We start from the raw sequence: 60948 nt of genomic DNA, 5'->3' as shown, positions 1-60948 counted from the left end.
AGATCCAAAATAAATTTACCTTATTAATAATATTCTCTTCATTCATGTCTTCTTTTTTTCTTTTTCTTTTTTTAATTTTATAAAATAAGGGAAGCAAAAAATTTTCCAAAATATTCCATAACCACAGTTGAATTTCTAAAACGTTTATAATATACTTTTTTCATCGGCCAAACTTACAAATGTAAAGCTTGACATGAAAACTAAAACTCAGTATATTAATATCAACGTAGATAAAGAATAAAAATTATTGTGGGAATATCTGGATAAATTCATTAGGAAGTGTAATTAATTGATAGTGTATGTGTAATTTTAGTGATAACAATAACATTGTTATTATGTATCGAAATATGAATAACAAGAAAGTGTATAATATATTTTTTCTTTTTACTTTTGGTGTTTATGGTATAAATTTAACGAGGGAACCAGTAGCATTACTCTTTGAGTGTGTTTTAGTTAAACTTCCGACCGAATTTACTGTAAACTAGGTTCAACAAGACAAGTCACACTGAATGAACCATATGTGGTAGTAAAAACCTAGAAGCAGCCGAATTTAAATCATTCTCATCGCCACAACTTCATCCTTTACCATTAGGTCTTCTCTTAGAGGACAACGAGTGAAAAGTTTTGTAAGGGCAATTTTGTGATTGAATCTTGATAAGTAATTTTGAATTTGAAGGAATTTGAAGGGTAAATTGATCTCTTGTTGCTCATATTTAAAAATATATATATATACATATATAGTTCTAGTTGAGAGTCAATTTACTGATAACTATTCGCCAGGGAATTACTGGTTACAATACTCAACTAAATCAAAGATTATCAAACATTAAAATCAGAAATCACAAAAATACTTAGGAACTAAGAAATAATGTAAATAAAAACATCACAATTCCATACCAAGTTGTTTCTTTCACTTCTAAACTAGAAAAGTAATCTACTCGCTAGTTATGAAAAAAAGAACAAAGATAACAAAAATAAACATCGTATGAGATTGATCGGATTGACAGGAAAATCTCCTTGGAAAAATCTTTCTCCTTCTTGCCATTGCACGATTTCTCCACTGTTCTGCACTGTTCTCTTTGGCATGAAAAGTGGCACCTCCTCCCTTCAATTTCCTTTTATTGTTGCCCTATTTAGATAACAATTAAGCTTTTTTAGGTCTTTTAATTAATTCTTTAGGTCATTGGTAATTTTTGTTATCTTCTCCCTCAAATTATACCAAATTTATTATTTTTCTTGCAAATCATAAATTAACAAATATATATACAAATCATGTAGAAGCGGATCAAAATCAACCATATATCCCAAATAATATAAACATTTAACGCATACAATTTTTAGCTATCACTTACTTCCATTTTTTAAAAAATATATATATATAAAAAAAAGTAGAAATATTATGCATATTTACAAAATTTCATATCCAACAACATACGTTTCACTTCAAAAATATTGAAACCATAAATATAAAAAATATATATACACAATACGCAAAGTAAGCAAACTCTTTATTAGTTGAAAATACGAGTACATGCATACATGAAGATGAGAAAGATATATTACATATATAAGTTCGAATCGGACAATCGAGCATTTGGAATGGCAACGAGGGGAACACTTTTTTCTCAACATCATCCCGAATGTCTCCGACATATCAAGTTTTTTATCATTCGGTAATTTTCAATTAAAAGAATGCACAAGTGAAGCTAGAAAATGCATTATCATTCTCTCTGCCAAGGAAAACTATTACCTCGCATATGTTGCCTACATTTATGAAAACCATAGTTTGTGTTCTTTTGTGGGTTTTATAACAGGTTTTTACTATACAGTTTCTTATTTTCCTCGAAAAATGTCAAATCAAACGATTATTTTTCTTTTATTATATTATACTACAAGTTTATTTTACATTCAAAATATCACATCAACTTCTATTTATATCACATCAAACAACTATTCAAATTCAACTTTTTACTATTCGAAAATCCAAACCCACAAACAAACACACCCTATGGTGACCGAACTTTGCCCGACTATGGAAGATTGGGATGGAGATCTTGGGACCAAAAGGGGTATTAAAAATCCTTGGTAAACTGTTTTTTTAGTCTCGTAATTGACCCATTTATCATTTTAGTCCCGTAAGTGGAGTCTGTCGCAAATTAGTCCCATAAGTGAAAAATTTTCGCTGTTTTAGTCCTCCGGCGTCGGAGACGCCCGCATGGCTCGCCGGAGGTAACATGTCCGCCAGGTGTCCCGCCAGGTCAGCGACACCTGGCGAACACGTGAATTTTTTTTTAATTTTTTTTAATTAGACAAAATAAAAAAAATACAAAAAAAAAATTTAAAAAAATTAAAAATAAGTTTTAAAAACTTTTTAAAAAAATTAAAAAAAATTAAAAAATCCACGCACCTGGCGGATACGTTACCTCCGGCGAGCCACGCCGGCATCTCCGGCGCCGGAGGACTAAAACAACGAAAATCTTTCACTTATGGGACTAGTTTGCGACATGACATACTCCACTTACAGAACTAAAGTGATAAGGAGGTCCAGTTACGGGATTAAAAATACAGTTTACCCAAAATCCCTTGCATCCATATCCAACCTCTTTTTCATATGAATTGACCACTCAATGAACCATTTTTTTCATTCCCAAACATAATGAAATGAAACAAAAATGAGTTTTAACACTACAAAAAAAAAAAAACAAAAAAAAAATAAAAAATTAGTTATTAAAATTTCATAGCAAAAGATAATGATTTCTTAATGCCATTAATCTCCCGTACATTTTTAATGCTCACAAAAAATAATGATAAATTTATTTTTTTAAAAAATAAAAGATAAAATACAATCCTTCGATTCAAACTGAAAATTGTTCACTATTTAAAAAATATATATGTGCAATCAAAATTAAATATTAAAAGAAAAAAAAAATCGATTTTAGATACTATTTAATTATTTTCAATTCCAACAAAAAATATTAGATTAAGGTTATCTTAACAAGTCTAATCGAAACATTCAATGTGAAAACTTATATAGTGTGAAAACATTCAATGTGAAAACTCATAAAAATAAAATATACCATAAGATATACGTATAAATATGTGATATAAATATGTATTGATGTAATGTTTTAAATGTAAAATTAATTTTTAAAATAATATAAAAAAAATTAGATTTTTTATTTGATATTTTTGGAGAAAAAAAAATTGATGAATATTAAAAATCTTGGAGAATCCTCGAAACAAACATACCCTTAGTGTAGAATGACCAGATTTTTTAAAAATAGTACTCATAAAAATAAAATATACTATAAGATATACATATAACAATAAAAATTAATAAAAACACACTAAAAGACAGCAGTAATATTCAATATATCTTTTTTATAATCAGTCTGTTTAATGGAATAATTCTCCACAAATATTATTAAAAATATAAATGCACACACACATTAATATAATATATTATATCTGTCTCACTAAGGTCTCGTTCATTTTTTGCGTGTTGATCTTTAATATTAATTATTATATCAAAATATAGTATAAATTAAAAAAATACAAAAATACTTCAATTAGTGTCTTATAATACTAATAGAAGAATATTTATAAAAAAAATTATACAAATATAATAATATTTTTAATATTAAATACATAAATTTGACCCTACAGACAAGGGCGGATCTATCAGCCTACCTTGCCCCACCCCACCCTCTTTTAATTTATTTACTTATTTTTATATATTTTTAAATATATATATATATATAAAAGCCTAGAAAAAATTATTGGAATAAATAATAATATTAATAATAATTTTAATTATAGATTTTTTTTTTCTAATAAATATGTATTACTATATTTTATTTCATACAAATTCAAAAATGAATTTTTACAATGTATAGTAAATAATACTATTGTAATTGTTATTTTGTAATTTTTTAAAAGGTAACAATTAGAAAGATAAAATTAGTTGGACAATAAATAGACATATAAAATATATTTCTTCCATCTTAAAATAATAAGTTATTTTTTTATTTTTTCGATCTCAAAATAATAATTTTATTTTCATAAATAATTATATATTATATATTTTTTATTATTTTTATATAAATGTCATTACTTTTATACGCAAATACACTATTAATGATATTTTAGTTTTTTTACTATCTATTTTATCTTCATTTTAAAGATAATATTATTATTTTTTAAATTTCGAGTCGAACTCAAATGTCTTTATTGTTTCGAGATCGGAAAAGTATTTTGTTAATTAAAAAAAAAATAGTCTCCCCTCTAACTTGATCCTAGTTACGCCACTGCTACAGACGGACGGAGAGAGTATATCATTTACTATATAAAAAATTAATCATTCAACACAAAATATTATTTTTTATATTACCAATACAGTTCTCCATATCTCACATACAAAAAATTAATTTATCTAAAAATATTGAGCGAACAAACCCGAGTATCTTCTTAATTCGTCGTACCTTAAAACAAAGCATCTAAAATTTTAAATAATAAACAAACACAATCTTAATTCGTTGTTATAAAATTTTATGTACGATGTGATGTGACTTCTCCCTCGACCTATCTCTTACACACATGTACACATCATCATTCCTTGTCATGTTGTCGTCTTCTTTAGTTCTTGAATCTCACCAAAAAAATGAAATAATATTGACGTGCCCTTTCAATTTTTATTATTACTATTTTTATTTTTATTTTTTTGTATAATTTTCTATTTATTTATTTTTTCAATTAATATATATATATTTTTATTTTTATAAAATTAATTTAGGATAATTATATTTAAATATTAATTTTATATTTAATTATATTATAAAATTTTATTCTCCAATAATATATATTGAATATATTTTTATTATAATAAAAATTTTAAAATACATGACAATGTTTCGGCCTAACCCGCAACCCAAATCGAACCTTTAACCCAAATCCGACCCGCAACCTCTATTCTTTGCGGCGGATAACAGCAACAATGCATTGTAAATAATTTTAAATTGTATTTCTTGTTTGTTGCAGCATTCCACAACAAATAGAAAAATTAATTATTGTAATAAAGATTGTTGCGAAAGTCCGCATCAATTACTTTATTTATAAATTTTATTAAATTTTCAGTAAAATTTGTTACAATAGATCATTACGCGATAAATTTTTCGCAACAATATCATAATTTTCTAGTAGCGACACAGCTAAGTATGGTGCGGCGAAAACCAAATCAAGAAAAAAGAGCTAACCGGCAGAAAACCTATAGCACCCGCAACAACTTCTCTTCTTTTGTTTTTTTTGTCATTTTTTCCCGAAACTAAACATCATCCAAAAATCTAGAAAAAGGCAAACAACAGTAATGTTTCTAGCATCATAGATGGTGATGGAAAATTCGTCCATAAATTAAACAAAGCAAATGAAACTATCGACTCGAAACTCTTCATGACATTAACACATAAAACCAAGCAATGCAAACATCGGCAGGTCATGTTCCTCGAACACAACTTCTTCAAAGTTCATTAAAGTGACAACCACAAAGTTATCAACCTATCAGGCGTGTTCTATCCCTAGACAAAGAACTAAACAAATTATAAGACCAGGGACTTTAAAATTTTACAAGTATAAAATAGTGCTCCTTGCGCTGCTATTGATTTTAGGGATAAATGTTTTTATAGTCTCGTACATGGCACTCTTTATCATTTTGATCTTGTAATTGAAGTCTCTGTGAAAATAGTCTTATATCTAATCGGCAGTGGTCGGGTCTATGTGGTAAACATGTACAACAAGTACAGGTAAGTTTTTGCAATTCTTTCATCATTCAAGACAATTATTCAAATAATTATTTCACTAATTAGATTAACATGTAACCTAAATCATATCGATTCACGCGCGCACGCATTCACTGATGCTAAAAAGGTCATAGACACAACAACTAATAGTGTACAATGTAAATTAACTTACGAAAATTTAACTATCCAAAATTTTGCTCATAGTCTTTAAAAAGGATTTTTTTTTTTTTTTTTTTTTTTTTTTTTTTTTTTTTTTTTATGATTCTTTGGCTATCAACTTGATTCGAGAGAGGAAAGAAAGAAATTGGATACCTCTAGAAGTTGGTTAGAAGTGATCTCCAATAAGAGAAATCTTTTCTGTCTCGAAGATGTCTAGTGCCGAACCCTCATTGCCCCATTTTCCATGCAGACCTGAACTATGTGCCACATTTATGTCATCGAAGTTCCTGCATGCAATATAGTCTAATTTATTACTTAAATCTTTGGGAGATATCACAAATTTGCAGGGTGTAGTTAAAAACTGTATCAACACCAGATCCTCCGCCTATTTAGCTAGATGAACAAACCATATATAGATACTAACACTCTATGTAATTAATCAAGAATCGGAACAAACAGTATTCGTCTTATTGCAAGAAGCCATCCAAAATTATACAATACTATAAATACAACGTTATTTTTGTAGTTAAACAAAATGTTCTAAAAGACCTCATATCCTATAGCCAATTAGAATTATAAGCTAACAAAAAAAAAACATAGAAACCATAAATAACTCACAATATATTAATATGTAGTAGCTTACTTCGTCTCATTGTTTACAACAATGCACATATGTATGCACACGAAAGAGAAATATATATATATATATATCAATGGAGAGATCAGAACCAAATACCACCAAGCATACACAAAAAAAAAAAATGTCACCGATTCAAAATGCCACAACATAGTTTTATCAAAATACCAAGTTAGAAGAAGGACAATGAAATACCTGTCAGAACATGGACATCTTTGAGGCCTTCTTCCCCAGGATCGCCTCCCAAACCAATGGCAAGAAAGGCCCTTTCTTATCCAAGTATTCCCGGATAGGTTTCTCTTCAAAAGCAAAACCTCTCTCCCTCATCGAACTGATGACATTCTTTGCCTCTTCCAGGCCCTTCTCCCTGCAATACGCATCAACTAATCCCGTGAAAGTTTCCAAATTTGGGGAATGCCCAGCTTCCAATGCTTCAAGCATGAACCTGTGGGCGTCATCCAACCTCTTCCTACTGTACAACCCTCGAATCAAAACCTGGTAGCTGAACACATTAGGGACCACTTCATTGCTCTGCATTTTCTTAAAAATTCTTACTGCATCGTCAAACTTGCAAGCCTTGCAAAAGCCTTCCACTACTGCGGTGTACACGATGACCTCGGGAATTGTACCCTTCTCCCGCATTATTCCAAACAGCTTCATTGCCTCCTGCACCAGCCCATCTTTACACAGCCCGTCAAGCATGGCCACCGCATTTGGGATCAACCCTGTCTCCTTCATCTTCTTAAATATCTCATCTGCTTCCTCTGGAGCAGATGCTGTTTCAGCAGTTTCCGATTTCTCGTCCAGATCAGTTCTATTCACCATCTCAGATTTGGGGATAGAGTGCTCCTGTTTACTCTCAAAACTGAGCTTGAACCTTTCCAAAAAATCAGAATCAGTCTCGCCTTTAATTGAACTTCGGTTTTCATTTTCGCGGATAGGGTTAAACTTTGGGGAACGAGAGTTTGAGGGTGGATGAGATTGCCTTCTCAAAGGTCTGTTAGGAATGGGTTCCGGGGGGTTACTAGAACGCCCTCCACTATCATCAATAAAGGAAAAGGTGCGTATGTTTCGAAAGAGATGAGCTGTAGAAAGTAACCGAGGCTTAGTTCTGAGCGCAGTGGACATCTGAAGGAAGGAAGATGATAAGATTCTGCTGCAATTTTGAAAGAACTTTCATTAAACCGAAAGAAAGAATCAAAATTCATCTAAAGAATGCCAAAACTGTCAACGAGAAAAAGAGAGATATTATATCACCATGAAATATTTCAACTAAACAACAAAGCTATCAAAGCATTCTCCTGAAAGATAAAATCAAATCCCTTAAAGACTATACAAATCAATAAATGAGTGCAACCACAAGTTTCAAAACATATATATAAACTCATATAGCCAAACAAAACCTAAATCAAACTATCCCAACTTCGATAGCACAATAGCAAAGCTTCCGAATTAGATGCAAATTCCAACAAATTAGGACGCCATAAGGTTTTGGCTTATTGTAATCCGGAGAAAATCAGCAACGTCGCATGCATATGGAGCCGAAATAAGGTATATGGTTCAGTAAATTAATTCCCCCAGTTTCTTCAAGTTTCGGGTTTAGGATTTAGTCAGAACCAACAAAAATGATAAACTCTTACTATAGGCAGATGATAAACTCTACTCTTAGAATAAATCTAAAATCAACACAATCAATTACAACTAAAACCAAACAATTAATACCCTAAATATCCATAGCCACCGGCAATAAAATGAATCACGACAAATAATTCAAAATTAGAGCGAGAATTGAACTTACAAAGCTTCTTACGAAGCCGCAAAGGACGAATACTTAAAACGACTAGCTGCCGACGCCGACGGAGGCCGGAAAGAAAAATGAGAGCCGAGGATAGGAAACAAATAAATAGACTTGCCCATTCGGTTTGGAACCGCCGGTTTTCCGGTTTTCGAATCGGCAGTTACGGTTCGAACCGGAAGGGTTACAAAGCGAACGTCATTTCGACGATACGATTTTGTCGAACCGGCGGTTCGACAGTTGAATTTGTTTTTTTTTTTTTTTTTTTTTTTTTAATCTTACAGCACCAGGCAAGGAGAGTGAGTGAAGAAGAAGAGGAAAAAACTAAGGGTAAATTGTTAGGTTGGTTTTAGCAAAAGTGCACAAAATACTCGTGTTTTAAGTAAAATTGCTTTGTGTTAATATAAAGTTTGAACAAAATATTTTTTTTGTCCAAAATTAATGTTTAGTTCTAAATAAAAATTTAAATTATGTAAGTTTTATAAAAATATAAAATATAAAATATCTTAAATAATATTTCTAATAAAATAAATAAATAAATAATTTATCAATCATTTATTTTTATAATTTCGATAAAAATCACGTAACAAATTGTTATAACCAAACATCAGTTTTAAAAAAAAGATGTGTTTCTTACAAATTTTAAATTAATATTTTTTATTTTGTACATTTTTTAAGATGGTGTTATATAATTTATTATGATAATGATAATAAATTTATAATTAAATTTTTTTATACTATCGAATTTTTATAAAACTAAAAATAAAATAATATTAATAAAATAAATAATTATCAATGATATATAAAAAATAATACTAATATAATATTATTTTTTATATTGATATTTTAAATCTTATAGTATTTTTTGTTACATAACTGTTTTAAATTTAAATTATTTATTACATTAATATTTTTATAATTTATTTTTATTTATTTAATTCAAAATTTAATTTAATTATTTATTAAATTTATTATTTTTATAGTAGCAATCTAATTAATATTATTTATATAATTTTTACACAATAAATAAATATTTAAATATAATTTAAATTAAAAAAAATAATTGTAAAATAAAATTTAAATTTAAAAAATTTAATAAATATAAAAAATTATATTAAAAATAAATATATATTTATAAAACAAACACAATTTTAAACAACCAAATTGTTTGAAACCAATTAGTAAATTATTATTCAATTGGAGGTTTTCGGTCACCATCTAAAATGGGCAAATTAGTTGAGGCAACGAGTAATTATTAGTAATTTTAGAAAAATAAATTAAAATAATAATTAGAGGTAATGAAGTAGCTCTCAACTTTAGCATAATTTCTAGCATAATTTCTTTAAATATAAAATATGAAATGATTTGAAAAAATATTTTTTATATGAAATATTCTATTTGTCTCATATTTATATATCTATTTGTTTTTTATACGGAGTTTTAGAAATATTAGAATAAAGTAAAAATAAAGATAAAAAGACTAAATTAACCCTATTAGTATGGTAAATTGGAAGGTATCTGTAATGTTAGGTAGATAGTACAATTACTAAAAAAAATAAAATGAATAATTTGTTATGGGACGGACAAAATGAAAAAATGAATAGATTGTTAAGGAACAATGGAGTATATAAAATTGTGTAGATAATATACGATAATAAATATACTCCCTCCGTCCCAGATACCGTGTCTGCTACACTGTAGACACGATATTTTTGGAGGGGTGTAATTAGTAGATAATTAAAAATGTATTAGTGAAAATAATTATCCTATAATATAAATAATTATAAATTAAGATTAAGATAACTAATTAATTTAATTAAAATTTAAAAAAAATTAAAAAATTTAAAATGAGATTAAAGTGTGTAATCATTTTTAAAAAAAGAAAAGTGACATGGTATGTGAGACGGACAGAAACAACAACATGTACATGATATCTGAGACGAAGAGAGTATTTAATATATTAATTTTTTTAAAAGAATGTATTGATTTATTTTCATAAAACAAATAAACAAAGATGTTCATAGTTTTGGATCATATACTAATTTGTAATTTAATTTAGTATTTGTTTAACTAAATCTTAATTTCTAATCTTTTATTGATTTAAATTAAATATTTATATAGAAATATTATTTAATCTTTCCAAATAAAAGAAGTTGGTAAGTGGTTGTAGATTTCATATAATAGCTTTTTATTTACAAAATTTATCTTATTTTCTATATAAAAATAAATGTTTGGTTAAAAGGCCAGCAAATGAGAGAGTTACCAAAATCACACGTAAGTACACATTCAATTAAATAAAGGTAAAAAAGCTGTAAAAAAGGAAACCCGAGGACCAAAACGAAATTTCCTAGAAGCATTCATATTCAGGTGGTCCCGGACCACAAGACCACTACCACGGGCGATAGCTTATCACAGAACAGATACATCATTCAACCCCTCGTCTTATAACGGACGTTAAGTCTTAACGGAATCCGTCACGGTTTCTTTCTGCTTTAACCTCAATTCAATCGCTCTGCCCATTTTCTACTGTAGAGATTTTATTTATTATTTTGTAATTTTTTTTTAATTATTATTTTCTCTGCGGATTTATTGCGGAAGGTACTCTCTGATTTCCTGTTCTTATCGATTATGGAAAATTTCTGATTTGGGAAGGTATATCTGTTGTTTAGGCGTTGTTTTACGTGTTTGGTGGTCGTAGATTTGATATTGTTTAGTGTTGTGTGATTTATCTGCTTCATTGATCGATTATGGGGTCGAAGATTGAGCATCTGTACGTGAAAATGAGTTATTCGGTGTTTTTGTAGGGTTATTTGTTCTAGGCTTTCGTTGATTTTGGTTGGTGTTGATAGTTAGGTTTTAGCAAAATTGGTAAAATTATTTGTGAGAGGATAAATAAGGTTTAGGAAATGGGGGAAGATCTGATGACAGGGTTGAATATCGAGAATTATCATCCATCGACATTCCTGTCCATGGATTCTTCAATTGCTGCCTGTGACATGAATAGGCAAGTTATTCTTTCCGGTCCACCGGATATTAATCTTCCATTGTTGGTGGAGCCGAGCCCTCCTCCTCCTCCTCTGGTGGCTCAGTCATGGAGCCATGAGATGTTTGATATGCTTGAGGTTGGGCTTGGGCATCCGGCAGGTGATTCGGATAAGCTAATTGAGTTACCTAAGCTTGGTCGAAAGTTCGCCAAGAGATTGGACAATGTGTGGGGTGCTTGGTTCTTTTTCAGCTTCTATTTCAAGCCTGTTGTTAAGGAAAACTCGAAGTGGGATGACAATGGCATTTCTGGATTCGATAAGAATGATCTAAAGCTCGATGTCTTCTTGGTGCAGCATGATATGGAGAATATATATATGTGGGTTTTCAAGGAGAAGCCGGAGAATGCATTGGGTAAGATGCAGCTGAGAAGCTTCATGAATGGCCATTCTCGCGAGGGGCAGCGCCCATTTCCATTTAGTGTTGATAAAGGTTTTGTTCGGTCTCATAAAATGCAGAGGAAACACTACAGAGGACTCTCTAATCCGCAGTGTTTACATGGGATAGAATTGGTCCCATCGCCCAATTTGATGCGCCTCGACGAGGAAGAGCAGAAGAGATGGGTGGAACTCACTGGTAGAGATCTCAACTTTTGCATTCCCCCCGATGCGAAGGATTTTATCACGTGGAGGAACCTCCCAAACGTAGATTTTGAGCTTGAAAGACCACTTCCTTTGGCGAAGAAGAAACTTCTCAATGGATCGGGTTTGAATTTATCGACTCAACCATCTAACAATGTGAATGCGAATGGGAATGGTTTGAAAAGGAAAGATCTATTGTCGAATGGAAATGACGAAGATTGCACTTTTCCTAATAATGCCAATGGGAATCGACATCAAGATGCAGAATTCCATCAAATCGATCCTCCTTGGATGAATGAGTTCACTGGCGTAATGAGAAACGTAAATGGTCCTGTTACAGCTGCAAAAACTATATACGAAGATGAAGAAGGATACTTGATACTTGTTACGTTACCTCTTACTGATCCTGGCAGCGTGAAAGTTCATTGGTCGAACAATCTCCACCATGGAGTGGTGAAGATTTCTTCGATTAGCACAGCGTGCATGCCGTTTCTTCAGAGAAGGGACCGTATGTTTAAGCTCACTGATCCAGCTCCGGAGCACTGCCCCCATGGGGAATTTAAACGTGAAATCATGCTGCCCACAAGGATCCCTGATGATGCACAGCTCGAAGCTTATTTCCACAAGAATGAAACAATTCTCGAGATAAAAGTGCCTAAACATCGAATGGGACCAGAAGAGCACGAGGTTACTGTTTGCCTTCGCCCTCCGAATGAATTTGGATTGTCTTGAATGAGGTATATCCTAACCGAACAATGGGTAAGCCCCGGCACACTGATTAGGTATATTCAATAGTATTGAAATTTTTATACACATCATATTGAATTTTCGACTTAGCTCAAGCTGTTGCTCTTGTTCTTGTTATTTTCCCGATCTTTTTGAATCTTTATGGCTGTAGTTTGGGCGTTTTCTTAGCTTTAGATGCCGAGTGATTTTTGTGAAGTCTAAAATCCTTACTGATTCGTTTGGCATTAATTTAAGCCCCCTTGGTGTCTGATTATTACCTTGATCGATGGGAAAGTCGAAAAAAGACTCCATTGATGAGTAACCAAGATAGGTACGTACCTTCGAGCGCGGCAATTTTGCCAATTATTGTGATGTTTGATATATAGCTTCTTGGCTTTCATTATGAAACTTTTAAGGATCGAAATCGAAAGAAATCTGCACTTTGCAGAGAATAGATCAAAGCAAGTGCTTGAAAAGATTGAAAGAAATCCATGAATGGATTTTATGGATGTTGATAGATTTTGTTATGGTATTTTTTTTATTTTTTTTGGAAATTCTTGTGTACACATGATCATGAGTTGTTGCTATATAATACTAAGTGTTGTTTGTTTGTCTGTCATTTTGTTCATATCTGTTTAGTGTTTGTGTAATTTACAAGAGGAGGAGCTTTGAGTGTAGATGAAATGTGAAATATTTTAACCACAACACATTTGTGGCAAGAATTGGCAGAAGAAATATTTGAATTCAACCGCTAGATTTGTTTTCTGTTCTTTTTTCCTTTCCTTTTTTTTTTTTTTTTTTTTTTTCCGAGATGGTGTAGGATGAATTTGTGATCGGCTAGGATAGCATTTGCTGGTTTTTTTCACATCATAAAAATAATAATAATAATAAAAAGGGTATGTTTGTTTTGTAAGATTGGTGGAAAGAAAATTTTTTATGCTAGGTACAGGGAATTATGTAAATAATATAAAAATAATGAATATGTGTTGTGTATTAATTTTTTTGGAAAAACTTATTGAAAAAAATAATTGGAAGAAAATAAAATCCTTGTAAGTGAATAATCAATGGCTCGGCCCTAATTTATATATTACATATTTGAGTTCAGTGGGCTTCAAGTAACTATATCTTATTAATTATTTTTTTAATTTTCTTTTTTTAAAATATTTATATTAATTGCTATAGTTAATAGATTATCATTAATATTATATAGTTATTATTGATCTAATTAATAAATATATTTAATAAAATTTAAAATTTACAATAGTTATGAATATTACTCTTTTTGTCCTATTAAATTAGTTTACTTTTTTAGTCTATCATACGAAATTAGTCTACTTTTGTGATATACAAATAATTAGTAAATAATAATTAAAATTATATTTAATTATATTTAATTAAATTACTAATATCCCTAACTCTGTTTATTTGATTGTAAATTTAAAAATTGGGTTAGAATTTGAATAAAAATTGGGTTAGAATTTGAATAATAAAAATTAAAATAAATATTTAATATCATATAAATAGATCTTTTTGTAACGCTTGTTGTTAAAAAAAAAAAAAAAAAAATCATGAAGGTGTAAAATTATAAAATTATGTTTCATTTTAGTATTTTGGCATAAAATATTATATTTGAGTATCATATATGCAATTCGGTTAGAAATTGTTCGATACGGTATGTACACCAGAAATATCGAATTATATTAAAACATATCAATTTTTTTAGTTTATTATCGATACCGGATAAAAAATTCGGTATACATGTCAAATTGTATATTGTTATAATATCGAAAGAAAAAGTTCGGTATGGTATCATATCATACCGAAAATTAGCTATTTCGGTAATTCGGTATTTTTTTCATGCGTAAATTTGGTATACCAGAAATATCGGATTATATTCTATAACATACCAAATTTTTTGGTCTATTTATCAATACCAGACAAAAAATATTGTATACATGTCAAATTATATGTTGTTACAATATCGAAAAAGTTTGGTATGGTATCATATCGTATCGAAAATTAACTATTTCGGTAATTCGGTATTTTTTTCATCCATAAATTTGGTATACCAAATTACAGATATGGTAAAACACCAAATCAAAAATTTTGATTCGGTATACAATATGCGATACAAATGTTAATATATCATAACGAATCATTCCTACTAATAACCAAATTCAAGAAACTTGATATATTGTTTATTTTTTTTAAAAAAAAATTATAATTACAATTTTTTTATTGTGTTAATTATATTTAAATTATTAAAGTTAATTTATTTTTTTATTATCTAATTGCACATGTTGATTTACAATCAATACAATAACTTTTTCTAAAAAAATAAATAAATATCAGTACATAAAATATTCAATATTAAAAAAATATTTTAACATTTATTTTATTATTTCATTAAACAAAAAAATATTTAAAATAATACTTTATTACAAACATTACATCATCTAATCAAATTAATTGATTGCATAACACAACATTTCTCAATATATATGTAAAAATAAAAAATAAATAAAAACTAATTTCATGAGATCAAAGGAGTATGCTTCAAATAATAAAAATTATCATTTACCATACTAAAATTATATTTTTCTTTCATTATACATAAAAATTGAATCGACAAATGGTGAATTTGTTATAAACTTAAGTGTTTTTATGTACGTAGCAATTACATATCCTCTACGCAGTGGCTACGGAAGTGTAGATGCATTTAAATTTCACGCTACACCGCCTCCTGATTTGATCCATTATTCTTATAACTAGAATTTCGATTATTCGAAAAAAGAACGTTTTGAATTCACTCAAAAAAGAATGATCGTTGTCAATCTTAAAAATCTGATTTTCAATATCAAAATGAATCGAGTAATTATCTCAAGTACTATCCCTAACTAAAAGAAGTATCATCAGAGACAAAATTCCGAATGTCTCTGGCAAAAAATAAAAGAATATATATATATATAAACACACACCTGTACACACACATACATATATGCTTATATATACCACCTAATATATTATTTACTATTTATTATATAACAAGTGTTACATTTTTGTAGTATTTGTGTAGGTTTGAGAGATAAATTTTAATTTTGAATAATAAAATTTTTAAATTGAAATAATTATTTTATATAATATAATATAATAAAGATATATTAATCTAATATTTTTAATATAGAATTATTTTTAATATAAGAAAAATAAAATAATAAATATTTAATTTGTTATATTTGATGAAAAAGAAAAATTAGTGAATCCTAAAACATGAATTGAAAAGGATGGACAAGGCTTTCCAAAAAAATACTTCTGTCTTTCCATTAACAATATATTTATTTTTCTATTTCGGTTCGTCTCATAACAAAATATTCATTTTTTAGTAACGGTATTTTCTACTAATATTAAAAATACACTTACATTTGTAATATATTACACAAATGTCATTACATTTATATTATACAATATTAATAAAAATATTTTAGTATTTTCTACTTTTTTTCATACCACACCCCTCAATATAATATTAATATTTTTAAAAATCCGTGTAAAGAACAAACTGATAAATAAATAAGAGACTGAAGAAGTATAAAATGGTTTAGGATCCCATGAATTTCAATATCTGAAAATGGATTTTGATCTGCATTTTTGTTTTAGCTTAAGAGTTATTTGAATAAAATATTTTATAAGAATAAATAGTACTACATCTGTCAGGTTTTAAGGGTCTCGCATGTTGATCTTTGAATATTAATAATTATATTAAAAATAGTATAAATTAAAAAAAAAAAATTACAAAAGTACTTTTATCAGTGTCTTATAAATAATCATATTATTTTAAAATTATATTTTATTGTTAAATACAATGACACAAAATATAAAAGTGACATCAGAGACGATGGAAGAGGAGTACTTCTTAATTCCAAAAAGATTGAACAATCTTGTTATCATAAATAATCATATTATTCTAAAATTATTCTCATTCTTTTATTATTATTATTATTATTATTATTATTATATAGATATATTTACTTTTTATACTTAAAATCAAAATAAAAAATAAAAAATAAAATCTTCAGAAATGGAGAAAATATTTATATAAAATCATAAAAATTACACAATATTGTATAATAAGAATAATAAAATAAAACTTCAAATAAACAAAATTCAAACTTAAAAAAACATTACACATAATTGAAATAATAGTTTACATATACTTTTGGAGAAATAGTATACTTATAAATATTTTAGCATTATTTCATCTTATTCTTTCTTTCAAAATCACATCAATATCTATTTCTTTTAACAAAATACAACGAATCAAACTTTTTACCATTTTTAGAACTTTCCAAAACGCCAAAAAAAACTCACCCTAATCTTTAAACATTTTGCATTTTTTCACTTTATAATAATGCAAAGAATAAAAAACCCAAATCTTAAACCAACCCCACCCCCCACGAAAAAAATATAATAATAATAATAATAATAATAATAAAATAACAAAGTAAATATAGTGTAAGAAAACTTTTACATGAATATGTTTATATGTATATGTTCTTGTTTTGGTTTAGAATAACCCTAACAAATAGTACAGAATACAACAACAAATTCAATGACTCACCCAAACAACATAGACAAATTTCAATAGTTTCCTAACTGAAAAAGCCAAGCCAACAAAGCACAGAGCTTAAAAAGTAAAGTTATGGTTGTTTCGATCTTGTGAGATTTTCCCAACCAGAAAATATTACCCGCAGCACCGAATATAAGACAGCTTGTATGCACGCAACTACGAAATTCCAACAAGAAGACGGCCAGTACCATGGATACAGCAACCGGAAAAAGAGACTTATTACATGCCGCGGGTATGTCCCAACCTGAAACCACCACCCACAACATCATAGTATAGAGGATTCGACCCGTAAAGCCTAATCTTATAATTCACAAATTCTAACCTAAACATGCACTATGATGACATTTTATTATTTGTAAGTAATAATACAAACTGGTAAGGTTTTATCACCAAAACAAATAACCTAGAACAGAACAAGAACTCCATCTTAGTTTACAAATCTCCGATAAGACAGGAATGCTAACTTTTATCCTAGTTCTAGAAATTGTCAAGTAATAGTAGTGAAAAGGAAAGGAAAACATTAAAGGATGCAAACATACCTGTTTGTTTGGTTTTGAGGATTTGCTAAGGAGGAGATCAGTAAAATAAAATAAGTTTTTAATTTTTATATTATGTAACAAACAGATAGATGTTACACTAGACTATCAATAGAACTATCCTTTTTTCTATTATTTACCTCACAAATAAAACATCTATAATATTTTTTTAGCATGGTCATTTCTAGACCTCTCCAATATCCATAACCAAATGGTGCTATCCCCTCATAGTACATCCAAACTCAATAAGCAAAAGCAATATATCCTACATTCATACCCTAAAGATTAATTGCGGAGTACTTTTTTCCACATTATCAATTTCGAGGAAATACACAAATAAATAAATAAACAAACAAAAAATTAATACAAAACGCTACACGCTATATTTCACCCACAAAACAAATGAAAATAAAACCTGACAACTTAACGAATGAGATTCAGCCCGAATGATTAAAGTATGTGTATGTTTATGAAGGGATGAAATTAATTTAGGTGAGTGGAGTATTAAAGAAAATTCTATAAAATGAGAAAAGTGGCAAGGAACAGTAATTTCCGCTCTTGAGCTACATTTCCATTATATTTGCTTTTACTAGGAATTCCCCCTAAACCAAACACTTATTTTTCTATTTTAAAAATATCTTTCCATTTCCTCTAAGAAATCTTTAAACCAAAAATGCTTTTAAGGAATTAAAATTCAAATAGACTTGAAATCACATGAATTAGACGTATCAAAAGATGTGTAGGCTATTTATTATCATTGGAATGGATGCATAACTTATTAAGGGTGTGTTTACTGTCAGGTTTTACATCTGATTTTACTATTCCAACTTTTTTCTCCCTCCAAAAACATCAAATCAAACACCTAATTTTTATTTATTTTATTACACTAAAATATAATTTTGCATTCAAAACATCACATCAACACATATTTATATCACATCAAACAACTATTTCAATTCAAAATTTTACTATTCAAAATCAAAACCCAAAACTAAAACCTCACAAGTAAACACACCCTAACTTTCATTTGATTATTTGAAGGTAAAAGACAAGGATGCATCTCAGATAAGTATGCTTTGGGGCTTTATTTAGACACTCCCTTCCTCGCAAAATCAAAGATTCTTTCTCGCTATCCTCCCTTTTAATTCCTAGCAAGAAATCACGAGTTTGTGTATGTGCATGGAAAAGGCCATCATGACTTCAAAATACTGAATGTGGTACAAGGATTGGGTGAAATATATAATTCATGATGAGGCAGTAGTAACCTCTTTAATCCACTGTCCAACAAAACTCACCCCAAACAATCCTATAATTGAAGATCTTAACTAATCCAAAAGAGGATATTTAGACAAACCTCATCCTATCAAAGTGAATCTGTTCAGCACAGTAAACTTATTTATAATCTTAGCAGCCATTCAATGTAACCCTTTCCATTATGTAAAGACTAGTAACACCAATTTCCGGAGGAAATCAGCATTTTCAAATTCATTTTACCATCAAACTGGAAGAAGCAATGGAATTATGATGCACCAAAGATTTAACGAGCAATAATCAGTCTGTATGCATTGCTAACTAGCAAGATTTCCAATCACTTACAGGGAAAAGATAATCCAAGGCATCCCATGCTGCATGACGAACTGCTCTTGTTGGATACATTGGACCACCTGGAGAAGTGAAGCTATACAAACAGGTTTTCAGCCTTGTACTAGTTGTCATTCTAAGCTCCAGACCTGCAAATATTATTGATGAATTCAAGTATCAAAACTCATGCCTCATGATTTTAACATATCTTACATATTTGATTAAAATTTTTTATACTGGGAAAGCATATGAGGAGTGCGTGCCTTGAAGAACCTTTATCTGAGAAAGGTAATGTAGAAGTACAGGCTCCACCTTCAATTTTTGAAGCTGGAAAAAGCAGGAGTTAGCAAGAAATAATTTACGAGTTAGTGAGCATGATCAAGATAAATGTCACGCATCAACTAAGGAGGGTTCTGCTTAATCTCACATCCTTCTTGATGAAGGGGCTAGGATCACAATTTTTACCTGATCAGCTAGTTCAGTTACAAGTATGTCTGAGGCACCCCCAATCAAGAACGCATTTGGGAAATCAGGAAACTGCTTCAAAAAACTTTCAAGCTTGTCAACTGTCCGAAAGGAATGAAATCTTATTAAGATGATGACAAAGTTAAAGTGTGAGCAGGGAAGGGAAGTATTTATATATATATATGCAGAGTTTGAGAGAAAGAGAGAGAGAAAGCTCAACCTAAGTTGTAGAAAAAAATGAATCTTGATAGAAGAAGGAACAGGTCGCGCTGAGCCTAAAACAAAAATCAGAAAACAGTAAGTTACGGTGAAATACAACAATTAGGACAAGCTTATTGTCAGAGGAGAGGAATGCAATGATTATGGACAACACATATGCTATACCTGTAAAGGGATCTTCTTCAATCTCTCAGGATATAAAGCAACCTCTTCCAGGAGATACTACACCCACAAAAATGGGTAACGCAATAACTGTGTATTTACAGAAGTGTCTGAAAGTTTAATAGCAGAAAATAAGCTGTAGAAGAAGGTATCTACCTGAAATAGACTTTGGAATCGCCTTGCATTTGATTGGATGTCAATCCTGGGCAAGTTCACATGAATAATAATGATAAACACCTTGTATTCGTTCTTTCTTTTCCCATAAGAATTACGCTATGCTATGCAAGACTTCAGCCAAAATAGTCTTAGATTGATTGCCTAAGTCTTTTCTTAATTTTCCTTTTCTTGCCATGAGCTGAGGACTGCATGGACACCCTATTTTTAACTGGATGTTACAGATCAAACTTATCATACCTCTACATATCTTTTGAGAAACATCATTTAATGTTTCAACATCAGCCATCATTAAAAGATGAACCATGAAAAGAAAATAGAAGGACCAATCATGTTTGCTATCATCCCCAGCCCGAACCCTAAAGAGTGGGCAGACTGACAATCACAAATCCTTTTTCTATGTTTATGCAACAACAATGTAATTTTGTGGTAGTTGCGAGATGATGTTAAAGTATTTTCATTGGTCTACTACTATTATTTTTTAACCATCTTTTTCGTTAGTAAAGTTTACTATGTCTCGTGTATGCTGTTTTTTTTTCTCTTATATCCATCCTGCTTGATATTGATACAATTGGAACCAAATAAAAAACCAAGAGGAAAATAAATTAAAGAAATTCAAAAGTGTAAGTGATGTTTGGCTTTAAAATTTTAATGTAAAAGAAAATTTAGTGAAAAACTGGAATCGGCAAAAACAAAATTTCAAATCTTTTTATTGTTTTTAAGGAACAAGTGAAGAGATGATGACACTAATAGACTAGGACAATGTTTTAGAAAAGAAGATAGCGGTTTTTATTCTTCATTTTCTTCAGAGTGTTTTAGGATATGCAATTTCCCTTGTAGAAAAGGTTAAGGTTGTATGTGTGTGGAAAATTTTAGAAGATTTCTACTGTTCCACCAAAAACTTTTCCCAAAAAACATCAGATCGAATATTTATATTTTGTTTTATATATTATACTAAAAATTTAATTTTACATACAAAACATCACATCAAACACCTGCAAGTCTTTACAAGGGCTAAAGCACCTTACCAGAAAACATTTGTAGCACCTTGGACAAGAGCAGATGAGTAACGAAGTAAGACCTCAGGATTATCAAGTTGAACCTCAAACAGCTGCAAAATTGAAGGTGTCATAATATCAGCAAGATTCATTGAAAACATCACATTGGAACAAGAGGTGATTATAAAATGAAGTTGGAATCTGAAGATGGTATTTCACAAAAAGTAAAGTGAAAGCAATTTCTTATATAAAAGTTCAGTAATAGTAGGATCACAATTCTACACAGATAAATCAACATAATTAAAAAAGACCTCCATAAGTTTGTACCCATTTGTGGAACAAGAGAGCAAATATATTAGATGCAAATGACTGGCTCCAAAGTTGTACAATCAGATTAAGTATTGATTGGCCATCTTGGGGTACGCTGACAAAATGGTTAGCAAGCACATCGTAAAAGCATATGGGGCCCCCATAGCCATCATCTTCCACCGAAATTGCACCTTCTTCGCCAAGAATAATTTCTGTTTTGAATAAATTGCAGCTCAGTGTGTTGCATAACAGAACCGCTAAACACAATCTTTATTGAACTAAAAGTTATATAATAAAAATGTTAACAAGAAAAAGAAAACACCACCATGAACAGATTAAAAGTGTTCCACTACATATGTTTCTACAGGAGTGCATTAGATATTACTACCTACACATATTTCCATCTCATCTGGCAGTTTTTCACATCAGATTCCAAGTTTCAGTCTTTCTTTTTCATAAAAACTATGGTAAGGACAATGAAAATAACAATTTGTCGATTCCTTCTCTTTGAGAATGAAGTAAAACCTAAGACATACTTCGTTCCTGTTATTGCTAGCTGAGAAAAAAGAAAAAAAAAATTGTATTTATATATTAGCAGACAAGCAGTAAAGTGTAAAGAACCATATATCAAAAAGGTCACAAATACTGATCCCATCCTATTGGTCTAAGGAGGAAGTCAATTACAACAAATAACAAGACTATGAAACCTGAGAAAAAATAGTAATTTTAAATCTCAATACCTTTCAGAAAACTAATGTTCTAAATTTGTGGCAACCACAAATTTTTATATATTACTGATTGTGCATTATTGATATGGAAGGGATTTCACTACCTTTTAAAGTTATGGACAAGAAAGTACAAATTAAAAATTTGTAAGAAAATATCCACGCTTTGAAATAATATAAACACAATGTCATAGTCAAGTCGTATATCAGTTCTACACTAAAATTATCTGAAAATAGATATAGGAGAATTTCAGCTAAAGCCAAAATTACGATTACAATTATATTAAGCTCAATTTTACAGTTTAAGAATGTCATTCCTTTCATTATCCCTTCGAAGACAAGGCAACGATTTGCAGTCTATGCCTCTCTGCCTTATGATCATATCATTGTTTCTGTCAAAATTGTTGCATCATGATGGAAAAGTTTGTATAAACCTTCTCTTACTAGCAGATGTATTAAAGCAATGAATGTGATTCAAAGATCTCTAATTTCAAAATGCTCTTTTGATTGTCACTATGTGCCAGATGAAGCTGACTTCAGCGCTGTTGCCTCAGACGCTACCCAACAGCACATAATTTGGATCCAACTCTCTGTACTACTTTTAATTGGCTTCTACTGAAACTTGAGAATCATATAGGGCAATTGTATAATTCGGCAAGCTCACGCATGTGAAACTAACTTAGCTAAACCCTTGTTTAGGTTAAGTACTTAGGGAATGAAGACCTGGTAGCAAAACTGTGACCCTACCACTCTTGTTATGGAAACCATCAACTTCAGTATCTCTAGCAATTCCAATATTCCCTTAAACACTTAAACATCTAAGAGGATTACTCCACGTCTGCGTCTAATCCAGTTTCAGTATTTAAATGGATTCCCCAATAGCCCATAAATCAGATAATCAGGGTCCTGACTAAGGAAGAATCTTGAAGACAATTATCACGTGAATGATTTAATTAGTTTTGTTCCAGATCAAAATGTTTAAAATGCCCCCACGTAACGTCTGATCCCAATTCAGTAAGAAAACTGATACTATGGGGCACCCAGCACAACGAAATATAACCGAGGGAGCAGCAAGGTATCTTGCCCAATTACGCATATTAAGAAATAAAAATACCTTTTCACACACCAGATACAGAAAAAAAACTGCAGGGGGAATAAACCAAAATTCAATTTTCTAGTCATGAGCAACCATCCAATCCAATTTCTGAGCAATAAACCATCATCGATTGATCTAGAATTCTTAGATTAGATTTCCAATTTTTCAACAAGCATTAAAAACACAAAACTATTGACATCAGATGCAGTTTAGAACGCAAAAGAACCAATATAATTTCCAAAATTATCAATTTGCAACTATAAAATTATCAACTACAACCCTAAATAAATTTATTTCCATTCCCATCTCCATCCCAAACCGCCGAATCGGCATGCAATCTCTATGCATTTACCCAAACCGCTCCCGAAAACGCACAAAATCTGAAACACAAATAATTAAAGGCATCTCTCACCTCTCGCGCGATCATCTATTTCCAAGGCCACATCGGCAAACAACTCCTGCAACAAATTCCTCCGCTGCGACGCCGAAGCCAACGCCTGCAATCAAACACCGACAATTAAAACCAAAACACGCATAATACATCCAGACGAACATATACATATATATATATATATCGCATACACGCTGAAGCTTCTTCTCAATCTCGACAGCGAGTGCGCTTAGGTAAGCGGAACCGCGAGCCGTTGACACCAGTGGCATTCTTCCCATCGGAATCGCAGGAAAATCATCAGAAACGGGGAATTCGCCGCACCGTCTTCCTCCTCCTTCCTTCCTGGCTAATAATGCGGTTTACAGTGCCGACACAGAGCTCCCACCCACCAACACAAAATTTGACAGCATGAGAATGAAAATGATTGTATTTATCCGACTCTCGTCTTCATCCTCGTTAATAAATGGTACCATTACGGATTACCTCCTCCCTTCCCTTCCCTTTATTCTTTCTTGTAAAAACTTCCAAGTAATAATTAACTACCACCATTATTATTTGGTTCGTTGTTTGATATAGTATTACTATTACATTATTGTTTTTTATTAAAAATATTTTATTTATAATTTTGGATAAATATTTTGTCATAAAATTTTGAATAAAAAATATTATATTCATAGATTTTAATAATAATATACTCCCTTCCAAGTGTACCTTTTATTATGGATACGAAAATTTAGGAGAAATATAATAATAGTAAATAATTAAGAATGTACCAATGAAAATGATTATTATTTAATAAAAATAATTTTAAATTAAAATTAAGATAACTAATATAATTAAAATAAAAAAATTTAAATTAACTATTTTAAAATAAAATTAAAATATATAATAATTTTTCAAAAAATAAAAGTCACAGAGTAAGTGAAACATACCGAAATAGAAAGGTAGATTCAGCAAATGGAGACGAAGGGAGTAGTTTTTTTATAGAATATTATAATTAAAAAAAAAAAAAAATTCATCAGCTAAATGTATCTTTTTTTTTTAGTATATTGAAAATTTTAGCATTTAAATATTACTCCCTCCGTTCCTCCCAAACACCCTGCAACATTTCTTTTTTTACGTCCTAAATAACCTGCAATATTTTCAAAATAGGAAATAATTAATTACACTTAATTTCTACCCCACACTTTATCCCTTTACATCATCCAAATAAAAAAAATAAAATATATATTTCTCTCTCCATCACATCACCTAATTTCTAAATTATCCTACTTAATAATACCCACCTAAAAACTCATACTAAAACCAAATATTTTACCATATTTGGGACGGAGGGAGTACTATTTATTAAATAATTATTTGCAATAAGTATTTATTATTATTATTAATTAAAATTTTAAAAATATCATTAACAAAATATTCATTTAAAAATATATATATATATATATATATTATGCCATACCCAAAGAGTCTAAATATGACCATTCTAAAGGAAGACTCGCCCTATCGAGCATATATAAAAATATATAAACATATATAATTTTTTATTTAATATAGGATCACATATTTTAAATTAAAAATGTGTAATTACTTTTGTATGAATCATTTCATCAGCTGGAATTAATTATAAATTGTCCTGACAGTCATGTATTTGTATTATATTAATATAATTTATGTGTTATTTTATCTTTATGTTATGTATTACTCCGTCTGTTTCAATACAATAGTCTTGTTTACCATTTTTGTCCGTCCCAAGAACAATAGTCTTATTTTCATAAATAATCATATCACTATAAAACTATCCCTACTTTTTCATAATCAATATTAATATATTATAATTGGGTTCGACTTGAGAGCCTCAACCCTAACCCGACCGTTTATTATCGTGTCGGGTTCGTGTCAACCCGTATACATAATCGAGTTGAAATCTTTGACCCAAACCCAATTATTTCGTGTCGGGTCAGTTTTTGTCAGCTCTACTGACAACACATCGCAGACTACACACAGTGTTACTACAGTCAGCGCACACTGTATGCACTCATATAATACAAATACAACACATGTTATAGTCTTATACAACCACACCACGTACTATTATACAACATAATTATAATTATAAATCAATAACACATGTCTTTACTATACAACATGTATTGTATATAATAAAATTATGTGTTGTTTATATATATTATGATCCTGAATTTTCTAAATCAGCACCATACCGCTCCATTATCTGTGATGTTAGTCTATATATCATACTCCCTCCGTCTCAATACAATAGTTCTGTTTACCATTTTTGTTCGTCCCAAAACAATAGTTTCATTTCCATAAATAATCATATCCCTATAAAACTATCCTTACTTTTTCATTATTATTACACAATTGCCACTACTTTTTACACTAATACACTTACAAGGACAAAAAAGTCTTTTACTAGTATTTTTTTACCCAGTATCAATATAATATCAATATTCCTTAAATCTCGTGTCAAACCCAACCCAGACTATAGTTCTGGGACGGACGGAGGGAATATGTTATTTATGATATGTTTGGGTAGGATTTTATCACAATTTTAATATTTGTGTAACAACATGGCCATGTAACAATATAGCCGTATACTTTCCAAGTCAACTGCTACGTCACCTCCATCATGTCCATGTCGGCAATTTTCGTTAGTTTTTTAACGGTGGAATCAAAATTGATTGAAATTGTTTATATTGGGACTAAAATTGATGAATTTTTTATATTGGGACCAAAATTGATAAATTTTGTTATATTGCGACCAAAATTGATGAGTGTTTTATATTGAGATCAAAATTGATAAATTTTGGTTATATTTTGACCAAAATTAATTTTTCCCAAAATATAATTATTTTAATGATCAAATAATTAATTAGTTGGACTTTTGCACGACCTTACAAGTTTTGCCAAATCGGACTGGAGATACAGATACAGACCCTAAGGATTTGTTTGTTTTGATAAGATTTAAAAAAATTTGATTTGATTTTGACATTAAAATAATATATGATGTGATATTTTGTGAAAGAGAAAATATATTTTTTTCGGGAACATAGAGTCTAAATAGTAGAAACCAGATATTTTTGGTGTAAAAAAACACAAGGGACCAAACCTTACATTTAAAAATATGAAATTATTTAATATTATTAAAATTATACTTCATTTATTAAATTTGGTAATCTATATTTTAAAATTTTAATTTAATTATAATATTAAAATTAAATTAAATTTTAATTTTAAATTAATTGTACCTTACCATTTATTTTAGATTTTTTTTAATAAATTTTAATTGTCTAATTTAATTAAAAATTTATATGTTTTTAAATTAATATTTAATTATTTCAAATTATAGTAAATATAACATATAAATTAAAATTAAAAATACAATTGTATCTTTAAATTTTGATTTTTTAATATAGTATATAAATTAATTATTTTTATATTATATTTATTATTTTTTTCAAAAACTACTCTAATGTGCTTTTAGAGAAATATTTTTAAACTCTAAAAATTGCTTTTGTTTTTGAATAAATATCAAAGTATAAAATATTTTTTCACAAACAAAAGCCAAAAACTCCCATAAAAAATCAATATAAAGGGAATCCTAATATATTTTTATTTATTATTATTATTATTTTTATTTTTATTTGTTTGGTAGAATAGAAAAATAAGTTATGGTATGTTTTGTGAGATTATTAATAAAAAAAAAAAAAAAAAAAAAAAGGTAAACTGTTTTTTAGTTTCGTAATTGGACTCTTTTATCATTTTAGTCCTATGAGTGGAGCCTGTCGCAAACTAGTCCCATAAGTGAAAAATTTTCGCTATTTTAGTCCTCTGGCACCGAAGATGCCCGCGTGGCTCGCCGGAGGTGATGTGTCCACCAGGTGTCGCACACCTGGCGGACACGTGGATTTTTATTATTTTTTATTTTTTTAAATTTTTTTTAAAATTTATTTTTAATCTTATTTGTACTTTTTTTATTTGGTCCAATTAAAAAAATGAAAAAAAATAATTCACGTGACCGACAGGTGTCGCTGACCCGGCGGGACACATGGCGGACACGTCACCTTCGGCGAGTCACGCGGGCGTCTCCGGCGCCGGAGGACTAAAACAGCGAAAATGTTTCACTTATGAAACTAATTTGCGACAGGCTCCACTTACGGAACTAAAATGATAAATGTGTATAATGTATTAATTTTTTTTAAAAAAAAAAAGGCCTGAAAAAATATAGAAAGAACAAAACTTATATAATTTTGAAAATGTGTGTATAAAATTATAACCAAAATATATTATTTAAAAGCAGTAAATTGATTAACTAAAATTAAAAGTCTAGTAAAAGATAATCATACATTATAGGATAAATTTTGATCATAAAATCATAAATTAGGTTTTCTTTAGATAGAAGTTTTTAAAATTTTAAAAGTTTAGAAAAAGTAAATATTTTAGTATTTGATTTGATGTTTTGAGAAAGAAAAAATGTACTTGATGTCATATTTTTTAAAAAAATTGAATAATGTCAAATGAGTGAAAATGTGTTGCGTAAACAAAGCCTAAATTTTCGACGGCTTAAAATCTTATTTGTCTGCGGATTTACACTATATCATACTCCCCCAGTCCCACTTAATTTGTCACTATTTTCTATTTTCGTATGTAGCATATAATTTGTTATTTTTTTTTTGGAAATATGATTATACATTTTAATCACATTTAAAAATTTATAATTTATAATTTTTTTAATTTAATTAAACTATTTAATTATCTCAATCTTAATCTATAATTATTTTTATTATATAATAACTATTTTTTAAGGGTAAACTGTTTTTTTAAGTCCCGACTCCCTTATCATTTTAGTCCCGTAAGTGGAGTTTGTCGCAAACTAGTCCCATAAGTGAAAATTTTTTGTTGTTTTAGTCCTCCGGCGCCGGAGATGCCCGCGTGGCTCGCTGGAGGTGACGTGGACACGTGGATTTCTTATTTTTATTTTTCATTTTTCTCATTTTTTTTAAAACTTAGTTTTAATTTATTTTTAATTTTATTTGTATTTTTTTTTTTTTATTTGATCCAATTTTAAAAAATTAAAAAAATAAAATCCGCCATGTGTTGCTGACCTGGCGGGACACCTGGGCAGACACGTCACCTCCGGCGAGCCACGCGGGCGTCTCCGATGCCGGAGGACTAAAACAACGAAAATTTTTTATTTATGGGACTAGTTTGCGACAGACTCCACTTACATGACTAAAATAATAAAAAGATTCAGTTACAGAACTAAAAAAATAATTTACTTTTATTTTTAATTAATTACTAATTATATTTTATCTAAATGTTGGTATCCACCGTAATAGTTTCGTAGGAGTGACTATATATATAATATTATAAGGTCGATTGGGTGGCGTGACAATGAAGCAAAGTGGCATTAACTAACTAAAATGTTTAATACACGTGGTGTCCTAAGAAAGTTACCATAACGCGTGTCATGTAACTAAATACAATAGTCTATCCGAACCATATGAATGAATGAATATGAACTCGGAACTCAACGGAATTTTATTACTTCTTTCGTTCCATAATTAGATATTCGTTTATTTTTTACACAGAATTTTAAAAATATTAGTATTATATTAGAATTTAATAGAAATAAAATAGAAATTACTAAAATAACATTATTAATATTGTATAATATAAAAGTAATAGCATTTGAGTAATATATTATAAATTATAAAGGTATACTAAAAAAAATAGATACTTTATTATAGGATAAACTAAAATAAAAATAAAAAAAATAATAATAATTTATTATGGGACGAAAAAAGTATTATTATTTATTATAAAAATAAATACAATTAAATGGCATATAGGGAATACAAATAAGGTAAAACAAAAGGTTTGGTTTTTTTTTTATTTAATAGAAAAATACAGTTATGACGTGTTTGTTTGGAGGTTTAGATTTTTTAGTTAGAATCATCCTGTAGAGTTTGTTAGATGATATTAATGATTGATTCATCTAAAAAATTAAATTATTAGGGATAGAGTTGTTTATTCGTATTTTCGGGTCGTGTTTGTATTTTCGGGTCGTGTTTGTGTTGGATTGAACTATAGGGTAATAAAACATTGTCAACCATAACCCGAATCGAACCCAAAATTTGATCTGAAACCCTAGACCGAACACGACACGAATTCTTTTAGACCACGTTCAGGTTAACATGAATTAGTTTCAGGTCACTCAAAACCTGAACAAACCCGATACGAGACTGACCCGAAAACTTAAAAAATAAATAAATTAACTTAGAAAAAATTCATTTAAAATAATATAAATATTATAAATTAAAATAATAATAATAAATAATTTCAAGTTAATCCGAAACCTGAAACCTGATCTATTTTGTATTTTGGGTTATCAGGTACCGAAACACGTACAAATTTTTTTCGCTTTGGGTTCAAGTCGACCCAATTTTTTTGTAAACCCGAAATACCCAAATTCGAACCTGAAAAATTTCAAGTCGAACAGATTCGGTTTGTTGGGTCGGGTTTAATTTTGTCACCCGTAGTTGAGATGTGTTGGCTCTTATACTATGTTAGATTATGTAGATAACCGATCATCTAAAAATTTAAGTTGCTAGGAATACACATTATTTATTTATTTATTTACAAATGGAAGTCAACCAACATTTATAAATATTACTCCATTCGTCCCCGCCACAAATGACCCAATTTTCTTTTTCGTACCTACCACAAAAGATGACTCATTTTCATTTTTGGTAACTTTATCAATCTTAAACATACTTAACAAATATAAATCAATTTAATTAAACTTTTAACATCTTACACATAGGACCCACTCAAAACCCCGTTATTTCTACCTCTCTCCTCAATTAACAAATATTTTTTATCTACCTTTAAAACTCCTCATTTTTTATAAAACTAATTTATGATAATGATAAATAAATAAATAAATTTTTTTATTCATTTGTATTATATAAAATTTTATTGTCTACAAAATAATATTCATATTGCATATATTTTATTGAGATATAATTCTAAAAATATTTAAAATACCAACAACATTACACATATAAAAAAAATAATAAAATATTATCTTAACTTATTATTAATAACTTAATAACCTACATTTATCTAAAATACCGTGTTCCTAACAAAAAGCTTCATCTTATAAAAACTATAAGGTTGTGTTTGGTACAGAGAAATGAGGCCAGAGAAATGGAAATGATATTATTTCTCTTGTTTGTTTGAGCCAGAGAAATGGAACTTGAGAAATAAATCATTTATATTTCTCTATTTTCATTTCTCTCTCGTCTGCAGAGAAATTGAGAGAAATGATTTTGTAGTATATATATTTTTTAATTTTTAATTTTTTTTTTGTACTATGTAATTTTTATAATTTTTTAAAAAATTATATTATTTTAATTTTACAAAAAAAAAACAAATTTAATTTATTTTTAAAGTATATAATTTTTACGATATTTTAAGAAATTATACTAAAATATGATTTTAAAAAATATCGTATATAATTTATAATTTTTTTAAAAAAAAATTACCAAAAATATTTTTAATGAATTTTTATTTGTTAAAACTCTCTTTTTGTTCGATTAATCATTTATTCTTATTTGATCATTTATATATTTGCATTTTTTTTTATATTTTCCAACTAAATTATCTGTTTTATTTAATTCTCATTATGTACTAATTCTATTCTCGGTACCAAACGTCTCCCTTATATATAATATATTCATATTCATATTAATATAATATATATATAATATATACTCTCTCGTTCCAATTCAAAGTATCTTTTTCACTATTTTTTATTGTCTCATTCAAACTGTATCATTTTATTAATATAATAAAAATATTTTATATACAAAGCAAAATATCTTTATTTTTTACATAATTAAAAAATATTATTATCAATGCATTCTTTTGGAGTTTTACGTTAAATTAAGAAATAATAGTATTTTATTTATTAGTAAAAGTATATAAGAAATTTTAACAATTTTGTCATTTAACTTATGTATAAAGTAATTGTATATGTAATAATATATTTGTAATTTAAGTAAAAATTAAAGATATTTTGATATTAGTATGTGATTATTTTTACTAAAAATAGGAAAATTATATTTTCGAATAAGACAACCGAAAATAGTAAAAAAGTACTTTGAGTTGGGATAATAAAGTATTATTTTATTTGTAATTTATAAGGGTAAAAATATTATATAATCTTACACACTTTCACTCATCAATAAAATAATATTATTTTTTAATTTACTAATAAAGACAAATGACCTTTCCGATTGAAACATATGGAGTATATTTTGTTCGCTCTAAACAGTCTGACAATTCAATATTAAATATTTTTTATATTTTAAATATGATTTTTTTATTTAATATAAAAAATAAATTTATAAAAAAAATAAATATATATACCAAATAATTTTAACAAAAAATTGAAAATAATAATAAACACGATCTACAATATGATTATATTGAAAATATGATCTTGAACATGGTCTAAATCATGATTGTGTTGAGAACATGGTCGTGAACATAACCTAAATCATGATTGTGTTGAACATGGTCGTGAACATGACCTAGAACATGGTTGTGTTGAAAATACGGACAGACACACAGTCGTGTTGGCTGCCTGGGACGTCCAGTCACCTTGTGAGTCATCCAACACGGTCGTGTTCAATCTCAGTCAACCATTTGGGACTAAAATTGATAAATTTTTGTTTAAATGGGATCAAAATTGATAAAAAAAATTTGAATGTGACCAAAATTGATAATTATGATATTGAATTGGATCAAAAATGATTTTTAGTCATAATTTATATATATATATATAAAAAGTGAGAGAGGTGGGCATGATTTCACTATTTGCAAATATGCAGTATTTGATATCTGAACCGAACCGAACAAATACCCAAAACCGCGAACCGTATCCGAACCTAAAATTCGGTTAACCAAAATTTTCGGTCAACTGAAAATATTTGCAAATAATCCTAACCGAACTGAAATTAAAAAAATATATATTAAAAAATAATTAAAATTCTAATTAAATCAAAATATTTGCAAATATTTCAAATATTCAATCTAAAACCGAACAATCCGAACCGAATATAATTATTAATATAAAATTTAAAATATGATAATATGAATATATAAAAATATTCGGTTCGAAAAAAATATAAAAAAACCGAAATCGAATCGAACAAATATCAAATACACAATATTTGTATTCGAATCGAATTTGATCGGTTAACCGAAAATTCGATTCAATTCAGTTCGATTAAGCGGTTCGGCGTGTTTTTTTTCCACTCCTACATCCCGGGGATTCAATTTGAAATATATACATACAAAATTCATTTGAAATGGGTTAAGGCCAACAGGGACAAATTCAAATTCAAATTAGAAATTAGAAAAGTCAAGTTAGGGTGTGTTGTTTGTGAGATTTGTTTGGATTTCCACTATTCATCCTATTTTTTCCCCCTCAAAAACATCAAATCAAACACCTAAATTTTATTTTTTATATTATGCTAAAAATCAATTTTACATTCAAAACATCACATCAACGCCTATTTATATCACATCATACAACTATTCAAATTCAAAATTTTTACTATTCAAATCTCAACTCAAAATCCAACCCCTCGAACAAACCCACCCTAAGAGAGAAGTCATGAACACATATCTGAAGTATAGAAGAAACCAACCCAGCCATGGCTATATATATATCCAACCATGCAATACATAAAAACATAGTAAAATTTCACACCCCAAAGGACCAAAATCACATAATAATTTGCACAGAATAAAGCCATTTAGCACATACGGAAATATAACACTTTTTTTTTTTGCGAAATAGATAAAAAAAAAAAAAAAGTATACCATTGCTTAGATAGGTACCATGCCATGCTTTGATGATAAACACCTTTGAAGAAGACAATAGATTAATTAGCGCGGCTTTTGAAGACATCGAGACCCATCTCGCTCGGATCGGTCGCTTGCAGCTCGATCTGAATGCCATCCAATTCCCTCTTGAACCTGTCCTTGGAGCTCGCGTAGATCATTTTGCTCCTCACCCTTGCCGTGTCAGGGGACCTAAATAAAATAAAAAATTAAAAAAAAAAAACAAAATAAACAAGTACAGATGAATGGCACTGTTATTTTATTGGGGTAGTGAAATTACCATGCGATGAAGAAGATCCTGCTCTTGGGGACATTCTCCTCGGTCATGAATTCAAAATCGTAAACTGCATATCTGCATTCATCAGCAGGAAGGTGTCCGGTGAAATCCTCGTAGGATTCAGTTGGTTCGCCAAGCTTCTCCACGATGACCTGCTTCTGCTTCTCCTCGATTTTGTACACTATGAAGCGATGTGTTCGCTTGGCTTTCAACTCCATGAACTTCAGTTTGCAATCGTCGTGGACTGCCATTCCGGATGCCGCGTTTGCCTGTACGTGCATAAAACAATGAATGTGAGAATAATAAAAAAATTGAATTTAAATAGTTGTTCGATGTGATATAAAACGAATATTAAATGTAATGTTTTGAATGTTAAATAAATTTGTAGTATAATATAAAAATATATATATATTTAATTTGATATTTTTAAAAGGAAAAAAAAATTGAATAGTCAAAATCTGTGATAAAACCCACAAAAAATACAACCCTAAGTTTCTAGCAAATTTGGACTGTAAAATGATATCAATTTTAAGATTATCAACAAAATAATTATCAAGCAAGTTATCTCATAATCTTAGAGAAGGGATGAGAGAATCACTAATGCTGTGTTTGGTTGTGAGTTTTGTTTTTCGGTTTTTTACTATTTCAAAAAAAAGTTCTCACTTAAAAACATCAAATGAAATATCTACTTTTTTCATTTATTATATTACCCTAGAATTTAATTTCACATACATATCAACATATAATTATATCACATCAAACAACTATTTTAATACAAAAATACTCAAAACCCAAACCCAAAACCTACAACCAAACACATCCTAAAATTGTGTCTTATTTCCATCTCTAACCCCGGAGAATCTCACAAGAAGGGGCACTTAAGAAGTAAAAGTGTAGCCTATTGTGGGCAAGGGGAATACGACGACATTGCAAATCAGTAAATGTGAGCTCTAGCTTTTGAAGCATACCATTACACAGAAATATTTGGAAAGCAACAAAAACACTAAGATCATATTGATTTGTTAACACAGGTGAGACAGCTTTAGAAACACACACTTGCAAATAATGCTATTTAAATTCTTAAGAAATATCACATAAGAGGGTAAGATATCTTTGGTCGATAAATTTAGAGCATCAAGACTAAATAGAGTTACGTCAATTTTGTTCTTTTCTCTCCACTCTCTATCCACATGTATTATTCTAATTAAATCTTACGACATTATTTTACATAATGTCCCATACATATGAGATCTACAAACATTTTGAAAAATCATAATCATGATTCATGAATCATGATCGATTACCAACTATAAATAATAACTAATAAACAAAATCAAAAAATGTCACCTACTCACCCATCCCCTCTAACATTCCTTTCCTCCGAGCTTTCCTTCCCTCGTGCTACCATTCGGAGGCATATTAAAAACATAGAATTCTAAAGCATGACTAAGTACCTATACAATATAAAGATACCTGCTTCTTTCCAGTGATACCTCCCATAAAAATGAGCTAATATGAAATACAATAAGAAAAAAAAAAAAGATTCATTCTTTGCAACCTGATCCTGGATCAAAACAAACTAAAAAAAGAAAATGTTTGTCAACATCCACAAATGTAGTAGTCCATAGCAACGTTGGACCTATATATACATTCATACAAATGTATCTATATGTGTGTGTGAAGTCAAAAACAAAAAATCTCGAAATTATTTCTTAGTAAAATTCCAGAATGTGAGCCCCTGCACTATCAGAAATGTTGGCCTGAATAACTGCATATCAAAATCAATAAGAACATTGATACAAACTTCGAGCATAGCCAAGTACCAAAATCAAACCTACAAATTCAATTAACAAAGTAGCTAGTCAACTCATGTAGAGCCTAACTCCCCCCTAGTCGATCGCCAAAATTAATCCTCGACAAAATTAATACAAATCAGATCACAGTTTCTCAAAGATCGGCCTACGATCACAGTTTACCAATCCGAAACGTAAATCAAGATTCAAAACTACAACAAATCAGATCTAAGAATCCAATTTTTTTTTAAGCATAAGATTAACAAAGAAAAACCCCAACCACACCAAGCACCCCAAATCCAAACAAAATCATGAATTCCGCTCTCATTCAGAAACCAAATATATCGCGAATCGAACGCCGGAAGTCGCAGCCAAACAATACATTTCCGTATCATCAAAATAGACACAACCATGAAATCAGTAAATAGCGAAAATGGAGCAAATAATCAATACCATGGCAGCGAGGTTTGGTATAGAAGATCAAGTGTGAAGGGAGATTCTGGAGAACTGGAAGAGAGAATCTAGGGCTGGAGCCTGAAACAGAGGAAGCGCTTTCTTGGGGGATAGAATGGATTTGGAATAGATGTTGGAGAGAGAGAAAAGGAGGAGTGCGGTGATACACGGATACGGATACGGTGATAAATTAAAAAATTATTATTTTCCGTTCTTTAGAAAAACAAAGCAAAAATTATTATTATTATTTTCTATCTCATACAATATCATAATTATTAATTTTAATTTTATTCAAAATTTTTCATCGATTTTAGTTTCACTTAAATAAAAATTTATCAATTTTAATACAAAAATAGTTGACTGGGAGTGAACACGGGGCCTTGTTGACTTGAACACTGCTACCTTGCTATTTATGTTCACGACCATATTCTCAACAAATCATGTTTTAGGTCATATTCATGACTATATTTTTAATATAGTCATATTATAAATTATACTCCTTCCATCCATTTACAAGGATTACATTTACTTTTGGCGCGGTGTTTAAGAAATAATAATATTTTAATTATAGTGAATAGTTAAAAGTAGTGTAATGATATTTTTGCTTTTTTGTGTAAAAGTAACGATGTGATATAAAGTAAAGGTATTTGTGGAAAAAAGTAAGGTATTTAATGAAATATAAACTTTATAATTGGACGTCCCAAAATAGAAACACGTAAACTTTGTAAGGGGACGGAGGGAGTATTTATTAGTATTATTTTCAACTTATTGGTTAAAATAATTTGATATACATATTCAATAAAAATATATTTTACAATTATTTAATAATATAAAAAAATCAATTTTTTAATATTTTTAAAAAATAATTGAAAAAAATATAAAAATAATAATATATTAATATATATTTTTAATAATTATCATTATATAAATTAATTATTTCTATAAATTATAAATTAAATTTATTTTTAAAATAATATTTTAAAATTCAAAATAATATTTTAATTTTTTATATAAATTTTTAAAAATATATTTAGTGATGATTATTTAAAATATATATTAATATACTCTCTCCGTCCATCTAAATAGTATACATATTTTTATTTTAGCACGTCCAATTATAAAGTAACAATTTCATGAAATACCATATTTTTTTCCACAAATATACTTACTTTAAATCACGTCATTACTTTTATATAAAAAAATATGGGCAAAAATGTCATTACACTATTTTTACCTACCTAGGAGGGAGTATTATTTTTATACTTTTTTTGCAATTATTTTTTTAAATATAAAATTAATTATATTTTTATATTATGACATAATTGTAAAAAATATGTTTGTTGAATTATAAATATATATATCAAATGATTTGAAAGAAGTGAAAATAATAATAAATATTGAAAATATGGTCGTGAACATGACCTAAAACATGACTGTATTGAGAATATGGTCGTGAATATAGCCTAGAACATGATTGTGTTGATAACATGTCATGAATAAGGGCAGAAACATGGTTGTGTTCAGAACACGGCCGTGTTCAAAAGTGCAAGATAATCAACACGACTGTGTTGACTGTCTGAAATGCCAAGTCACTCGTCTGAGTCCTTCAATACGACTGTGTTCAGTCTCAGTCAAAATATAATTATCTTTAAACTTTTACAAAAAAAATAAAAATAATTAAATTTATTTATAATATATAATTTTATTTAGTTATAATTTTTTACTTTCCTTTTAACAAATAATAATTATTTTATCTATATTTTATAGTTTAAGAATGGTTGGTTACGATCTAAATCTTCTGTTTATATTTTTTATTTTTATTTCTTTATTTAGTTTTTACAATAAATTTTAACTCTAATTTTAATTTAATAAATCTTTTTATTATTATGGAAAAGTATATTTTATTCGTCATAATTAAAAGTATTTTTTTTTATCTATTTCACTTAAAAATATCTTTCTTTAAAAAAAATATATAACTTTATTTAAATTAAAAATATGTTATTATATATTCAAATATCAAAAATATCAAAATCACATTTATTTTCTGTTTTACCGAAGTTGGTAGTACAGAGTTAGCGGATGTTTATTTCTCATATAGCTATAAAATGTCCATTTCAAAAATAACTAAAAGAATAAATAATATTTAAAATTTATAAAATAATTATTTATCCATTTATCAATTAAAAAATATGATTGGAATTGATTTATGTATATTATAATTTAATTAGTAAAAATATAAAATAACTAATTTGTAAGTTAAATCTCAACTATTTATTTTTTTTTAAAAAAAAAAAAGGAAAAAGAAAAAAGACCGCCTGCAGTTTGGGCAGAGTGAACGCAGGCCATTGGATCAAATCCATTTAATTTAGGCCGTTGATTTGGGTCGTGTCCGATTTCGATTTAAATCAGAACTGCTGTTTCAAATCCGATTTGGCAAGTCTAATTTTGCCACTATTTATTTATTTATTTTATTATTCATTATTTAATAATTTTTTATAATATTCTCGAATTACTTTTTTATATTATATTTTTATATTAAAATATTAGTATTTTTTTTTAGTCTTCATGTATAAGCATTATGGTATAATTAACCCGAACGAAAAATACTCAGCGACAAAATTGTTTCTACCAAATTTTTTAAGTTGTGAGGTTATCTCCAACATTGCAGCGGGTTGTATCAAAAATGGGGGAGCGGCTCCAACCCTCCCCTCCATTTTTGCAAGAATCCACAGTATTACTCCATTTTTGGAGTAACACTGTTACTCCACTTCATTTTTTTTAGTGGAATTTTTGTGATATTTTTTATATTTTTGGTATATTGTATAATTTTAATTTTTTTAGTATATGATATATAATTTTATATTTTAAAAAGTTGTATGTAATTTTATTTTTTTAAAAAAATAATGTATAATTTTATTTTTTAAAAGTGATATAATTTTAGTTTTTGGAAAGTAATATATAATTTTATTTTTTAAATGTTAATTTTTATATATATAATTTTTAAATAATTTATAAATTATATGTGTATGGATCTAATGTAAAAAAAATTAAAGTTGGGGTGTAATTTATAAATATGAAAAGTTATATAAAATAATATAAAAGAGGAATATATATAGGGGATATACTTTTTAGAGTGAAAATTGAAGTTTATGGTTGGAGTAAAATTACTGTAGATCGCATTTTTTACTGTAGCAACTGCAAAGATGGTTGAAGATGCCTGAGACCAAATGTATACAACTCCAATTATTGTACTAAAATAATAAAAAGTTAAATACATGACTTAGCCTAATAAAATGGAACAAAATAGAGAATATATATATATATATATATATAGAAAAACAAACTCAAATAGGAGTATAATATTTGATTCAATTTTTTTTAAGGAAACGAGAGCAAATTGTATCAATTTTCCTTTTTCCCTTTCTTCGATTTGAAAAATTTTGGAGAGAGAATTTTATTAAAGAAAAAATAATGACTTATTATATCCTTATGTTTTATTATATCTATCATATTTTGAAAAAAAAATATATTTATTTTACTTTTTATTCCATAGAATATTGAAGTTATAATATTAATGTATATATTGTACTTATAATTTAACTATATATCCAAATTATACAGTTATATATTTTAAATTAGTTTAATTGACGTATATTTTTTAATATATATATATAACAAATATATAACTATAATTTAATATAAATACATGTAAATTAATTAAATCTTAAATTAATAGAAATTAACTTATAACCCGTTTGGATAGATTTGTGTATCTAAAAAACCATTGTGTAGCCGATTGCATTGACTTCTATTCAAAAATCAAAACAACTTTTAAGATTGAAAAATATTTTTCTTTTTAGAAACACATTAAGGGTGTGTTTGTTTGGGGAAAAAAAATGGGATAAATAGTAGAAGTCCACCAAAATCCTTCAAACAAACACACCATGGTACAAAGATATTTTTCGATTAAAATTATTGTTTTATCTCTCATAATAATAATAATAATAATAATTGTTGAGTCACAAAATTTGAAGTAGAGTTTGGGTCCAAAGGCCCACAAGAAGTAACTCGGTGCCCAAATATCAAGTGGATAGGTAGTCCAAAAAATGTTAATTCAGGAGAGTAGTCGGTCGGACTGTACAACAATTCAGGATGATTTTAACCATCCGTCTGAGGCGATTGAGCCTTTTAGAGTATAATCGTTACATGATTATCCCACGATCTTAGTGGCCGAATTATAACCGTTCGAACAGTTACCGAATATTAGAATAAATATTTCGATGTCGGGATCAATCGGAGGATCACGAAGAATCCAACAAATCTCCTTGAAAAAATTATTTTATAGTTTTTATTGTTTAGTTTGTCTTTATTGTAACCAATTTTAGTGCTTAGGGATCTAAAAATTCAATTATTGGACATTGTACCATCTTCTCGTATTGATGAAATATTATCCAATATTCTCGTTAAGTCTTTGATGGCTTAGATTATTGATAGTAAATTATCAACTACTACTTCTATACTTCAGCACAATTTTAGAGAAATTGTCATCAAAATATGCTATGGATGAAATGTACTTCATATGAAATGTTTTGTACATATTTTGAATATGATTGTTAAAGATAGATTAAAAATAATTAGTGGTACAATTGAAAAATTATGTAATAGTGGCATTTATTGAATTGTTTCACCTTCTAGAATTATGAAATTTGAAGAAATTGTTCATCAGTTGCATTTTAATTATTGTAGAAGGATAATTTTTTATTATAAAACTCGTTGGAACTCTACCTATTTGATGTGTTTCCACAAATTAATTGGCAAGAAAGAAATTACAATGGTGAGCAAAGTAAAGAAGAATTGAAAATTGCAATTGAAATATATAGAAAGTTAAAAATTCTTTATCACATGACATAATTGTTTTTTGAAACTCTTTATTCTACATTAAGTTCTTATTTTGTTCATAATTTAGTTGAGATTAAAGTTAATCAAGTTCGTCAAAATTATTATGATTTATTGATTGATTATCAATTTAGAACTATGTCTTCACTCCTCAGTTATTCATTACAAAGTCCATCGATTTTTCCCATAGACAATCCACAACAGTTACTACATGCACCTTTTCTTGTTAATTCTTTAAGCATACAAGGGCTTCAATGGCGTACAAAGAAAATCAGAAATGCCGCGATGCAGAACGTCGGTTAAGCGATTGACGGAATCTAGAAAAGGGGATCAAATGTTGAAGAAGAGGGCATTGTTATTAGAGGATCTAACAAACAACGCATTTGATGTATCCAATTTCTAACTGAGCTTGATTGTGGACAAAAGTCAGAAAGTGTGTCAAGAACAAACTTCACAAAGTGAGAGTAGCTTGAATTTGTTGGAGGAGAATTCAAATTTTCAATTCATTCATTCGATTTACCTACATTTATGCCCATTGAAGGTGTATGAATTTCTAGTTATTCCCTAACTCGTTTCCAATTTGATATTATTTGGACTGTCTATGTGCGTCTTTCTCTTCAAGAAATTATAATTATAAATTGATAAGCATTACTTGACTGGAGGTTTACTTTAGGGTTCGAACGGTTACTTCTTACTTGTTACTCTTACTTTAGATTATGGCTAATTTTTATTTAATTAGATTGATTAGAACTTTGGAAATATGGTGTTGCTAAAGCTTTTACAATTTGTGTTCTCTATAAAAAAAAATTTAGCAACATGTTTGAAAATAGTTATTCATCTGATAATTTTTGGTATAATTCCAATACAGTATGATTTTTACGGTGTCTTTTGATATCATGTGTCTCTATGCAGTGACTGAGCCACATAGGGGCTCGGGGGTCCCGAACCCCCTGAATCGTCGTTCCAGCCGTTCATTCGATTATATTGTTAATTAAATAGATGTTTGTCCATTCAAATTCAATCAATCCTTACCAAGTTAATATTTTTATATTGATTGAATACGTCAAAATAAATTTTTTACCATCAATTTCACTCAAAATAATAAAAATATCTAATTTTTCAACATCAATGAAACCTTTAGTCTCATCGCCGGAATAATTCTAGTTCTGCCACTGTCTTCTACATATATGAGTTCGATGTCTGATGTTGGTATGTTGGATTTGAAAAGTCTAATAACTCGCAATCTACTTATTTCTATTGATGCATTTGATCTTGATCCATCGAAGAATGTGATTGATTTGTGGCATCAAATATAAATGTTTTTTATATGATTTTCTACGATATCAAAATTGGATATATATTTGAAACTACGGATCCAAATTTTTAATATATTAAGTAGGTGGAAGACAAGTTGAATCAAATATTCTTATTTACAAAAAATGACAAGAGATATTTTGTAGTAGACTTATTAACCCTTATTGTAGTAGATTTAATTCTTCTACTTTAGAAATATTACTATGTGTTCGACAATAGTTATGGAATGAAGAACATAATAAGTTGATTTTAATATCTTTTTAATTAAGATATTTAAATCTTATGATATTGTATAACTTATAGTATTATTTATTAACTTATTATTTTAGGTGACAATTTGACTTTAGGCTGTTCAAAAACATGCTCAAAAGCATTTCACTGTGAAGAAGAAGTTGATGATGAACAATTAAGATTGTGATTATTTTTTGTTGTAGTTAATAACTTAATACATTATGATATGTTTGTTTCGAAGTTTGGATTTTAGTTTGAAATTTAAATAGTAAAAATTCGAATTTGAATATGATGTGATATAAATAGGTATTAATGTAATATTTTAAATATAATATTAAATTTCAGTATAATATAAATTGAAAAATAGATGCTGGATTTAATATTTTTGAATTTTTCTAATAAATAATAAAGTTTTTGTGAAATTTGATATAACAACACACCCTATATATTTATTTTTATTTTATTATTGTATTTTTTTGTAGTGTTTGATTTTTTTATTATTATTGCACTGCATACTACAACAAGAAGATCAATAATTTATTTCTTTCTCGCTAATAAACATAAATTCCTCAAATTTTATTTTGATATAAATTCGTCAATTTTTATTTTGATTTCAATTATATACTGTAAATAGTTATTTTAAATCTATATTGTGGAAAAATTGTAAAACATATTATTTACGTATATTCAATTATTACTTTTGTCTTTTATTTATCTTGCTAACAAAATATATCTACAAATTTGCAAAAATCGTCATTTATTTCCTCCTACTAGGGTTGTAGACGAATCAAATCAAATCGAATACTGCACTCGTTTCGTTTCAAAAAAATATTCAACTATTAAATTCAATATTTGATTTGTTCTGGATCTTAAAAATATATTCGTATTTGATTTGAAATAATTTTCACATTATTTGATTCGATTTCAATATTATACAAATATTTTATTCAATATGTGATTTTTATTTTATTTTTTTGTTTATTGAATTCGATTCGAGGTTGTTCGATTCAAACTTCTTTTAATTAATTTTTTTAAAATAATAACATTAAAAAAACTTGATAAAAAATATACATATATATATTTTTTATTTTTTTCACATTGACAAAAAAGACTCATTTTTTTAACATAATTAAAAATATCATTGTATAAGTGTAGTTTTAATCATATTATACTTATTTATGTAAAATTCAAAAGTATTACTTCCCCGTCCCAATACATAGTCTTGTTTACTATTTTTATCCGTCCCAAAACAATAGTCTTATTTTCATATCACTATAAAACTACAATTATTTTTTTCATTATTATTACACAATTGCCACTACTTTTTACACTAATACATTCACAAGGGCAAAAAAGTCTTTTACATGTACTTTTTACTCACTACTAATATAATATCAATATTCCCTATATCTCGTGCCGAACACAATCCAGAACATAATTCTGGGACAGAGGGAATATTATTATTACATTTAGTTTAGTTTATTTTTATTGGAAAATACATATATATGTGTATATTATATTTTATACTATCTATACATTTTTTTTATTATCAAATCAAATACTAAAAATGTATATTTGTGTTTAATTCATATTCAAATCGAAATGAATATTTTTATTTGAATTTGAATCATAAAACTTCGAATACAAATATCAAAATTCAAATCGAATACTGACTCGAACAAAATTATTGATTTAGTTACAACACTACCTCCTACCGTGCGTAGGAATAGCCGTCGCATGTGACCTGATGACGTAAATGACGACTTTTGCAAATGTATATAATATATTTTATCAGCGAAATAAATAAATAACAAAAAGATTTTTTTTTTTTTCAAAGTTCTCCTACATTATGGTTGAGTTTAAATTGAAATATATATTTTATGAGATTTATTTATATTTCCATTAACTAACATTCTATATCAACAAAAAAAATAATATTTTTTTCTACCAATAAATATGATTTTATTCCAAATTTATTTTGATTTTCAATTTAATATAAATTGTGACTAATTGTTTTTAATATAGTTTTGATGTGAATTTAGATTATGACATAAATTTCTTGAGATTTGATTTGTTGTTTTTATTGATTGATATTTACATCGATGAAAAGATAAATATTTTTTTCTACCGATATACATAAATTTATTCTAAATTTATTTTGAATTTTAACTTAATATAGAATGTGATAGTTGTGTTTACTTTAGATTATATTTGAATTTAGATTAAAATATAAAATTTGTGAAATTTGAGTTTGTTTGTGTGTGTTTTTTTGTTTTTTTTGTTTTTTTTTTTTGTGATTGTAAATTAAAATCAACATTATTTATTTGTACAGTTTTTAATAAAAAAAAATTATTATTTCTTACAAAGTATTAAATTAAAATATTATCTAAGCAAAAATTCAAATTAACATCTCATTTTAAATTAATTTCAACGGCAATATACATGAATTCGTTTCATATTTATTTTTTTAATTTAATATATATCATGAGTAGTTATTTTTTAATTGAACTTATGTTTGAATTTATTATTTGTATTATTTAATATTTTCATTGACAATAAATTATTATTATTTTTTGTTTTTTCTTGTTCATAGATGTGATTCTTTTTTAAAAAAAATTTATTTTTATTTAATATAAACTATTAATAGTTGTTTTCAATCTATTTTAAGTTTGAATATGGATTGAGATATAAATTTGTGAGACTTGATTTATGATTTATATTATTTAATATGTTTTGGTTGTTTTTTAATTTTATATAGTATTACCCTTTTTTTAGTTTTAAATTAAAAACATTACTATACAATTTGAATGGTTTTTAATAAAAATATAGTATTAATTTATCTCACAAAATATTATATCAAAATAATATTTAAATAAAAAATCGTTAGAATGTATCTAACACTCAATATCAACAAAAAAATATATATCATTATCATGTTTTTATTAACAAAAAATATATATTTCATCCGTCTGACTAGAAAGTATACATATTTATATTTTTGGACGTTCAATTACAAGTAAATATTTTATTAAATATCTCACTTTTTTCATAAATATCTTTACTTTACGTCACATCACATTATTACTTTTATACAAAAAGTAAGGACAAAAATGTCATTACACTACTTTTAATTAACTATTATAATTAAAATACTACTATCTCTTAAACACTGTGTCAAAAATAAATATTTACTTTATATGTGGACAAAAAAAATAGTAATTAAGACAAAAAAATATAATTAATTTTCTTTTTATAGTATTTATCAACAAAAAATATATATCACTATCATATTTTTATAAATTAATTTAAATAATAAATAATAATAAAACTTTTGGATGAAAATTATACATTACCCTTGTCATAAAAAATAGTCCGAACTTTTTGATATAAACTTTAACGTGGTGTGTATTTTTTTATTTTTTGTAATAATAAAAAAAAACAAATGATTTTTAATTAAAAATGAATATAATCATATATTTAAACAAAAAACAAAATAATAATGATTATATGTTTTGATTACGAAGGGAGTAAAAATAATATTTATTAATTTTTAAAGAAAATAATAATTAAAAAATAAAATTAAACTATTAAATAAATAAGAGATCGAAATTGACTTTTTAAAACACAGTGACTAAATTTGACAAACAAAAAAAATCAAAATTATATTTTAAAACTAAAGGGGCTAAAATGAATAACTTAGTGGCTGTTTGATTCAAGGATTTAATGAGATTTCATGGAATTTGAATTTTAAAATCCTATTAAATTCATGTTGGTTAAAAAAAAAATGGTGGAATTTAAAGTGATGAGATTTGAAAAAAGAATTTTTTTTGTAATGGGTACCTTGTTACTTTTAAATCTCATTTTTGAAATTTTAATTTTTACATTTATACCATCTTATAAAAAAATAATAGTATTATATTTATATAAAAAATTAAATAATTTTAAAATTAATTATTATTTTAATTATATATTTAATTAAATTTATATTATTTTTTATGGTACAATATTTTTTGAAATAAATTAATAAATTCATTGGTTAAAATTATTATTTATTATAAATTTTATTTGAATTATAAAATTATATGGACCACAATGAGTCGGGTTTAATCGGAACTGATATTTATTCCAAATATATTGTTAGATCCGAGACTCAAATTGGATCCGATTATACTAGATCCGATCGAGGCTATATCCGGAAAGACTTGATGGATCCGAAAAATTCATTTTTTTACAATTCATAAATTTTAATTTAAAATTACACATGTACTGGATTCAATGTATATTAAAACTTATGTATTTTATTAGAAAAATAGTATAATAAAATAATGAATACGTTAAACTCAACAAATATTTTTAATATAATTATATTATTCGAAATTATTTTTTCATATATATAGTTGATATATTATTATTATATTACCCCGAACATGACCCGAATTCACGCCTAATACTCAAATAATTGGACTCAACTTCAAATAAATAGGTCGGGTCTTTACGCAAATATATTGTCATTTGTCATCCTATAAAATTATTGATATCTTTTCAATTTATATTAATAATAAATTAGATATTTAATTTATTAAAATAAATAAAATTTATAGGAGGATAATTATGTTATTTAGAATATAAAAAATCCAAATCATTCAACTCATACGAAAAACAAACAAGATGTGAGAAATATAAATCCCACCATTTTACCAACCAAACATTGTATGAAATTCTAAATTCTAAATATAATAAATCTCATCACATATAAATTCTACTGTAAAATCTAAATCCCACCAAAAAAATCCATAAACCAAACAGTCCCTTGGTGAATAAAAATGACTAAAAATGTATTTTACCCTACAATATATATACTTGTAATTTAATTGAATTATGATAACACATCTTAAATCGGATTAATATAACTTTCTATTATTCCTGAAATTTCTAAAATTATTTTATCATTTTATTTACTTAATTAAAAAAAAAATCAAATTATAGATATTCTTAATAAATAAATAACATATTATTTAAAACTATTGTCTGCCCATTTGGTTTGATTTCCCCAAAATTAGAAATTTCCTTTTGGGGGGAAAGTTGTGAAATAAGAGGCGGGAGAAAGTGAATTCCGAATTTCGTTAACCTAAAACTTCAAAATTCCCAAGCTCACTTCTCATTGGTCGATCACACACCACGCGGATCGAGCTCAGATCCAACGGCTGGAAATCACCCAGCGCAACGCAATGAAGATCGAAGCCAGATGCCTCGATCACCACTATATAACAACACGCCAACTCGATCCCTTGAGCACCACTGAATTCGCCGTTCAAATCGGGGAGGGATTTTGAAACCCAATATTCGTTTTTTTCCATCGTCATTTCACAGTTCCGAAATCGGCATTTCATGGAGACTACAGGGAAAGTGAAGAAGGGCGCTGGAGGGAGGAAGGGCGGTGGTCCAAGGAAGAAGGCTGTTTCTCGGTCAGCTAGGGCAGGCCTGCAGTTCCCCGTCGGTAGAATCGGCCGTTACTTGAAGGTTGGACGTTATGCGCAGCGTGTCGGCACCGGCGCACCGGTTTACATGGCTGCCGTTCTCGAATACTTAGCTGCTGAGGTATTTTGCTGAATTGGATACCTTCTTCAAATCTGCGGTCATAGATTTGCGATTTTGGGTGTTTCTTCGAGTTTTCTTTGTCGATTAATTTTGCAAAATTGGGTTGCAGGTTCTGGAATTGGCTGGGAATGCGGCTCGGGACAATAAGAAGAGCAGGATTATTCCGAGGCATGTGCTGTTGGCTGTGAGGAATGACGAAGAGCTCGGGAAATTGCTCGATGGTGTGACGATTGCTCATGGTGGTGTTCTACCTAATATAAACCCGGTGCTGTTGCCAAAGAAGACTGGCGGAGATAAGGAGCCTAAATCGCCGTCGAAGGCAACTAAGTCACCAAGGAAGGCAGCTGCTGCTTAGTTTCTTGAAGTGTTCTTATGATTAGGGTTTTTTATTTCATGTAGGTATGGGTGTTCTGGAAATGGATATATTTGGATGGAAAATGGAATGTGATGTTGTATTAGCAATTATTCTGTTTTCTTGAACCCATTTTGGAAATGAATTTATCCATATATGTTGGATCTATCTTCATGCTTCAGCTACATTTACAAATTTCTTGTGTCTTTGTTATTTGTATTCTTAGTTTGTTGTAAAGTCTATATACATTTGCATTTATGATGGGGTATTTGTTGGATTGCTTGGCATTGTGATGGGATGTTGGGTGTAAAATCATTCATTCTATAATAGGCTTTCTTGATTTTTTATGGCTACTTGATGACATTTTTCTCATCATGTTACACTGCTGTATGTAGAAATGAAATATGTTTTGGCAATATATGTTTAAGAAGTTCTTCTGTTTCTGAAACTTATTTGGAGTGACGGTTTTGTTCTATGCTTTTGTGGTGACTCTCTAAGGTTTTTAAGGATGGGTTTTTATGATAAATCTTTTCAAAGCCATCAGCAAGCAAATGGTTGAAATCTATGGGTTGATATTTTTGAAATTGAAGCATTCCCTGAATTATTTACATATCGTATTTGTTGTTCTCCAGGCATGCTGTTTGTAGATGATGGGAGCCAGGAATATCATCTGCAGTTGTAATGCCGGCAGCTGATTCGAGGCAAGTAATTTGTGTCTTAACATTTGTCAAATTTAGCTCTGATTTTATTTTTTTTTTTTGCTTTTGTTTTTGTTATGCTATGCACTTGTTCAATCTAGCAGCCGTAGATGATACAATATTAGTTACGGCAATTGTTATCTTGCACGAGAATTGAAGAAAATCTATTGAACTATGCTTTGTCGCCTAGTTATGTCTTGCGATACTGGGACTGTTATGTATGACAGACAATATATTCCAGTAACAGTCAGCTACCTTATACTTACCACATATAATTAGGCTTTACGACTAAGTTACATTGTGCGGTACTGGAGCTTTTACTTGTGCCATGTGGCAGACTGTATTTTCTGCTAGCTGACCGTATCTCATATTTACCAAATTGAACTTGCAGACTAGTTATTTGTGTCGTATCATTCGGCAGACTATATATTCTGCTGCTAACTGTCTGTTTCTCATATATACCATATTGAGCTGACCTATGCGTATAAGTTATGTCGTATGTAACTGGAGTTGTCTCTTATGCCATATGGCAGATTATATATTCTTCCAAGTGTCCGTTTCTTATACTTACCATATTGACTAAGCTTTGCGGCTTAGTTACTTCATGTGCTAATGGGGCTATTACTTATGCCATATGACAGACTGTATATTCTGCTAATGGTCCGCATCTTGTATTTGCCATATTGAATTAAGCTTGCGGCTTAGTTAAATTATGTGTTCTTGGAACTAGGTTGAACTGTGGTTTCTGAATCTTGAAATGAAGTAGTGAAGAACAATTAAGCTTTACATATGTGCGCATGGATGTATTTAGAGGGCCTTGTTTTCTTTACCTCCTTTTGGTCTCGATATTGGTTTACTTGTGATGTTCCATCATAGTATTGCATCTTGTTGAAGTTTATGAGCTGCGTGTTCTGAATCTAACATTGTGTTGTGATGTTTTATAATAAGGTTTGCGACTTGTCTTGAAATGACTTGTACACCGTATTGAATCTATTAAGGTATAACTCGGGGGAAGGCCCTCCTATTTCATTACATTCTTTATGGTGCGCAGGTAGCATTAGAGCTATTTATGATCTTCCTAGTTGCAATGTTCAGATTCTAACATTGCAAGTATTTGTTACAGTTAGGTTAACTAGTACAAAGTATGTTTCATATTAATCTTTGTCGAGCAACTCACGATATTATCTGACTCCTGACACAAACCTGCAAGGGCGATGTTGCATTTGAATCATGTGTACATTTGGAAAACAGTAACAAGTGACTGCCTTCCTATTATATTTTCAAAACTTTTCTACTCCAGTCATGATCGAATTTTCAAAAGTTTGTTGCCGCCTGCTTCTTAATCTTCCTCCTAGATGTCAATTAATTTAATATCCTTGGAACATTTATAGGTAATGAATTTTTCATGTAATATCCTTACAGAACTAACATCATGTCTTTATCTGGACATCACACTGTCTGTGACCAACTTAGATTGTGTTGGTTGTAAAATGTGAATTGCCGGTCCAACGGATTTCTTGAGCGTATTTATATGTTCCATAACCTGCAAATATACATACAGCGTTCGATTAGTAGTGCATTGATTTAGAGTTAATATGTAAATCATTGAAGGGACTGGGAGGAGTAGTAATATGTCCCTTACGTATTTTCATCCCAACATTTGGCGTCAGGTTCAGTAAGCATCTGTAAAAATTTATGTTGTATTGTTGCTTTCTTGGCTTTGCTAAGAAATATTTTAGGCCATAACTTTATTTTTATCAGTTGGGATGATCCAGATGGGAGATATGCAAGAAAGGAGACACTAAATAGTGTGTTAAAGTCCCACTCGACTCGACAAAAAGACTGAAGGATTGAAGAACATGAATTCAATTACTCATCGCGCTGCAAGGTACATAAAACTCGAAACATAAACCTGAGGGATTCCCTGTTTCTGTTAACAGACAACCTCTACATAAACGACATGAACACCAGAATAAATAGCATGAAGGATGTTTTAGTCATGGTGTAATGTTTGTCCTAGTCGTAATGCAGGGCAATATGGTTCGAAGGAGATGGGATGTGTTGGGCACGGCACCATTCTGATTATTCTAGTAACTACCTAACCGGAGGGAGGAAGAAGCACAATGGGGAGGATATGGAGATCGAAGGTAAAGTATTTGATGGAAATTTGTGGGGAATGAATACAAGGTGTAATCTATAATCTATACAAGGTGTGTATTTCATTATTTCATCATTCATTCATTCATTAATTCATGGTTCATATGAATTGAGTGCACAACTTCTTCATGTTGCGGACATTTAGAAATCAAGAAAAGTACATAAAAATATAAAGATTTGTTTTTCAATTCGATCAGAATGAGGGGTCGCTAAGTTAGGTATTTTTAGATGTTAGTCCCCGAAAGAATACATCAAGTATATGCCAAAACTCTAGTATGCGGCTCAATAAACTGTATAGATAGCCTGAAATTTTTTTTGTACAATATTTTTCTGATTCTAACTTGAGCTTTACAACACATCACTTTAGAGCTAGTGCATGCTTTTGTTGTAGTTTTCTTGTAGAGAATAAATGACTCATTCGGTTATCATGCTACATAAGTCTTTTTTGGATTCAGATAAATGGGATTCTTGCTTTGGGTAAACAAACATGTTTTATTTTATGCATAATCCTTAAATACTTAAAGAAGAATACAATCAATTTTTTGTATACTGATTTTTTAATATTAATTATTATATTAATATGTAGTATAAATTAAGAAAAAATACAAAAATATTTCTATTAGTGTTTTATAATATAAAGATATTTGTGGTGTAAATTATATAAATATAAGAATATTTTTAATACCTTACAACGTTATAAAGAGCTTCAAGACATTATAGCCATCCTGGGGTTGGACGAATTATCCGAAGAGGATCGTTTAACCGTAGCAAGAGCGCGAAAAATTGAGCGTTTCTTATCACAACCCTTTTTTGTAGCCGAAGTATTTACCTCCGGGGGAATATGTTGGTCTAGCAGAAACCATTAGAGGGTTTCAATTGATCCTTTCCGGAGAATTAGATGGTCTTCCTGAACAGGCCTTTAAACAGAATAACGGAAAATATAAACGGTACTATTCCTATTAGACTTTCAAAATTTATTTATTTCCTAAAGGGGAATGATTACGGTGCTGATTTGGAAAATCAGCAATTATATACAACACAAGTTGCTTGTAATAAAAGATATGTACTGTTTGTTCATAACTATGGCGTGTATTGTATGAGAGTATGTTATCTGCTAAAATAATATAATGTTGTTAATTCATATGATGTATGTGGTGTATTAAATTCAAGCATGTTGGGTATTAAAATACAAAAAAAAAAAACTATTAATGAAGTAAAATTATTGAGGACGGTGACTGGGACAATCGAAAAGGTTGATAAAGAAGAGTTAGAAGAACTTTTTGGGAGAGGCTTTCGATAATATATACAACTTAGAACACACTTAATGTTGTCCATGACCTAAGATGTGTTTGGTCAAAACTGTAGAAAAAAAAAAAAAAAAGGAAAATATACTTTTTGTTCTACCAATGCCATTAAAAAAATAAATTGAATACTTATCATAAAAAATTAAACATTCAATATAAAATAATATTTTTATATTTTTAACACGATTCTTCATACAAAATAAAAAAAAACTCATTTGGTCTAAAACTTTGGGTGAATTAAGTCATAATCTATTTATGATTCACCTACCCCTTCTCAACTAAATAAAACAAGAAAAAATAAAGAATAAATCAATAGTCGCGCTCGGTATAAATAATTATTTAATTATTTTTTTATTTTTTAGACGTAAATAAGGAATTAATCCATTCAACTATTTGTAGTCTACCAATAATGGAGTCAAGAGGAGAGAACAAATATTCTCCTAACAAATATGATAAGTAACAAAAGAATTTTAATTCAAAGGGATAAATTATTTCTAAAAATGCATGTGACATTATAGATAACTTTTTTTGGAATGCAAATTTAGGTAAGTAATATTATTTTTTAAAAAAAAAAAATTAGATGAGCTTTCTTAGATAAAAAGGGAAATAAAATTTTCAAATGTGTCATTTACTATTTTTTTCTTTAAAAAACTCCTCATATATTCAATAATGATTTTGTGTTTGATATTACTTACATCCCTATTGAATAAGTTTGTATATATTAGATATCTCAACGGTGTGTAATTTACACATTGATAAGATATTTTCAGATATATATAGATCTCTAAGATGAAATCTCACAGTGATTGAAAATTCTTTAGTATCACAATATTCTTATCAAATGTTAATTCTCGTGTTGGCTACTAATGCTTACGGAATGCCTTTTTGCATAAGGTTTGGCAGATGTTAGTAAAATGCATTTGTTTTATAAATTTTTTTTAAAAATATTTCATTTCAAAAAAAAAAAATAAAAAATAAAAAATAAAAAAATAGTAAAACACCGAAAAATGCTATTTATATTAATAAAAAATAAACTTACAAATTAATAACAAAATTTATAAACAATAATTTTAATCTATTCTCTAAAACATATAATTATATTACATCAAAATAATAAAAGTAACACCAAACGTAAAAGTGTATAAAGAAAATAAAATTTACTAAATTTTATGTGTAGAAGTATTATTTAAAATGATAAAATGATCGAAATTCATATAAAATTTTCACCTGAAAATCAAGCAAAAATAATATTAAAAAAAAAAAAAAACTAAAAAATTGAATCCATATTAATGTAGCCGATGTGAGAGGATGAAAATACACAATTTTTTATTAATTTGTAAATAGATCATCTTATTTTTGTGCAAATTTTTAGGTTGTGAAATTAGTAAGTTATTAATAATAAGTTATGATATTAGTTTATTGTTTTTTATATGAATAATATTATTGGTATTTTAAAATTTTTTAATATTATATCTCCAAAAAATATATACAATATGAATATCATTTTGTAGATAATAAAATTTTATATAATACAAATATTTTTATTTATTTATCATTACCATAGACTAGTTTTATAAAAAATGAGGAGTTTTAAATATAGATAAAAAATTATGTTAATTGAGGAGAGATATAGAAATAAAGGGGTTTCGAGTGATCTAAGTGTAAGATGTTAGAAGTTTAATTAAATTAATTTATATTTGTTAAGTATGTTTAAGATTGATAAAATTATAAAAATAGAAAGAAGTCATCTTTTGTGAGACTATAAAAAAAAGGAAAATGGGTCATCTAATAAACAGGAGTAGCATGTAGAAATGATTTAGTGGTGTATAATATAAAAATAATAAATATTTATAATAAATAAAAATTTTAAAAAAGGTACAAAAGTAATTTTGCAAGTATAATTTATGTACGGTTACTTAATATTTATAAAAAATTATAAAATAAATAAGACTATTTATTTATTTCAATAAGATTATTTAAGATATCTTTTTATATTTGTATAAAATTTACATAAATACGTGTTTACAATTATGTTTCATACATATTTTAATTTAATCAAAAATTTCATACAATAAAAAAGTATGCATTTTATAAAAAAAACTATACCATTTATCCAATTTAATCAGGCTTAATAGAGAATAACGTGAAATTGAATTATTTTTAGAAATTTAATAAGAAAAATACAATGAGAGATTTTAAAATGGGTAAATTCTATAAAACTATATTGTTTTTGGGTTTTATTTATTGCGTGAACTATTGTGTTAATGTAAAATTACGAAACACCTTAGTTGTTTAAAATTGATGTTTGGTTCTAAATAAAAACTTAAATTACGCAAATTTTATACAAATATAAAATATAAAATATCTTAGAGCAAAAATCATTTTTGGTCTTATCTAATATCATAATTATCAATTTTGGTCTAACTCAAATGAAAACTTATAAATTTTAATCCCAAGATGGTTGATTGGGACTGAACACGACCTTGTTAGCTTGAACACGGTCGTGTTAGATGACTCAGAAGGTGACTGGGCGTCCGAGGCAGCCAACACAGCCGTGTTGGGCTCAACACGGTAATGTTGATTACCATGTCATCTGAACACGGCCGTGTTCCTGCCCATATTCTCAACAAAGCCATGTTTTAGGAGGGGTGTAATCAGTAGATAATTAAGAATATATTATTAAAAATAATTATCCTATAATATAAATAATTATAAATTAAGATTAAGATAACTAATTAGTTTAATTCAAATTAAAAAAAAATTAAAAAATTTAAAATGAGACTAAAGTGTGTAATCATTTTCCAAAAAAATGAAAGTGACATGGTATGTGGAACGGACATAAACGGCAATGTGGACATGGTATCTGAGACAGAGGGAGTATTATTTTAACTTATTGGTTAAAATTATTTCATATATATTTATAATTCAACAAAAATATTTTTTACAATAATTTCATAATATAAAAATAATTAATTTTTAATATTTTAAAAAAATAATTGCAAAAAAAATATAAAGATAATAAATATTAATATATATTTTTAATAATCATCATAATATATATATAAAAATATTAATATATATTTTTAATAACAGTGTTGGATGACTCAGAAGGTGACTGGGCGTCCGAGACAAACACAGCCGTATTGGGCTCAACACGGTAATGTTGATTTCCATGTCATCTGAACACGGCCGTGTTCCTGCCCATATTCTCAACAAAACCATGTTTTAGGCTATGTTCACGACCATGTTTTCAATATAACATATTGTAGGTAATGTTTATTATTATTTTAACTTATTGGTTAAAATTATTTCATATATATTTATAATTCGACAAAAAAATTTTTTACAATTATTTCATAATATAAAAATAATCAATTTTTAATATTTAAAAAATATAATTGCAAAAAAAAATATATAAAGATAATAAATATTAATATATATTTTTAATAATAATCATAATATATATAGATATAAATATTAATATATATTTTTAATAACCGTGTTGATGACTCATAAGGTGACTGGGAGTCCGAGATAATCAACACAGCCGTGTTGGGCTCAACACGATAATGTTGATTACCATGTTATCTGAACACGGCCGTGTTCCTGCCCATGTTCTCAACAAAAGTAATGTTTTAGGCTATGTTCACGATCATATTTTCAATATAACATATTGCAGGTAATGTTTATTACTCCCTCCGTCCCAGATACCGTGTTTGCTACACTGTAGACACGGTATTTTAGAAGGGATGTAATTAGTAGATAATTAAGAATGTACTAGTGAAAATAATTATCCTATAATATAAATAATTATAAATTAAGATTAAGATAACTAATTAGTTTAATTAAAATTAAAAAATTTAAAATGAGATTAAAGTGTGTAATCATTTTTCAAAAAAGGAAAGTGACATGGTATGTGGGACGGACAGAAACGGCAACGTGGACATGGTATATTGGAGGGAGGGAGTATTATTTTAACTTATTGGTTAAAATTATTTCATATATATTTATAATTCAACAAAAATATTTTTTACAATTATTTCATAATATAAAAATAATTAATTTTTAATATTTTAAAAAAATAATTGCAAAAAAAATATAAAGATAATAAATATTAATATATATTTTTAATAATCATCATAATATATATATAAAAATATTAATATATATTTTTAATAACCGTGTTGGATGACTCAGAAGGTGACTGGGCGTCCGAGACAATCAACACAGCCGTATTGGGCTCAACACGGTAATGTTGATTTCCATGTCATCTGAACACGGCCGTGTTCCTGCCCATATTCTCAACAAAACCATGTTTTAGGCTATGTTCACGACCATGTTTTCAATATAACATATTGTAGGTAATGTTTATTATTATTTTAACTTATTGGTTAAAATTATTTCATATATATTTATAATTCGACAAAAAAATTTTTTACAATTATTTCATAATATAAAAATAATCAATTTTTAATATTTAAAAAATATAATTGCAAAAAAAAAATATAAAGATAATAAATATTAATATATATTTTTAATAATAATCATAATATATATAGATATAAATATTAATATATATTTTTAATAACCGTGTTGGATGATTCAGAAGGTTACTGAGCGTCCGAGACAATCAACACAGCCGTGTTGGGCTCAATACGGTAATGTTGATTACCATGTCATCTGAACACGGCCGTGTTCCTGCCTATATTCTCAACAAAACCATGTTTTAGGCTATGTTCAGGACCATGTTTTCAATATAACATATTGTAGGTAATGTTTATTATTATTTTAACTTCTTGGTTAAAATTATTTCATATATATTTATAATTCAACAAAAATATTTTTACAATTATTTTATAATATAAAAATAATCAAATTTTAATATTTTTAAAAAATAATTGCAAAAAGATATATAAAGATAATAAATATTAATATATATTTTTAATAATCATCATAATATATATTTTTAACATGACTTTGTTGAGAATAGGGTCGTGAGTATAGTCTAAAACATGGTTGTGTTGAGAACATTGACATAAACATGGTTGTATTCAAAACACGGGCAAGAACACAACCGTGTTCAGAAGTGTAAGGTAATCAACATGGCTGTATTGATTGCCTTGGACGCCCAGTCACCTTCTGAGTCATCCAATACGGCCGTGTTCAGTGTCAGTCAACCATTTTAGGACTAAAATTGATAAATTTTCATTTGAATGAGACAAAATTGATTAAATTTTTTGAATAGAACCAAAATTGATAATTATGATATTGAATAAAATCAAAAATAGTTTTTGCTCAATATCTTAATTTATTTTATTAAATAAAATAAATAAATAAATAATTGATTAATTATTTATTTATATAATTTTTGTAAAAATAAGATAATAATTTGTTTTCAAAAAATTATAAATAATTATTTATTCATTTGTTTTACTCAATAAAATTATTTAACATATTTTATGTTTTTGTCAGTATAAAATTTGATAATTTAAATTTTTATTTAGAATAAAAAATAAGCAAAATACATATATTTTTGTACATTTTAACTAAAATACTATACAAATTATAGTCATGTAATTTATCCTTTTAAAATTTAACGGTCAATTTAATGTCAATAAAATAAATTCAATTAAATATTTTTATAAATTTATTTATTTATAAAAATAGTTTAAAATAAAATTATAACGTAAACATTTTAAATAATGAAGCCCTAATCCCAAATCCCAGCCGTCGACTTCGCCTTGGTCCATCGTCTGCTGCCGACGTTAACTCGAACCCCCACTCTTTCCTTAAAGCTTAGGCTCCGCCGCCGCCGCCGCCGCCGTCGTTCCAGTTCCGTCCTCCTCCCCGCTGCCCTTGACTCCTCTATTACAGAAATTACTCACCTGCAACACCCCAATTCCCTCTAAAACCCGTTCCCATTCATCGCGAGGCTACGACGTCAACTTGGGAAGCACCGGGACCCCTACAAGAGCAAGCTGTGGACTCACAACGCCGCCTCTCTCAATGTGAGCTTCTTTTCGCTCCTTAATCGACCCTAATTTCGATGTCGACACTCTAAACGGAGAGCTTTTCTGCTGTGCTCAAGTACAGTTAGGAACCTTTTTCTTGATTTTGCAGGGCTGCTCTGCACATGATGGAGTAGGATAAGATTGTCGGGGAAGAGGTGTGGTTTCCCGCCTTCACACATTGCTACAGGACTCGCACAGTGCGGGACCTGTTCGCAACCATAAAGAAACACAGCGTGATTCTCTTTTCGGGCAGTATTCCTTCATTTTGAAGTTGGTATCGACTATCTTCGGTTATCCTTCGACTATTCATTTCTGGCTAACGTCGATAGATTCAGCAGGTATATATCTTTGTTCAGGCTCTTTTACTCGGTGCGTTTTGAGGTGTTTTATTTGATCTTTCATGTATGTTTCCTCTGTGCGCTGCCATTTGAAATTTTAGGTGCTCTTAGCCTGTGGTTGAGCTTTCTATTTTAATAACCTAAGATTAACTGTTGTTTATTTATCTTCTTGTTGATTTGATGCTTATGTGGATGTAATCTGAAGTCCTTATTATAAAATCTTAGAGTGGAAACAAAAATTGCAGATTAGTCTTTCTTTCTTTGTTAGAAATGAAGATCAGTGTCAACAATATATGCCAATACTTTTGGTTTGTATATCAATGCTCTAATCTCATATGTCCCTTCTGTGTTAACGCCTCGATATTGAAAACTTTCTCTATTTTAGTGAAAGATGCTCCTAGAAATTGTTCATAGATTTCTTATGGGTTTGTGTTTGCTAAATATGGGAGTTAGATGTTAATTAACACATGTTATTAGCATTTCCAATAGTTTATATGTTTGAAGTTTTTGCAATATAAATTTTATCTATCCATGTAATATGCACCATGCTTTGTGACAGAGTAATTTGCTATTTGTGCATGTATTATTATGCTTTTCACTTTTTTTCTGAGCCATCTGCTGCTGGTTATGATTTCAAGACATTGAGCAGGTCTTGGTGCCGCCAAAAGCTTTCATTGTAGAAACAAATAAAGTAGAGCAATGGCTGGAAAACCAAGCTCGGGGCCAACCACATACTCTCCTTTGCTGACTGGTCAGAAGGTGAAGAGACCTATTCTGACAGATTCTGATTGGGTCCGACCAGATGGCCGCAACCACCACCAATGCCGTCCTGCGTGTATGTACACCATCCTTTGTTATTGTGGGGGGTGGGGATATATACATGTTTATGCGGCTGATGTATAGCTATTCAGCTTGATTTTTCCTTTTTTTTTTGTTCCACTGTACTTGCCAATTATCACTCAGTTTATTTAGATTTCGATTTAGACTGTTGACAATTATGTTGTGGGGGTTTTCTTGTTCACTTGCATGGACTGAGGATTATATAGATGCTGATTGATGATTGTGTGTGATCTTTGTTAATTAGTGGTTCTGGTGGAACTTGAAAATGTATCTTTATTAGTGCATCTGTAGGCCACTATAAATGCTTAGTATCTTTAACATTCTTAACATTTAGTTAAATTTTTGGGGAACAAGACAAGCACACAGGGGTGCAAATGGCAGTAAGTTTTTTTGCATAGTCGTAGTAGCTTATTGAAAGTAATGGTCTTTTTTTTTTTTTTTTTTTTTCATTTTCTGCTTTTGTTCAAGAGTGTTTCAATGATGCATAAAGATAGCAATTTCTTGAAGTTTAGGGTGTGTACATTTGTGTTTTCTTTTCCCATTTTTGCTATTCAATTTTCCTTAGTTTTGAGATCTTTTAACAATGATTCTGTGGCATTATTTGAATAAGAAATTAATTTTATTATGGAGGATAAGTGAGATATTGTATTTTAGTTTTGTTTTACGTATGATAATGTATTATAGAAACTAGGAGAATTCATCTCACATCCTTCCGATGATTTTTTCAGTTTG

General features: G+C 28.3%; 6 protein-coding genes across 13 annotated transcripts in view; 3 read left to right on the top strand and 3 right to left on the bottom strand.

Annotated features, from left to right (window-relative positions):
- Positions 1-977: 977 nt before the first annotated feature.
- Positions 978-8455, bottom strand: LOC127239446 (pentatricopeptide repeat-containing protein At4g38150-like). 4 transcript variants are annotated; one of them, XR_007836133.1, is made up of 4 exons: positions 8387-8455; positions 6784-7744; positions 6105-6238; positions 978-1129 (listed from the first exon to the last, which is right to left on the bottom strand). XR_007836133.1 is itself a non-coding variant. In XM_051257604.1 (3 exons), exon 2 carries the CDS (start codon positions 7714-7716, stop codon positions 6787-6789), a length of 930 nt encoding a protein of 309 aa, XP_051113561.1. In that variant the 5' UTR covers positions 7717-7741; positions 8387-8453; the 3' UTR covers positions 5359-6238; positions 6784-6786. The 4 variants fall into 4 exon arrangements, 2 of the variants coding, with proteins under 2 accessions (XP_051113561.1, XP_051113559.1); XR_007836134.1 differs by lacking the exon at positions 978-1129 and adding an exon at positions 5133-5339; XM_051257604.1 differs by lacking the exon at positions 978-1129 and having other exon boundaries at positions 5359-6238; positions 6784-7741; positions 8387-8453.
- A 2396-nt stretch (positions 8456-10851) lies between these two features.
- LOC127239456 (uncharacterized) lies at positions 10852-13464 on the top strand. The gene has a single exon (XM_051257620.1). It carries the CDS (start codon positions 11290-11292, stop codon positions 12736-12738), a length of 1449 nt encoding a protein of 482 aa, XP_051113577.1. The 5' UTR covers positions 10852-11289; the 3' UTR covers positions 12739-13464.
- Positions 13465-17197: 3733 nt separating this feature from the next.
- LOC127239318 (uncharacterized) lies at positions 17198-24470 on the bottom strand. Its single transcript, XM_051257412.1, has 11 exons — positions 24207-24470; positions 24037-24121; positions 21822-22015; positions 21525-21607; positions 20479-20524; positions 20326-20382; positions 20162-20216; positions 19942-20042; positions 19740-19803; positions 19492-19625; positions 17198-17603 (listed from the first exon to the last, which is right to left on the bottom strand). Exons 1-11 carry the CDS (start codon positions 24291-24293, stop codon positions 17430-17432), a joined length of 1080 nt encoding a protein of 359 aa, XP_051113369.1. The 5' UTR covers positions 24294-24470; the 3' UTR covers positions 17198-17429.
- Positions 24471-33737: 9267 nt separating this feature from the next.
- Positions 33738-36644, bottom strand: LOC127239382 (actin-depolymerizing factor 2). Of its 2 annotated transcripts, XM_051257494.1 has the most exons (4): positions 36478-36629; positions 35587-35999; positions 34235-34500; positions 33738-34146 (listed from the first exon to the last, which is right to left on the bottom strand). In XM_051257494.1, exons 3-4 carry the CDS (start codon positions 34480-34482, stop codon positions 33996-33998), a joined length of 399 nt encoding a protein of 132 aa, XP_051113451.1. In that variant the 5' UTR covers positions 34483-34500; positions 35587-35999; positions 36478-36629; the 3' UTR covers positions 33738-33995. The 2 variants fall into 2 exon arrangements, with proteins under 2 accessions (XP_051113451.1, XP_051113450.1); XM_051257493.1 differs by lacking the exon at positions 35587-35999 and having other exon boundaries at positions 36478-36644.
- An 11567-nt stretch (positions 36645-48211) lies between these two features.
- Positions 48212-49136, top strand: LOC127266698 (histone H2A-like). The gene is made up of 2 exons (XM_051297050.1): positions 48212-48516; positions 48626-49136. The coding sequence occupies exons 1-2, from the start codon at positions 48307-48309 to the stop codon at positions 48869-48871; spliced, it is 456 nt and encodes a 151-aa protein (XP_051153007.1). The 5' UTR covers positions 48212-48306; the 3' UTR covers positions 48872-49136.
- Positions 49137-58741: 9605 nt separating this feature from the next.
- LOC127266665 (exosome complex component RRP41-like) overlaps positions 58742-60948 on the top strand; it is an 8598-nt gene continuing 6391 nt past the window's right edge. For 2 of the 4 annotated variants that reach the window (XM_051297006.1, XM_051297009.1), the window contains exons 1-3: positions 58742-59035; positions 59121-59376; positions 60015-60211. In XM_051297006.1, coding sequence (XP_051152963.1) covers positions 60076-60211 — 136 coding nt within the window. In that variant the 5' untranslated portion in view covers positions 58742-59035; positions 59121-59376; positions 60015-60075. The remainder of the gene's footprint in view (positions 59036-59120; positions 59377-60014; positions 60212-60948) is intronic. The other 2 variants (XM_051297007.1, XM_051297008.1) reach the window with 2 other exon arrangements.

This window comes from Andrographis paniculata, unplaced genomic scaffold, assembly GCF_009805555.1.
Source record: "Andrographis paniculata isolate CXL003 unplaced genomic scaffold, ASM980555v1 Contig77END, whole genome shotgun sequence".
In the NCBI taxonomy this organism is placed as follows: Eukaryota; Viridiplantae; Streptophyta; class Magnoliopsida; order Lamiales; family Acanthaceae; genus Andrographis; species Andrographis paniculata.
This window is presented reverse-complemented; position numbering and strand designations above follow the sequence as displayed.

What these genes read in the sequence shown, in the direction of transcription:
- LOC127239318 (XM_051257412.1), bottom strand. Translation starts at nt 24,293, where the DNA reads ATGGGAAGAATGCCACTGGTGTCAACGGCTCGCGGTTCCGCTTACCTA. An exon ending in TGAAGAAGATCCCTTTACAG is followed by an intron (nt 20,217 to 20,325) that starts GTATAGCATATG and finishes TTTTTGTTTTAG; the next exon opens with GCTCAGCGCGACCTGTTCCT. An exon ending in TAACTGAACTAGCTGATCAG is followed by an intron (nt 19,804 to 19,941) that starts GTAAAAATTGTG and finishes TGCTTTTTCCAG; the next exon opens with CTTCAAAAATTGAAGGTGGA.
- LOC127239446 (XM_051257602.1), bottom strand. Translation starts at nt 7,716, where the DNA reads ATGTCCACTGCGCTCAGAACTAAGCCTCGGTTACTTTCTACAGCTCAT.
- LOC127266698 (XM_051297050.1), top strand. Translation starts at nt 48,307, where the DNA reads ATGGAGACTACAGGGAAAGTGAAGAAGGGCGCTGGAGGGAGGAAGGGC. An exon ending in TCGAATACTTAGCTGCTGAG is followed by an intron (nt 48,517 to 48,625) that starts GTATTTTGCTGA and finishes ATTGGGTTGCAG; the next exon opens with GTTCTGGAATTGGCTGGGAA.
- LOC127239456 (XM_051257620.1), top strand. Translation starts at nt 11,290, where the DNA reads ATGGGGGAAGATCTGATGACAGGGTTGAATATCGAGAATTATCATCCA.
- LOC127239382 (XM_051257493.1), bottom strand. An exon ending in AGGATCTTCTTCATCGCATG is followed by an intron (nt 34,147 to 34,234) that starts GTAATTTCACTA and finishes TATTTTATTTAG; the next exon opens with GTCCCCTGACACGGCAAGGG.